Source organism: Paroedura picta, chromosome 5, assembly GCF_049243985.1.
Source record: "Paroedura picta isolate Pp20150507F chromosome 5, Ppicta_v3.0, whole genome shotgun sequence".
Classification (NCBI taxonomy): Eukaryota; Metazoa; Chordata; class Lepidosauria; order Squamata; family Gekkonidae; genus Paroedura; species Paroedura picta.
The window spans coordinates 20,876,863-20,947,951 of record NC_135373.1 but is presented as its reverse complement, the minus strand read 5'-3'; the positions used below and the strand labels follow the sequence as shown (position 1 = coordinate 20,947,951).

General features: G+C 48.1%; 3 protein-coding genes across 4 annotated transcripts; 1 reads left to right on the top strand and 2 right to left on the bottom strand.

The window, feature by feature from the left end:
- The first annotated feature begins 1,056 nt into the window (after positions 1–1,056).
- LOC143838849 (chemerin-like receptor 1) lies at positions 1,057–1,902 on the top strand. Its single transcript, XM_077340759.1, has one exon. The coding sequence runs from the start codon at positions 1,057–1,059 to the stop codon at positions 1,900–1,902; it is 846 nt and encodes a 281-aa protein (XP_077196874.1).
- A 13,389-nt stretch (positions 1,903–15,291) lies between these two features.
- On the bottom strand, positions 15,292–25,539 carry LOC143838980 (chemerin-like receptor 1). Its single transcript, XM_077340867.1, has 2 exons — positions 25,421–25,539; positions 15,292–16,824 (listed from the first exon to the last, which is right to left on the bottom strand). The coding sequence occupies exon 2, from the start codon at positions 16,783–16,785 to the stop codon at positions 15,724–15,726; it is 1,062 nt and encodes a 353-aa protein (XP_077196982.1). The 5' UTR covers positions 16,786–16,824; positions 25,421–25,539; the 3' UTR covers positions 15,292–15,723.
- A 19,177-nt stretch (positions 25,540–44,716) lies between these two features.
- LOC143838979 (chemerin-like receptor 1) lies at positions 44,717–57,557 on the bottom strand. Of its 2 annotated transcripts, none has more exons than XM_077340865.1 (2): positions 57,433–57,557; positions 44,717–46,613 (listed from the first exon to the last, which is right to left on the bottom strand). In XM_077340865.1, exon 2 carries the CDS (start codon positions 46,598–46,600, stop codon positions 45,527–45,529), a length of 1,074 nt encoding a protein of 357 aa, XP_077196980.1. In that variant the 5' UTR covers positions 46,601–46,613; positions 57,433–57,557; the 3' UTR covers positions 44,717–45,526. The 2 variants fall into 2 exon arrangements, with proteins under 2 accessions (XP_077196980.1, XP_077196979.1); XM_077340864.1 differs by having other exon boundaries at positions 57,423–57,507.
- Positions 57,558–71,089: the final 13,532 nt, after the last annotated feature.

The following is a 71,089-nucleotide window of genomic DNA, read 5'->3' as shown; positions in this document are numbered from 1 at the left end:
ATGCAGATCTCTGCCTGTTCCGACCTTGCTGCTGAACAAAGTGGTAAAGAAGCCCTGATTAGACAAGGCTTCAGATCAAAGGCTTCCCAGGCTGCAAGCTTGCCTTAAAGGGGAAGCCCTAACTTCTCTTGGCAGAAGCTCCAAAAACCCTAACTTCTCTTGGTAGAGATATGCCTCTTGTTTTTTTTCTCCCTGCTCTGCTGTCTCCAATCCTCTTCTCTCCCCCTTCAAGAAATGAAAGAAAGAGGCTCCTGCTGTGCTCGGCTCCCCCCCCCCCTTCTGAGCTTTCATAACCACATGCAGAACACTTTTCTGTTTCCAGGGGGGAGGGAGGAAGACCCGAGTTCAAATCGATCTGGATTCAGCAGGATCCACAACGGAATAAACAAATAAGTGCAGATTCAGCCCTTGAGTGGCTTATGAGTGAAAAGGAGCATGGCTTGCTGCTAATGACAGCTTCCCAGCAGTTCCTTCCTTGAGCGGCCCCTAACTCGCATCTCTCAGCAATGCCTGGCAAAGTCCTTCTAAGGGATCCACTTAGACCACCTTTTTTCAACCTTTTGACTGTGGAGGAGTCTCTGAAATAGTTTGTCAGGCTTCAAATAGCCCCGGAAGTGATGTCAGCTGGCCACGCCCCCTGGAACTGCCAGGTCACCAGAAGTGACATCACCGCTCGTGTTAACAGCCAACCTCGAGGCAGACTGTGGGTAGAGACAGGAAGTGGATTAAGCTGGGAGTGGTGTGAAGGTCCCACCCCCTCCTAGGTGCAGAAACCATGAGAGAACTCAGAGGGGGCAGAGGAAACAATATTAAGGCAGGAGAGGAAAGGCCGTGGACCCCATACGGAGCCCCTGTGGACCACTGGGGGTTCATAGACCCTTGGTTGGGAATCTCTGGCTTAGACAGACATCCTCTTAACACAGCTTTTCCAACAACCATGCCCCTCATGGTTCTCTTTATTGTCTCTGCTTTGCTTTCAGAGTTTGTTCAGCATTGTGTGTTGCCTGAAGCCCTCGGAAGAAAAAAGAGGCGTTCTTCACAGGAATCTCACTAACGATGCTGGTGGCAGCATACGGCCTGGTTTTCCTCACTGGGCTGATGCTGAACGGCTCCACCGTCTTCCTCATCTCCTGCGGAAAAGAGAGAGCCATCGACAGGCTGTGGTCCCTCAACCTGGCCATTGTGGATTTCATCTTCGTCGCTCTCCTGCCCTTGCGGGTCTGGGCCATGAACACCAGCTCCGAGATCCTCCTGACCCTTAACAGCAGCCTCACCGCCCTCCACGTGGTCTCCAGGGCTTGGTTCTTGGCTGCCACGGCTGCCTCTTGTGCTGTCTCCGTGGCATCCCCGGTGTGGCTTGAACAATCCCAGGCATCCCCTTGGGCTTTTGCAGCCACCCTGGTCATCTGGGCTTTGTCCTTTGCACTCAGTGTGCGCTACCATGACCTGTGGGAAGCAGTGATGTTGTCCCAAGACCCCAAAATGGACCTGGATGAATGGACAGCCATGAGGTCTCTTTCCACCAGTTTCCTGATCTGGTTCTTGGGTTTGCTCACCTTGATGATAATGGGCTACAGCGTCCGCATGGGCAAGCAAAAGCTATCCTGCCACACGTGGTTTAGGGAGCCCCTCAAACGCCTCTTCGTTTTCCTCCTGACATTTTCCTTATGCTGGCTCCCCTATCACGTGCTCTACTTCCTTCTGGTGTTGTGGCTGGACTCACCTGCCTGGTCTTCCCCAGGTGTCATCTCAGGGTGCCAGGTGGCCTACTTGCTGCCTTATTTCAGCAGTTGCTGGGACGCCATCACATACCTCTCCACGACCCATCTTCAGCAGTCAGGTGGTCGCCTAACTCTCAGGCACCAACGTTCAGAAGTCCAACATGTAGAGATTTTGGCTTAGAGTTGCTAGATATTGGAGGTTTGGAGGGTGGAGCCCAGAGTGGAGGAAAAAGAAGAGTCGGTTTTTATACCCCGCTTTTCACTACCCAAAGGAATCTCAAAGTGGCTTACAATCACCTTGCCTTCCTCTCCCCACAACAGATACCCTGTGAGACTGAGGTGGGGCTGAGAAGGCTCTGACAGAACTGCTCTGTGAAAACAGTTCTAAGAGGACTATGACTGGCCCAAGGCCATCCAGCTGGCTGCATGTGGAGAAGTGGAGAATCAAACCCAACTCTTCACTGCTAAACCAAGCTGGCTCTAGAATGGAGGGTGAGGTTTGAGGAGAGGAGTCTGCAGGAGTTGCCCTCCAAAGCTACCGGTTTCTCCAGGGGAACTGATTGCTACTGTCTGGAGATTGAGTTCTAATAGCTTGAGATCTCCAGGCCTCAGCTAGAGGTAATCAGCCCTACTGTGGCTCAAGGCAGAGATGGCGGGAATGCATTCCAAGCCAGAGAAATCCACTGTGTATGTGAACTTGCCAATGAACAGAGCTTGTGGTTCGAGGCAGGATCGTAATCCGGTGCTGCTGATTGGCTCGTGCTTGGTTGGTCTCCCCACGGGAGCCAGTAGATTCCAGCGCCTCCATGTACCTTGACCCATGGATTTAACAGAGACATCTGGCCAAATTGGTTCTTAGCCTGCAGGCTACCCTCACAATATCTTATGCTTTCCTATCATCTATACCATATAATTTGCCTCCCTCCCGTTCACCCCCCAAAAAGAATGAAGGGGGAAGAAGAAAGATCCACAATCCACTCATGGTTCTTATGTCCCAAATGTGTCGTATGAAAGGAGTTTTTTAGGAGCTGCATTTGTGTGCAGGTACATTTCCTCAGATACCATGAAATGCGAATTACCTGTCCATAAATATGTAGGTAGAGGGTGCATAGTAAATTAGCATACGGCCGAATGAAGCTAACAGATTCAAGGACCAGATGGGAATAACAAGCTTAGTTTATATGGTTACGATTTAGATTCAAGTGGGTAGCCGTGTTGGTCTGAAGCAGCATTTTGAGTCCAGGGGCACCTTTAAGACCAACAAAGTTTTAATCAAGGTGTGAGCTTTCATGTGCAGGCTCCCTTCCTCAAACAATGTAACAAGAAACATCAGAGTACAGACAGAAGGAGAGAGCAAATTAGCAGTAAATTAGTAAACAAAATTATAAAGATATCCAGGAAATAGGCTGCATTATAATGAAGATCAGAAAAACACAGGGGGAATAAAAAGGTTAAGGTTAGTGATTAATGGCAGACGCTTTCCCGGTTATTACCATTCATTTGAGTTTAGTTGGGGGGGGGGCAGGAATAGTGAAGAAAATAAATATGTCAACATTGGAGATTGATGGGCATAATCATAATGTGGGATAAAAATCCAGAAATACATTTAGAAGTAAGACAAGGATAAAAGAAAAATGAAACCACCTGTGCTGCTCCTTTGACAGTGCCTTCTGATAGTGAATCTGGGGTGTATGAATCACATGGAGGGGAAAGGTACCATCTTTGCAAATGTATGGCTTTATCGGAAAAGAGGAAAAGGATTAACATGAATCTGAGCTAGATTCAAGTGGGTAGCCGTGTTGGTCTGAAGCAGCAAAACAAAGGTCTAGGGGCACCTATAAAACCAAGCAAGTTTTATTCAAGGTCTGAACTTTTGTGTGCACACTCACTTCCTCAGAAGCAATTTTGTGCAATGGAAGTAATCATACTTATAGGCAAAGTGTGAATACCCAGGGAATTGTTCATTGCCGCTGTGGGTGGTTGGTGAATTTCCTCTAGGCCAGGCTGGATTCTGGAGATTTTTGGTGGAGGGATCAGTTGGGCACGAAATTGGGGTCCCTGTGGATTGGCAGGTAGTTGTGAGTTCCTGCATTGTGCAGGGGGTTGGACTAGATGACCCTGGGGGTCCCTCCCAACTCTATGATTCTATGAGAGTAAATTAACATGCAACATAATGAAAACGGTTAACAGATTCTAGAGATAAATAGGATCAGATGGCAATTTGAATGTGTTTGCATTCCCTTGAGAATGAATTGCATGGGAAACAATTTGGGTTCAATAAATACGTCCGCGTTAAGAGAATAATGGATGACTAGAGAATCCATGGCTGACAGCAGTTTTGTTCTGCTGCCCCCTGGTGGAGATCTATATCATGAGTTCCATTCCAATTAGAGATAGATTCAAATGGGTAGCCGTGTTGGTCTGAAGTAGCACAATAAAATCAGCCTAGCTCTAACAACAACCTAACTCTCACCCTAAGTTCGGAACTTAAGCAGGAGGCAATCCCTGTTTGTCTACATAATTTTTACCTGTAAAATATTGTGAAATAATATCTGTACATCCCATGGCCTTTTCAAACACAGCACTGCCTCTTCCATAGCCTAGCCCTAACGCTTCTACGAAACCAAAAAGTACCAACATTGATCCATACCAGCCAGTTGAGATTTTAGACCGATTGAAAATCTCTATTTTTTTACAAAACCTAACCCTAACCCTAACCCTAACCCTGGCAAGCTGGGTACTCATTTTACCCTCCGAGGTCGGTCAAATGAGTACCCAGCTTGCTGGGGGGTAAACGGTAATGACTGGGGAAGGCACTGGCAAACCACCCCGTATTGAGTCTGCCATGAAAACGCTGGAGGGCGTCACCCCAAGGGTCAGACATGACTCGGTGCTTGCTTACCTTTACCTTTAACCCTAACCCTAATTTAGGAACACTTCCTCTTACCCTATCCCTAACCTTAACCCTAAACCTAACCCTAATCCTATATTGAGAACTTAACGAACTTAACGAATATAAAATCCCAATTTTTCCATTATTTTCTTATGTAAAATATTGTGAAAAAATATTTATTCATCCCATGGCCTTTCCCAATCATTGCACTGCCTCGTCCCCAGCCTTACTCTTCCTCTAAACCAGTGGTTCTTGACCTTCCGAATGCCATGGCCCTTTAATACAGTTCCTCATCTTGTGGGAACCCCCAGCCATAAAATAATGCAAGGGTTCTTTCATAGAAATTAAACTGAAACTGACCAATGGGTTGAAAATCCATTGTTCATGATTGTAGATAAATTGCTTTCTTCCCCCCTATGGGGGTCGAACAACCCATTCACAGGGATTGCAGCAGGGCGAGCATCTTGGCTGGGGTAGATCAAGATAGAGTGTCTGTCTGGAGCAGTAGAAAAGAGTGAGATCAGCATGGTGGGACAAGAGGCAGAAGTGAACTGAGAAACCCCAGAAAAAAAGCCAATTTAAAAACAATCATGAACAATGGATCTTCACGCCATTGGTCAGTTTTGGTTTAATTTCGGAGAGAGGCAATTGCAAAGTTTGGCACGAGAATTGACAGGACACCATCATCTGCCAGCCAACAACCGGGTAATATTGAGCATCCAGCCTCCTGGGGGGCCGCTCCATGTTACATTAACCTCATAACTAGTTATTCTCTCTCTACTTCCGCAGGAGAAGATAACCCAGGAGAAGGCCCCTCAGGAACAGCTGGACCATCGCATTGATGATGCCAACTGCCTATTTTGAAAATCTAAGACCCTAAAATGCTGTTCTGATGGTCCACCAGCTATTCCTGTTGTTCTTAATTTGTATTTAATTGTTGTTCGAGTTCGCAGCTTTATTGAAATTAATTTTTTTTCTAGTAAACCTGCTCATGTACTTTTACTTGACTCTTTCTGTGGCCTGTAAATTGCCTCCAACTTAACCTCCACCCCCACCTGGTCCTCACGGAAATGAGATGCTGCAACATGCTTTCTAACTGAGGCCCACACACTACTATTGCTCACACAGCAGTCACACTGGATAGTTTCCTCACCAATTTAACATGCTATATGTCTTCAGAATGAGCCTCTTGTGGCGCAGAGTGGTAGGGCAGCAGGCTGAAAGCTCTGCCCATGAGGCTGGGAGTTCGATCCCAGCAGCCGGCTCAAGGTTGACTCAGCCTTCCATCCTTCCGAGGTCGGTAAAATGAGTACCCAGTTTGCTGGGGGGTAAACGGTAATGACTGGGGAAGGCACTGGCAAACCACCCCGTATTGAGTCTGCCATGAAAACGCTAGAGGGCGTCACCCCAAGGGTCAGACATGACCCGGTCCTTGCACAGGGGATACCTTTACCTTTACCTTTTATGTCTACAGACTGCCGTGAGATGTATACTCCCAGGTCTAATTTGCTTTCTGTCCCAATATGATGGTACATGCCATTTTAACAGTCATCAGTGAGAATGTCATTCCATTTGGGGCAGCATAGAATGAAGACCCCCCCATTTTTCTCAATCAATGCCCCTTCCCCGCCCACATCAGCCCTTTTATTTGTCTCATGGCATCAGAAGTCTTCACCCTTTGGTGAGGAGAGAGGTAGGGTCTTGGCACTACGCCTGTAGCTGCTGTCTTTTGGTTAATATTCATGAGTTCTTTCCTCCAAGACCAACGCTATTTCCATTCCATCTTTGGATATGTGGGGGAACTCAACAAACCTTATGATTCCCTCTAGGTCAGGCTGAATTTTGGTGGGGGCATGAAGTGGGGGTCACCGTGGGTGGGCAAGTAGTTGTGAGTTCCTGCATTGTGCAGGGGGTTGGACTTGATGACCCTGGAGGTCCCTTCCAACTGTGTCTTTCTATGATTCTATGAGAGATCTTGAAATCTCCCTCTACCAACATATCAAGATATTAAAGTGGTGGAATTGCCGACCATCTGACCACTTGTTTGCCATACCCACAACTATTAATTCTGAATAGCTCAACTAACAACATATTGAAGACAAAAACAGGAGATTGAGCTCAGATAAGTGCAATGCTACCACTCCAGGCATACAAACTGTTTATTGCAGTATTGGAAAAAAACACTGCACAGCTGTCCTTTAAATGGGTATTCGGTTTTCCTAGCTCGAAAGTTTATTTGACTGTCAAGATATGTTCTCAGTGCAGGGACAGCATCCTGACCATGACCCTTTTTTAATAAAGAAGGACAACCTCAGATGAAATAGTTGCTTGACAACCAAATTTAATTCAAGTCCGCAAAACAAACCCTGTGAATTGGACAAGGAATAGGCAAACATATTCCACCTGAGGACTGGGAAAGCTCACTGTTTGGTGCTGGGGGCATAGCAGAGGATTAGGTTCCACGGATGCCCAAAGGGGGTTGGGAACTTGGGGAGTGGAGTGATCTGAGCCAGATCTGCACTTACTTTGTTTATTCTGTTGTGGATCCTGCTGAATCCAGATTGATTTGAACTCGGGTCTTCCTCTATTCCCCCCCCCCCATTGAAACAGAAAAGTGTTCTGCACATGGTTAGGGAAGCTCAGAAGGGGAGGGGGGAGCCAAGCACAGCAGGAGCCTCTTTCTTTCTTTTCTTGGAGGGGGGGGGAGAGGATTGGAGACAGCAGAGGAAAGGGAATAAATACAAGAGGCAAATCTCTGCCAAGAGATTTAGGGCTTCGACTTTAAGGGAAGACTTGCAATCTGAGAACCAGGAACTGACACCCTGGCTATTCAGGGCTTTTCTACAGCATTGGAGACTTGGCAGCAAGTTATTTCGGGGAAAGCAGACAGCTGCATGCATATTCATGCTGATTTTTCAACTATTGGGGGTTATATCCACTCCAGGATATTGCAGGGGAAAAGTAGGGTCACTCCAGATCAATCATGCAGAGGGAAAATTTAAATCACCCAAAATCAAAATGGAAACCGCATTCAGTGGAGACAGCAGGGTCTGAATTGACCTGGAGCTTGAATAAAAGCTCCATACAGATTCAGCCCTTGTCAACTACCAACTATTATTATTATTATTATTATTATTATTATTATTATTATTATTATTATTATTATTATTATTATTATTATTTCGATTTATTTCCCGCCACTCCCAAATGGCTCGCGGCGGGTTACAATATCTTAAAAAACCCATTAAAACTCCCATTAAAAGACTTTAAAATGTCACAACATGGCAGCACAATAATAAGATCCCCTTCCTACCCCCATTCCTAAAAAAGGGGGGGGGGTGGAGGAGAAGGAGGTCAACGATGTTCAAGAAGCCCGGGGGAGAGCAGTCGATGTACCCCGGCAGCCCCAGCCTCAACCATAGACCTGGCGGAAGAGCTCCGTCTTGCAGGCCCTGCGGAATGTTAAAGGGTCCCGCAGGGCCCGCAGCTCACCCGGGAGCTCATTCCACCAGGTGGGGGCCAGGACCGAAAAGGCCCTGGCCCTGGTCGAGGCTAGGCGTGCTTCCCTAGGGCCAGGAACGACCAGAAGATTCTCACTCGCAGAACGCAGAGCCCTGCGGGGGGCATAGGGCACTAGGCGGTCCCTCAGGTATGTGGGTCCCAGCCCGCGCAAAGCCTTAAAGGTTAGAACCAGAACCTTGAACCGGATCCGGACAGCAATTGGTAACCAGTGCAGCTGCCTCAGCACAGGCTGGATGTGGGCCCTCCAAGGTGTGCCGGTGAGGACCCTAGCGGCTGCATTTTGTACCAGCTGGAGTTTCCGGATCAGAGACAGGGATAGGCCCGCGTAGAGCGAGTTACAGAAATCTAATCTGGAGGTGACCGTTGCATGGATCACAGTGGCCAGGTGTTCGGGGGACAGGTAGGGCGCTAGTAGCCGGGCTTGGCGAAGATGGAAAAATGCCTGGCCGGCTACTTTCCTGACCTGCGCCTCCATAGTCAGGGAGGCATCAATGGTCACACCCAAGTTTCTGGCCTGGGACGCGATGGTAAGATGCGCCCCTGCCAGGGTGGGTAAATGCGCTTCCTGTTCCCGCCCCCTACTTCCCAGCCACAGGACCTCCGTCTTGGAGGGGTTGAGTTTCAGGCGACTCTGCTCAAACCATTCTGTCACTGCTTCCAAACATCTGGCGAATGGTTCCGGGGGGGAGTCTGGGTGGCCGTCCATGAGGAGATAGAGCTGGGTGTCATCAGCGTACTGATGGCAGCCCAACCCAAAACTCCGTACCAGCTGGGCCAGAGGGCGCATGAAGATGTTAAATAGTGTGGGGGAGAGAACCGCGCCCTGTGGGACCCCACAAGGGAGTCCATAAGGGCGCGAGAGCTCATCCCCCACTGCAACCCTCTGGGTCCGGTTCTGGAGGAAGGAGCGTATCCAGTGCAAGGCTGTACCCCGTATCCCCGTACCGGCGAGGCGGTGGCCCAATATCTCATGGTCCACGGTGTCGAAAGCAGCCGACAGATCCAGAAGGACCAGCACGGCTGACCCGCCTCTATCCAGCTGGCGACGGAGATCATCCAGCAAAGCGACCAACACCGTCTCCACCCCGTGGCCAGGGTGGAAGCCAGACTGATATGGATCGAGTGCCGAAGTTTCATCCAAGAAAGCTAGGAGCTGGTCCGCCGCAGCCCTTTCCACCACCTTGCCCAGGAACGCTAGGTGCGACACCGGGCGGTAGTTGGCAGGGTCCTGCGGGTCCAGCGTTGATTTTTTCAGGAGAGGGCGAACCACTGCCTCCTTCAGCCGCTCGGGGAATTCCCCGGAACTCAGGGAAAGGTTGATAATATCCCTGAGTTGGCCTCCTATCCCCTCTCCGCTCCCCTTGAGAAGCCAAGAGGGACAGGGATCAAGGGGGCAGGTGGTCGCCCTGACCGACCCCAGCAACTTGTCCACTTCGGAAGAAGAGAGCCGTCTGAAGCCATCAAACCTCGCTGCCAAAGACGGCCAACAGGTCTCCAGTTCATTTACTGTATTAATTGTGACAGGAAGGTCATGGCGAAGCGACAAGACTTTATCCGCAAAAAAGCTCGCTAATGCCTCGCAGCCAAGTGCCAATTGACTAATATTTTGGCGCCCCTGAAGGGCGGTAAGGGATCTAACTACCCTAAATAATTGGGCCGGGCGAGAGCTTGCGGACGCGATTTCCGTGGCGAAGAACTCTCGCTTCGCCACTTTCACCGCCATCTCATATGCCCTCATAAGCGTGCGATAAGATGTTCTTGCAGCTTCGTCGCGAGTCTTCCGCCACACTCGCTCTAGTCGTCTCACCTCCCTCTTCTTTTCCCGGAGCACCCCCGTGTACCAGGGGGCCCGTTTGAGTCGAGGGCAGAGAGGACGCTTAGGGGCAATCTCATCTATAGCGGCTGTCAGACGGGACTGCCAGTCCTCTACTAACGCCGCCAGTGAGTTGCCAGGAGGCATCGGGCCCCGCAGAGCATTCCGGAAACCAATTGGATCCATGAGTCTCCGCAGGCGGGCAAAAGTGCGCCCGCCGCCCAACTAGGAAACAGAACTTCAAGGGGGAGATGAGGGACCATAGCAACTTTAGAAATCAAGTGCTCTTTGGAAGTGTTCAACGTGGGTCAGCATTAGCCAATGTGCCTCAGAACTTGGGAAACCTTTAACCACATCCCTTTTTCTAGTCTCAACTTTAACCACATGCTCTCATGTTACTACAAATCAACAAGGTGCACCTCCCCCACTCATAATTCCTCAGGTCAGAGATGGCCGTTCTTCCCTCCCACCCAATCCCAGCCAGATTCCCTCCTCCCTCCCACATCCCCCCAACCAGACTCCCTCTTCCGTACCCCCAGACTCCTCCCTCCCAGCTCCTGTACCCAGACTCCCTCCACATCCTGTTATGTGGGCTGCCACCCCTCCATCAAAGGCTGGCACACCCGTGTCAACCCTTCCTGACACTCCTGAGCAGACCCTGGCACCAGAGAGAGAAAAGCCAGGTCAAGCCTTGCAAAGCATAATGGGAAAGCAACTAAAACCCACTTCTTGCTCTGAAGCAGGACTTGGAGTTAGGCTTCCCCCGACCTACTTGCTTGCAACAAAAGAGGAGTTTGTCAGCACACCTGGCAAGTACAGAGAGACAAAGGCACCCCACCCAAGACTCCCCTCCAGCCAGCCAAGCACTTTGTCTTGCAAAGGGAACTGGCCACTCTCTTTCAACACCAAATCTAATCCAAGATTTGGTCTTTGTCTTTTCCCTTACCACTATCCCCAGGCACAAGCAATCATCCAGGATTTGCCAGAAATGGGCCATCAGCCCTACTAGACAGGAAATATTTCTTCATATTCCCAGCAGCTAGTTTCTTTGTCTCAGCAACCCGTTTCTTTGTTGGGACCTGGCTACAGTCGTTACTGGCCATCAAACTCTTTGTCCAAGCCCTGGACAAGGTAGGATCAGCCCCCTGTAGCCTCAGGCCACAGATTTCCTTTAAATATTGGGCTCCCACAGCCACAAAGTGCAGTCAGTTTCCAGGCTACAGAAACTCTGTCCGACGTTCGTCTTGGTCCCTCGTCCGTCGCCCCAAATTGCTTCCCTGGACCTCCGGAACTCTGCTCCACCCAGAAGACAGGTAGATATCACTTCCAATCAACCCTTAGTATAGGTTCCTCCCCTATAAGCCTTTTCCTTGTGTGCTAGTGGCTAGGAATGTACATTTCTTTGCTAGAGTACGCATGTGTTGTCTTTTGTCTAATTAGTGTTTGTTAATAAAGTCCTTCCATGTTTAGATCATTGTCTGCCTTGGTTCTATCTCAGTGACATAATTACCCAGTAAACTGTGCAATACAAGGTCCCACGTTACGCCACGCTGCCTCTTGCTGGCTCTACTAGCTGATTCCCCACAACTAAATTTAGACACGTGTCCTTATAGACACGCATTTGGCGTAACAATCCCACCCAGACTTCCTCCTCCCTCCCACCTTCACCTCCCCTTACCCTTGTGGTGGCACTGGCTGGGCCACCTCCTGCACTCCACGCGCATCCCAAGGCCTCTGGTGGGGCAGCCCTGCGCTGGCTGGGCTGCCTCCCATGCTTCACGCTCATCCCCAGGCCTTGAGCAGGGTGACACTGGTTCAGCTGCCTCCGACACAAGTGTATCCTGAGACCCTGGCCAGTCACAGCACTGACTGACCAACTCCTTTGGTCAGCCTCTTTGGGCTCTTTTTCTGGGGCGGATGTCCCATCTAGTCCTATTTCCATCCCAGGAAGCGAGCCAGAAGATGTGTTCCATCTCAAAAATCAGACAAGAGAAGAATTGATTCATTTGAACTCTGATGCTGGAGAAGGCTTCTGTGAGTTACATGGACAGAAAAAGTCACAAATAAGGAAATAGTATAGCACATAAAGCCCGGGACATCACAGGTAGACAAAATCACAAAACTCCCGCTCACTTACTTTGGCCCTGTCATGCAATCCACCTCACTGGAGATAGCAATTCTGCTAGAATTGGTCAAAGGAAAAAGGAAACCAGGCTGACCAAGAACACAGTGGTTAGATACAATCAAAATGGATGCCGGCCAGTACATTACACAACTAAAAGAAGCGGTGCGAGATAGTAAATCATGGTGGCAGCTGTGCCATAGGATTGCCAAGAGAGCTTTCTACTCTCTGCAGGGCCTGGAAGACTTTCAGCTTTCTGCAGGGCATACAAAACTGAGCTCTTCCACCGGGTCTATGGATAGGGCAGTGCTGGTAGGAAATTGGATGGGGCTCCCCCGCCCCCCCGGAAGATATGCTTCCCGTCGGTCCATCCATTGGTGTGGCTGGGTGTCACACCCCTCCCCTAGCCACCTCGGCTGTTAGTGAGGTTGTTAAGATGGTCTGTTATAATTTCCAACATATGGTTTTGTGTTTTGTGGGGGTTTAATGGGGGGCTTATTGGGAATCGTATTTATTGTGTTGTATTTTGACCCGCCATGAGCTGGCATGCCAAGAGTGGCGGGCAATAAATCGAACAATAATAGGAGTTGGACTCGACTGAATGGCTCATATCATCCTTTTCCGCTAGGTCATTTTCACCCGGTCATCAAAGCCATTCAGAAATCAAAACGGTTATCGAATACTTGCATATGTTTGCACAGTTCATTTCAGGATTTTTAAAGCAAAATCAGAGAAGATTTGAGTGAGCCTGAGCAACAAGGGAAAGCCACCTTGCCAAAGGTCAGCTGCCACAAGGAGACAAAGAGTAAGGAAATGACGGAAGTGCAGCTGGCCCTGATGCTTTGGATGAACCCTTTTCAAGAGACGTGTTTAGGATAAAATCCTTCATTCCTGTCCTGATGGTCTCCAAGCCAATTTAAGGATAAGAGCTACTGCGGACAGTGCTTGTGGCACAAATGTTTTCCTTTCTTGCTAATCTGGCAGCATCTAAGAAAGACATTTGGCAAGGTTTTGAGCTGTTGATGGAAGCATACCCAGAAGATGTTGACCTGAAACTTACTGATCAACTTTTGCACTTTTACTGGTATAAGAGACCAAGCCATAGGCCTACAGATGAGTACCCTCTGTCCCATACAGAGCTTTATCAACTTATATACAAGGGAAGAATTTCAGTCTAATATGAATTGTTCCATGCAGAGAGCATCGCAGCGTAGTTTTTCAACAGACTATATTCAATGCAGAACAACGATTGTAGTATAATAAAGTGGTCTAAACTGGTTGCTTTTTAAACTGTTTTATTTGGTTCCATGCAAAATACCTCCAGGGATTGTGGGGACAGCCATGCCATGTGATCTCCAAGAGCCGGACACAACTGAATGGCTGACAGCCACAACAAACTGAGCAGGCATACAGATGATGGTTGTTTATGAAGGGAGGCCAGTTTATTAGTAATATTTGTAGGCCTCATCCACTGGCCTAGAGGAACAGCCTGGTACAACTGCAAATAAACCAGGCGTGTGCTCATCAGTATCGACTCCTGCTGGTTCCAGTTGTCTTGCACTAGCTACAGGTCAAGGTTTCTTTACCAACAGTTATCAGCCAAAGAACTCAGTCGCAAACAGAAGTACCTAGTTCTTCGCTTAAAGCATGGGCAATGGTAAAGGGAGCAATCTGGAATAAGGTTAAACAATGTATTCATTCCACTAGGAGCTTCGTGCCCATGCTTTGGCCACAGTCTTTAAAACTGTGCAATGTCAGTAGCACTGTGTTCTGCTGGGCAATCGGTACATTGTAACTGGTTGTGCTGGGCTTGCAAAACACACTCACACACACACACCTTGCTTGTATCAGTTCTGTTAAGCGTGCAATGTCACAGTGGCACTGGGTTCTGCTGAGAATTCTATACACTGAGTTGGTTGTGCTGAGCTTGAAAAAATGCCCCACAGTTGCAGCTCACGAACTCAACACCCATGCTGTTGAGGCATGGTGTCAGATCATCATTTCTTATCAGACAGGGGAAGGAAAAGTAAAACACAAAACTCATGGACTTTTTTTTAAATGAATTTTATTTAACTATGTAGGGAAAAGGGAATAATTTAGTTAATGACCTTATTCATAATCCACTTTTATCACTGAGAGTCAAGATATATTGTACACTGCAAGTGCATGCAGCTGACATGATATGATGTCCAACAAGCAATGTAAAAGGACTAGAATTGCCAAAATACGAAACAAAGCAACAGGAAGTACAATGGGAAAAGCATACAAAGTGAAAGCAATTAAGCCAACTTGGCATAGGAAGTATTCTTAACAACCTATGAGGCTTAATAGCTCTAAACAAGCATTATAAACAATTCCTTTTTCTTTTCTTTTCTTTTTGTGCTGCAGGAAAAAAAAAATTGACATTGAACAAAGCCAAAAAGAGTTCCAAGACAAGAAGAAGAAGAAGAGGAAGAAGAAGAAGAAGAAGAAGAAGAAGAAGAGTTGGTTCCTATATGCCACCTTTCTCTATCCAAAGGAGTCTCATAGTGGCTTACAGTCGCCTTCCCTTTCCTCTCCCCACAATAGACACCCTGTGAGGGAGGTGAGGCTGAGAGAGCCCTGATATTACTGAAAAGGAAGAAGAGTTGGTTCTTATCTGCCACTTTTCTCTCCCCAAAGGAGTCTCAAAGTGGCTTACAGTCACCTTCCCTTTCCTCTCCCCACAACAGACACCCTGTGAGGTGAGTGAGGCTGAGAGAGCCCTGATATTACTGTTGGGTCAGAACAGCTTTATCAGTGCTGTGATGGTCACCCAGCTGGTTGCATGTGGGGGAGGAGAGGGGAATCAAACCTGGCTCGCCAGATTAGAAGTCTGCACTCCTCACTAGGGTTGGGCACTTTGGTGTCTGAAGCGGCTGTTCGTGCCTGAAGCAGCCAGTGCTGTGCCACGGGGGGGGGGGGGAGAAGAAACGCATTCACCCACCCACCCCCAAAAGCGACTTTCATACTGTTGTAACTTCTGGAGGGCACAGATATTATCTTCCAATTACTCTTAAGGAGAACTTAAATCTAAACTATTTTGGCTGACAACTTCACAGTGACCATGCACATGCTAACTCCTTGCTTACAAAAGAAAAAAAGGGGGGAATCTTTTGTCAACATGAGTGTATAGCAGGGTTTCTCAGCCAGGGGTTTATGAAACCCTGAGGTTTTTTGTTGTTTTTTTGATGGCCCTGAATCGTTTTCCTGAATGGGTGGGAATCAGTGGGTTCAGGGTGGTTCGCAACAATAAAATAACAATAATAAAAACACAGTTTAAAACACAGATTAAAATTAGTCCCACCTTCCCCCGTTCACCCAGACATCCACCACTAGTTAACCCGGGGAGCATTCTAGAATGCTGCGGGGAGGGGGGGGCACATGGGGAAGGCCCATCTAATTCCAGTCTGCCATGATCTCGGCCCTATGCCTGGAAAAAGAGTACTATTTAGTAGGTCCTGCAGAACTCATTCCACCAAATTGGGGCCAGGGACGAAAAGGCCCTGGCTCTGGTTGAGACCAGGCAATATCTTGGCGTTCTTGCTAACAAACTGGTGTGGGCAGAGCGCAATGCCAGTAATGAAGTCTTTTGGGGAAGGCAGGACATTTCAGAAGCCAAGATCAGCAATGTTTATAAGCCTTGAGAATCCTGGGAGTCTGAGGATTTGGTCTTAGTCTGCGTCGTGGCCTGGCTGTCCTCCGTGAAGGCGCTCTCCAAGACCGCGAGGATGGAGCGTTTCAGCCTTTCCTTGAAATCGTGCCCCATGAAGACATACAGGATGGGGTTCAAGCAGCTGTTGATAAAGGCCAGGCTGGACGTCAGAGGGTGACCGATCATGATCACCAGGTGCAGGTTGGGGTCCTTGTAGGCTCGAATCTCCAAGAAAGAGAAGACATGATAGGGGAACCAGCAGATGAAAAAGGCCACAATCACTGCTGTGATGACTTTGAAGGGCTTACTTGACCGGGCCAAGCGGTCCCTCTTCAGCCTCAGAACTATGGCCCCGTAGCACAGAATGATGACGTAGAAGGGGATCACAAAGGCAAAGATGAAACGGCTGGTAGTCATGGCTTGGTGGATGACTCTCGAATGGTTTCTATCAGAGCTGAAGTGATTGTAGCAGTTGATGACATCCTCTTTCTGCAAGGTCTTCCGGAAATGGATGCTGGGCGCACTCAACACCAGGGCGAGAATCCAAACCCCAAGAGCCACGAAGGAAGCGCAACGGGGGCTCCGGTGATTCTGAGCCCACACCGGGGCTAGCACAGAAATGCAGCGGTCTATGCTGATGACCGTGAGGAGGTAGACACTGGCGTAGAGGTTGATGAAGGCAATGGTGCTGTTCAACTTGCACATGGCCTCCCCAAAGGGCCAGTGGAAGTCCATGGCTAGGTAGGCAATGCTCAGGGGCAGGAAGAAGGTGAAGGTGAAGTCTGCAATGGCCAAGTTGAGGAACCAGATGGTGTTGACCGTCTTCTTCATGCGGAAGCCAGTTATGAAAATGACCAGCCCGTTTCCGAGGACACCCACCACAAAGGCAATGCTGTAGATAACCATAGAGAGGACCTTCAGCCTTTCGTGCAAAGTGAAGATATAATCTTCGTCATACTCATAGTCATAATAGACAGTGCTGTCGTTGCTGGAATTTGAGTGGACAACCTCAAGAGGACTAAGTAGAGTTGTGTTTTCCATGACTTTTGGAGGGAGATGCTCCTTCACTCCTGTCTTCTCCTGGATGGAAAAAGAAGGAGGTTAAGTTCTGCCTTGTGGGATCAGATCATTGTCCGTCTATCTGTGCGATCAGTTCCCAACAGGTACCATCCAACTCCCTGTGGAGCTTCACAAGTAAAGACCTGTAGAGGACAGATATTGCCCGGAAATTTCTGCTCCAGCATCTCGCTGCCAGAAGGTTTAACCACAGAGTATTTGGTGAAACGCTAGAATGTCACTGCCAACCCACTGTTGTTACTTCCGGCCAAGCCAGAATTGCACGTCAGGATCCTGAGGAATGCTCCTCTCACCCCAACCCCTTTGTTTTCCTATTGCCCAGATGACCAGTGGTAGGAATAGCCCACTGAAGGTAGAAGAGTCCCCATCCCAGCAGGAACTTGACAGCCCTTGGGGACAACCAGGTTCTGCCCTGGGTGGCCCAGCTGTGGCTCTCCAGATGTCCATGGACTACAATTCCCATGAGCCCATGCCAGCAAATGCTGGCAGGGGCTCATGGGAATTGTAGTCCATGGACATCTAGAGAGCCACAGTTGGGCCATCCCTGGTTCAAAGGGTACCCCAAAGAGCCCCAGTCACTCAGGAGAAACCATGAAGACGTGCAAAGTCATATGCCAATTGAGACACAACAAACAGCCAGGCTTATCACAGGCTTTCTTGGCCAGGCTTTTATAGAACCCTGGAGTTTCTTGAAGGCCCTGGAAAGCCTTGGGAAGGGTTACCCAAAAGAAGTTAGTTAATTTTGGATATATTTGTTTTAATTTGTTAAACATTTATCAAGTGATATGACCATGTATAGTCATGTCAACGTGCCCCCCCTCCCAAGATGGCCAATGATGGGCCTGGAGGGGGTAGGAGGGGAGGGGCCTCAGGTGGGCCAATGCTAAGCTTCCCAATCATATTCGGCACAATCGTGCCACTTCTGGGGTTTCTCAAAACCTGAAGAATGTTCAAGGGGGTTTTCAGTGGTAAACAAGTTGGGAAAGGTTGGCTTACCAGATCCCATATGCCCACAGGCCCATCTGGGAGATGACCACAATGGCCTTTGTTCTGGGATCTGTCTACTCAGCTCCCCAATTCCAACCAAGAAGTTTCCACCCTCCAGGTGGGGCCTGGAGTTCTCCTGGAACAACCAACAGTGTCCCAACTAATGAGATCAGTCCCCATAAGGCAGATTTCCCAACCTGGGACCCCAAGTGGGTTGCAACACCTCTGACAGAGGAAAGCTATGGCAAATCTAGGCAGCATCCTAAAAAGCAGAGACATCACCGTGCCAACAAAAGTGAGTCTAGTCAAGGCTATAGTCTTCCCAGTTGCAATGTATGGCTGTGAAAGTTGGACCATAAGGAAGGACGAGCGTCAAAGAATTGAGGCTTTTGAACTCTGGTGCTGGAGAAGACTCTTGCGCGTCCCTTGGACTACAAGGCGAACAAACTGGTCAGTCCTAGAGGAGATCAGCCCTGACTGCTCCCTAGAAGGCCAGATCCTGAAGATGAAACTCAAATACTTTGGCCACCTCATGAGAAGGAAGGATTCCCTGGAGAAGAGCCTAATGCTGGGAGCGACTGAGGGCAAAAGAAGAAGAGGACAACAGAGAATGAGGTGGCTGGATGGAGTCATTGAAGCAGTCGGTGCAAACTTAAATGGACTTCAAGGAATGGTAGAGGATGAAGGCCTGGAGGATCATTGTCCATGGGGTCACGATGGTTCGGACACGACTTCACACCTAACAACAACAATTTATTTCTTTCCAGCTTATATATGCTGAGCAAGACAAATGCATCCTGATGAGTACTAGATTGCGTTGCTTATAATTTTAGGGGTGGGGAGAGAATTGGAGTCATGGCGAAGGAGAGGGTAGTCCAAGGCTGATATAAAAGCTCCTCAGGCCAAGGCAGAGGGGGGGATGTTGTAATTCCACTCACTTTGGGCTCCTCATACTGGGGCCAGCTGTGCACTTTGATTATTCAAAAACATATGGTTAGTCATAGAGGATTTGGAATTGGTTCCCCACTTTTCACTACTCGGAGTCTCAAAGTGCCTTACAATCACCTTCCCTTCCTTTCTCCACAACAAACACCATGTGGGCTAGGGAAGAAAGCTCAGAGAGAACTGTTCTGTGAAAACAGCTCTAACACGACTGTGACTAGCCCAAAGTCACCCAGATGGCTGCAGGTGGAGGAGTGGGGATTCAAACCCTAAAGGCTACCTCTCTTAACCACTATATCACGCTGGCTCAGCTAGATGGGAGCTCAGTAGGGTTGCTAGCTCTGGGCTGAGAAATACCTGGAGAATTTGGGGGTGGAGCCAGGAGTGGGTGGGGTTTGGGGGCAGGGAGGGACCTCAGTGGAGTACAATGCTATGGAGTATAATGCCACGGAGTTCCCCCTCTACAGCGGCCATTTTCTCCAGGGGGACTGATCTCTTTAGTCTGGAGATGAGCTGCAAAACTGGGGAATTCGGAATCAGAATGGGCCACCTGGACTTAACCTAAAGCATCCTCTCTTTGCTGGTCCTTAGAATTTTCTCCTGTGCCGAATGAAATAAAAAAGATGCCCTATAAACATCGATGTGTTGCAAAAGGTTGTGGTGAGAAGCCCAAGATCAGGCTAAGATTCACCAGGTCTATTGACAATCAGCTAGGTAGCAATGGTTGTTCAATTATTAGGGGCTTTACGCACCGGGATCTTTGTAGCAAATTGGTCACTGAATGAAAAATCGCCATTCAAAATAGTGGAATTCGTCGTTATGCATACCTGCCTTTGTAGTGGAATCCAGTTGCGTTTTGTAGCGTTTCCCACAGGCTTCCGGTCTCGGCAGAAATCGCTAGAAAGGAAGCGCTATTGCCGAGCTCGTCCCGCCCCTGGCCGTCAAGCAGCCAATGGGCAGCCGTTAGCATGCTCCCAAACAGCCCCTTTCCCTTTAAGAAAGGTTTTTTTTAAAAAAAAAAAACATACCCATTGCAACGAATCTGTGTTAATTCGTTGCAACGGAGAGACCCATCCAGCTGCCTGGTGTGTTTGAGCTGTCGTTTGATCGTTGCCACGCTCCCTCCGAGTGAAAAAAAAAATCCCCCCCCCCCTCTCACGGGCCCAATTTTTGGCTGAATGAATGTGTAAAAAATAAAGTGACTGCTTAGTAGTGTGCTTAGTGACTGAAGTGTGCTTAGTGACTGAAGGGGAGGGACTGAAGCTGGGGAAGCCTCTAAACTGAAAGAGGCTCGCTGGTGCGTTTATCCCCGCTCGCTCGGAGAAAATAAAAATGGCGATCGCTTCGCCGGAAGATCAGAGAAGAGAGCCAGGGGGAGGGACTTTGTAGAAACCGCAACAATGTTAACGCACAGGTCTTTTTCGCTAGTGTTGCAGATTGGTTGCAGGACTGTATCGCTTTCCGGAGGGTGAATCCACTTTTGGGGATTTCCCTGAAAGCGCTACAAGGAAGCGCTTTTTGCAGATTGGTTTCAGGTGTGTGGCAGATTGTCAACGACGTTGTGCAAAACAGCAAATCAGTAGCGTTTTCAATTGGCAACCATTGTGCTATTTTGAAGGCGTGCAAAAAGCCCCTTAGAACTAGCCAGCCTGAGCTCTTTGGGCATTTTAAATGCTCTGGCTGTAACTGTTGTAAAGTTTCTGGGAGACCAGACCTATAGATCTTCTGCGACAGAATTTTCATCTTGATTTACAAAACTTTACTCATTGCAATGCTAAATTTTGTGTAGAATTACAGATTTGTTCACGTCAGAATTTTTGTGTAGGAATATCCATACATCCCATCAAAATCAGGATTGTATCAATGGCAAGATTGACCAACATGGTACGCAAAGCACCTCCAGAAAAATTTCAAAACCATTGGAAATGCTTTCTGGATTATCAAGAGACATCATTATCCATAAAAACACAGGATCATTGTAATTCGCCAACTAGTAGATAATGTTAAGAGGAGACTGTTTGAAAATGAAAATGAAAAGCATGCCTACTGGATGGGGGATACGCTTCTAGGTAGCACTGTGTGTGAACGAGACCTTGGGGTACTTGTGGATTGTAAACAGGCAGTGTGATGCAGCGGTAAAAAAGGCAAATGCCATTTTGGGCTGTATCAACAGGGGCATCACATCAAAATCACAAGATGTCATAGTCCCATTGTATACAGCACTGGTCAGACCACACCTGGAGTACTGTGTGCAGTTCTGGAGGCCTCACCTCAAGAAGGACGTAGATAAAATTGAAAGGGTACAGAGGAGAGCGACGAAGATGATCTGGGGCCAAGGGACCAAGCCCTATGAAGATAGGTTGAGGGACTTGGGAATGTTCAGCCTGGAGAAAAGGAGGTTGAGAGGGGACATGATAGCCCTTTTTAAGTATTTGAAAGGTTGTCACTTGGAGGAGGGCAGGATGCTGTTTCTGCTGGCTGCAGAGGAGAGGACACGCAGTAATGGGTTTAAACTTCAAGTACAATGATATAGGCTAGATATCAGGAAAAAGTTTTTCACAGTCAGAGTAGTTCAGCAGTGGAATAGGCTGCCTAAGGAGGTGGTGAGCTCCCCCTCACTGGAAGTCTTCAAGCAAAGGTTGGATACACACTTTTCTTGGATGCTTTAGGATGCTTAGGGCTAATCCTGCGTTGAGCAGGGGGTTGGACTAGATGGCCTGTATGGCCCCTTCCAACTCTATGATTCTATGATTCTATGATTCTATGATTCTATGAAAACTGACCTATTTCCCTCTCCCTCTTTTCCTGCACTGTACACTGTACATCAGGGGTAGTCAAACGGCGGCCCTCCAGATGTCCGTGGACTCCAATTCCCAAGAGCCCCTGCCAGCATTTGCTGGCAGGGGCTCATGGGAATTGTAGTCCACAGACATCTGGAGGGCCACAGTTTGACTACCCCTGCTGTACATCAAACCCTTCACCCCCATCCTTTCCATGAAATAAATACAATTATATTTAAAAAACAAAACAAAAATCAGGATTGGGGATCACGGGTCCCATATAAGGAATCTTGTGAGAGAAGCTCCCCTTGTAGAACATTTATTATGGAATAACCATTCTCAAGATGACTTTAAATTCATGGTTCTTGAAACCCTTGCCACTAAGAAGTATGAGAGGACTCATTTAAAGAAGATTCTTTTTCAGAAATAAATTTCTTTCCTCTTCAGACATAATACCTTAAGTCCACACGGACTTAACAATGGATTGCCCTATATACTCACGTATAAGCCTAGTTTTTCAGCACCTTTTCCCACGCTGAAAAAGCCCTCCTCGGCTTATACGCAGGTATTTACGGTAAGCCTGCTCCAGCCAGCCAATCATTGCTCTGACAGCTTGTAGGACATCAACAGTTTGACTGAGGGACTCTGATCTTTTGTGGTCTAATTGGATCCCTCAGCTTATGTGCGGGTGGGCTTATATGTAAGTACATACGGTATTCTTGCTGTTTGTTACCTTTAATGACTCTTTCTTTTAAAAAGTATCCACCAAGCACCAGGTATGTTTTTCATTCTTTTTCTTTAACAGTACAAAAAGTAGCAGAGCTGTTTCTATGTCGGTGCACCCGTTTGAGGGACAATTTCAGAGAGTTCTTCCCTACTTGTCAGTAAGATCCGAGCACAAGAAGTTTGATTCTCGTTACACTGATAAATATCCATTGGCATGCTTGACGATTCTGTAGACTATAATTAAGCCGACATTTCATTATTTGTAACTTGTTTGCTTTGTCGATACGCCATTGGGTTCTGAGGAGGAATCTTTTTTTGAAAACAGCTGGTACCCGGTGCTGTTCGAGATTTCATGATAATATACTTTTTTGAACTGTGAGAATGTTTGCTCAATCTCTGAACATTGTGTCGTTCTGTCATTCTTTTTGGGAACAGATAAGATACTCCTATGTGAGTCACTACTACGTAGTTCCCTTCTGCAACAGACTTTGACTCTGCTGTCTCCCATTTTGAAAGCTGAGTATTAAACGTTTGAATTTTTCTATTGCCTCTTACAGTTCTGTCATAATTTTTACCTACCTTGGGGCAAGCGTCCCCTAAACTTATTGTACGGAGGAAATTTGGGCTCTCTGTCCCCTGGAGATCCATTGTAATCCCAGGAGAACTCCAGACACCCCCTGCAAGTCAGAAACCCTGATGGGTGCCACTCTAGGGACCTCTGCCTGATCTAGGTGGGGGCTGGAGTTCTCACAGAATTATTACTGTTTCCCAGATTGTAGACAAAAGAGGAGGAGGCGTTGGCTTTTATACCCCACTTTTCCCTACCAGGAGTCTCAAAGCAGCTTACAATTAAACCTTTCCTTTCCTCTCTTGGCAAGAGACACACTGTGAGGTAGATGGGACTGAGAGACCTTCTGACAGGACTGCTCAGTCAGAGCAGCTCTAACAGGACTGCGACTGGCCCAAGGTCATCCAGCGGGCTGCATGTGGAGGAACGGGGAATCTCTAGATCAAAGGCCGTCACTCTTAACCACTAAACCAAGCTGGAGGAACAGCTATTTGTTCGTTTGATTGATTGGTTTTTATACCCCCCTCTCCACCAGCAGGCTCAGAATATTTCACAACAATATGGTATCTATGCTACCTAGGTTTGCCAGGCCCTTTGACGCTCCCAGCGGTGGGATGGGGGAGTGGGGAGGAGCCCTGAGATATACGGATGTCACCTGGAAGTAACATTGGCACATCCTGCAATGTTTTTCCAGGTTTGAGGGAGTTGGGGAGGGTTACAGTGCATCTGTAAAACAGGGGACTCCTGCCCAGGCCAGGAAATCCTAGTGACACCATGTCCCTGTTGGGTTTCCTCGTCTCCTCCACCTCTCCTCCAAATCCCCAGAAATTTCAGGACCTGGAGTTAGGAACCCTACTTAACCATGCCAGCGGCCCCCACACCAAGAACAAGGAAGGTTCAGCCTGTCACAATTGCAGTTTCCTCTTTCGTCAGCCAAAACGCAGATCCTATTTCACATCTTGTGCATTTGGCTGCTAAGCCATCCCCACCATTCTCCTCTCGGGCACCCCACTAGCCTAAGGTGACCAGATTGTCCCACTTTCGGAGGGACATCTGGGGGTACCTGGCAAATTGTACTTATGTATATTACAATACTATTTTTGCGTTCTATGTGTTCTATGAAACTTTTTGTTGCTCCATATAGACCAAATTTTTAATCCAGACCCCCCCCCCTGGTCAATGGTGTCCCGCTTTACCAATGTTGAAATCTGGTCACCTTACACTAGCCTAAGACCGTTCCTTTGCCAAGGAAAGAAGCAGGATTCCCTTATGCAGCAACAGCCATTTGGGGGGGGTGCCACTTTGGAGGGTGGCCTTGTACCCCACTGAGCTCCCTGCTCTCCTCAGGCCATCCCCAAATCTCCAGGGTTTTCCCCAGCCTGGATCTGGCAACCCCACCCACATCGCTCACGGTAGTCATAGGGGCTCCGGTAACCCTTCCAACAGGGTGTGTGTGACTGGGAACAGAGTTGCTAGGGGGTGGGGCCTGAGGAGGACAGGGACCCAGTGGGGTACAGGGCCACACGGCCACAGAATCTAACCTCCAAAGCAGCCATGCACTCCCGGGACACTGACGTCTGTGACAGGAGTGGAGCTGTAATTCCAGGGGATCCCCTGGTCCCACCTGGAGGCTGGCATCCCTATCTGGAGGCAGATTACGCTGCCATCCAAACCGGCCTCTGTTTTGTAATGCTTCCCCATTCCCAACTTCCTGTTGCTTGCAACTCAACACGCAAATCCATGTCGACTTTGGTGTAGTGTTTAGGAGTGCTGGTGAGCCAGGTTTATTCCAAGCTCCCCCACATAGAACCAGCTGGGTGACCTTGGGCTCACCACAGCACTAATAAAGCTGTTCTGACCGAGCAGGAATCTCAGGGCTGTCTCAGCCTCACCTCCCTCACAGGGTGTCTGTTGTGGGGAGAGGAAAGGGAAGGCGAACGTAAGCCGTTTTGAGCTTCCTTCGGGTAGAGAAAAGTGGCATATAAGAACCAATTCTCTTCTTCAGGAATATCAGGGGTCTCTCAGGCTCACCCACCTCACAAGGTGTCTGTTGTGGGGAAAGGGAAGGGAAGGCAAATGTAAGATGCTTTGAGACTCCTTCGGGTAGAGAAAAGCAGTACATAAGAACCAACTCTTATTATTATTATGGGCTAACACTCTGGATATGGTGAGGAGAGTTCCCATCCCAAAACCTCACCCAGGGTGAATGCTGTTAACGTGGTGTTAAGAGGGTTGGATTGGCATCTGAGAGACCCAGGTTCAAATCCCCACTTGTGCCATGGAAGCTCCCTAAGGCTAGGCACACGCCTTCTACCTAACCTACTTCGTAGAGTTGTTGGGAAGACACGTCAGAGGAGAGAAGAATGATATAAACCACTTTGAGGTCCCTATTGAGGAGAAAGTCAGGGTATAACAAAAAAATTTAAATTACAATAAATAGTCTTCAAGGGGCTACCAGATTCCAACTGGATCCTACTGCTACAAACTCACAGATTCCTCGGGAACTCCTGCATTCATAAGCAGAGCTACACACCTAAACACATGGACTTCCATGAACTTGGAAGAGTCTCTGCAGGGTTCATTGGCTTGCACTAACCTGGACAGGTGCCGAGCAGCGCTGAAGACGGGAGATCACTGACTCCTGTGAAGGAGTTCCCTTCAGAAGAGCAAGTTGAAGACTCCAGGTGAATGAGAAGAGAAGTCCTTTTGTCCCCCTTAAAGCTGTTCAGTGATGAAGCGGACCATCTGCCAGTCCTCTTGCAGCTTCGCTGTCCTTCCTCTTATAGCTGAGTTCTCAAGGGGGTGTGGACAGCACCGGCTTTGTGGGTAGATGGGGAAACTGGATTCTGTCCTTAGACCAAGGGTAGTCAAACTGCGGCCCTCCAGATGTCCATGGACTACAATTCCCAGGAGCCCCTGCCAGCCTTAGACACTCTGAGACGCCTGTTGCTAATGCAGTGCATTTCTTAAAGAACGTTAAGGATTCTTACATAAGGTAGAAGAGGACCTCCTCACATGAACATTGTGGTTGGCCCTACTCCTAAGACAAGAAGGAGGAGGAGGAGGAGGAGGAGGAGTTGGGTTTTATACCCCACTTTTCTCTACCCGAAGGAGTCTCAAAGAGGCTTACAAATCGCCTTCCCTTCCTCTTCCCACAACAGACACCCTGTTGAAGCTGAGAGAGCTCTGAGAGAACTGGGACTGGCCCAAGGTCACCCAGTTGGCTGCATGTGTAAGAGAAGTGCGGGATCTGACCCAGTTCTCCAGATTAGAGGCCGCCGCTCTTCACCACTACAACCTAAGCCAAGTTTATGTTTAACAAACTTGAAGTGAAGTTATTGGCATAATCTGCGAGAGAACAGGAATGGCTTCAACTGCTCCATCTTGTAGCCTCTGATGCCTGTCACTGGCCAGAAAGAAGGGCACAGTGCCTCTGACCAAGATGCAAAAGGAAAGTGGGGGGGGGGGAGAGAGCATGTTTAAGTCATGCATGGAAAAGGTCTCATCTGAAAGTTAACAGAGGCCATCTGCTGGGGCTCCCACACAGGGCTGCCAGTTCCAGAATGGCAATTCTTGGAGAAAGGGAGGTGAAGCCTGGGGAGAACAGGGTTGGGAGAAGGGAGGGCCCTCCAAGGGATGTGATGTCACAGATTCCAAAACTGCCATTTTCTTTAAGGGAACTGATCTCCGTCATCTCGGCAGGTGCGATTCTGGAAGAATGCCAGCACCCACTTGGAGACTGGGGACTCCAGCTCCTGGATCTAGCACACTAACGACTACCCCATGCAGGTTCTCAAGCCTCTTCATCCACTTTCTGGGATGCCTCCTTGGCAGTTCAGCATGCCACCTTTGGCCTTGTGGAAAGTGGTTATGTTACAGCCTGAAGGGCCTGTCCTAGGGTTGTGCCCCATTCTCTTCCCCTTTCCCAATCAGGAAGGAGGCAAGGTCTCAGAAATACAGCATTGTTTATTTGGCCAAGAAGCTCTACTGGACGGTTCTTCTCCCCACCAAGAGCAGAGAGAAAATGCCATACAGGCCACTGCTAGTTGGCTGTATTAATACAGAATGCTTATCCTGAGTTGAACCTAGACCACAACGTACATCAGACATCAGCCATGACATCAACCAGACTTCTGAGAGAGAGCCAGCTTGGTGTAGTGGTTACGAGTGTGGATTTCTAATCTGGCGAGCGAGGTTCGATTCCCTTCTTTTCCTCCACATGCAGCCAGCTGGATGACCATGGCCTCACCACAGCATTGAGAAAGCTGTTCTGACCGAGCAGGAATATCAGGGCTGTCTCAGCCTCACCTCCCTCACAGGGGGTCTGTTGTGGGGAGAGGAAAGGGAAGGCGATCGGAAGCCGCTTTGAGACTCCTTTTGGTAGAGAAAAGCAGTATACAGGAACCAACTCTTATTCTTCTTCAGTAATATCAGGGCATTCTCAGCCTCAACCACTTCACAGGGTGTCTGTTGTGGGGAGAGGAAAGGGAAGGGGATTGTAAGCCACTTTGACACTCCTTCAGGTAGAGAAAAGTGGCATATAAGAACCAATTCTCTTCTTCATTAATATCAGGGCTCTCTCAGCCTCACCTACCCAACAGGGTGACTGTTGTGGGGAGAGGAAAGGGAAGGTGAATATAAGCCGCTTTGAGACTCCTTTGAGAAAAAAAAGCGGCATATAAGAACCAACTCTTTTTCTTCTTCAGTAATATCAGGGGTCTCTCAGCTTCGCCTACCTCACAGGATGTCTGTTGTAATCATTTGGCTGAGATCATTTCTCTTCTGCTGACAAGGCATGGAATCCCTTGCTGCATTCAGCTGCATCAGCTAAAGGGCTTTCAATGCAGACAGAGAGATTCAGGTGGATCGCCCAGTTGGTCTGAAGCAGCAGGACAAATGTGGACTAACAACATTTTTTATTCTAGATATACATGTTTTCACGGGCAAACACACTTCTTCACGTATTCCTCTGTATATCTGAAGTTATACCTTGCATAACACAATGTTCATCTTAAAGGGGCCTCTGGACTCAAACTAGATCCAGCTGCGGACTCCGCTTCTGGTGGGTGTTGAGATGTCCATGGCAGAGGTGGCATTTGAAGGGATTTTAGACAGATGCACGGAGGAATGGTCCATCGATGTTTACCAGTCATGGTAGTGAAAAGGTATCTCCATATATGTAAGTAGACTGAATGCCTGAGCTGGGACGCAGAGTCTGGGGAAGTCTCAGGTTCTGTGCCCTGTTTGCTTGGCCCTCCAGGGCAACTGGTTGGCTGCTGCGTGAAATAGAAGAAGGAGAAGGAGAAGGAGAAGGAGAAGGAGAAGGAGAAGGAGAAGGAGAAGGAGAAGGAGAAGGAGAAGGAGAAGGAGAAGGAGAAGGAGAAGAGTTGGTTCTTATATGCCACTTTTCTCTACCCAAGGGAGTCTCCAAGCGGTTTACATTCACCTTCCCTTTCCTCTCCCCACAACAGACACCCTGTGAGGGAGGTGAGGCTGAGAGAGTCCTGATATTACTGCTTTCAGAACAGCTTTATCAGTGCTGTGTCTAGCCCAAGGTCACCCAGCTGGCTGCATGTGGAGGAGTGAAGAATTGAACCCGGCTCGCCAGAATAGAAGTCTGCATTCCTAACCACTACACCAAACTGGCTGGATGTTGGAGAGGCGGCACAATTGACCTCTGGACAACCGAGATCAGCAGTTTCCCTGGAGGAAATAGCTGCTTTGGAGGGTGGCCTCTCTGGCACTAGCCCCTCCCCTCCCCAGGCTCTACCCCATAAACCCTCCAGGTATTTCCCCACTCAGAGCTGGCAAACCTGATATTGGACTAGATGGACTGTGTGTCTGATCTGAGTGACCTGCTCTGGGGTTCTTTTGAGACGGTGGCTACTGTAGGGTTCAGAACTTCCAGGTGGACCAGAATGATAACTGATCTCCAGATATCAGTTCCCTTTTGAGGATGGAGTGTTTGGCATCACATTCTTGCTGATCTTCTTCTGTTGCGCAATTTTCACCCTCCCTAATTCTCCAGAAACTGAGCAGACTGAAGCTGGCAATCCTTGGCCAGCTCTGTAACCAGAGTTAATTCGTTTGTCCATTCGTTCGTTTGTCCGTTTGTCTGTCCGTCCGTCCGTCCGTCAGTCCATCCTTCCTTCCTTCCTTCCTTCCTTCCTTCCTTCCTTCCTTCCTTCCTTCCTTCCTTCCTTCCTTCCTTCCACTGTTCTCTTCCATTTTCATCAATTTCCCCCTTCCTTCCTTCCTTCCTTCCTTCCTTCCTTCCTTCCTTCCTTCCTTCCTTCCTTCCACTGTTCTCTTCCATTTTCATCAATTATCTCCTTCCTTCCTTCCTTCCTTCCTTCCTTCCTTCCTTCCTTCCTTCCTTCCTTCCTTCCTTCCTTCCTTCCTTCCTTCCTTCCTTCCTTCCTTCCTTCCTCATCTTTCTTTTGTTTTCTTCCTTTCTTTTTTCTCCCTCCCTCTCTTTGCCTCTCCCCCTCTCTTCCTGCCTGCCTACATGGTAAGTCACTCAGAGTCCCCATTCAGGAGAAGAAGCATGGTAGTAATAACGAAATCAAGAAATGGGTGCACCGAACTGAAGATGGCGCCATAAAGAAAAGCTGGACTTCTGTTCAGCTCTTAAGCCATGCCGAGGGTCAGGAGCTTCTGCACCTGGCTGACCTGAGCAGATACGCAAATCTGCTCACCGGTCGCCCCAGGAACCGGGAACGGCATCCTGAGGGTCCTACAGATCCGTGGGGAGATAGGAAGACCGACCTCCCTGGATTAATAGCGGCTTGTGCTCAAGGTCACGATGGCGTCTTTGTCGCAAACAACTTTACAAGCTTGAAACGACCAGCTGACCTTACATTCTTCCCAGACCATCATTTACCAGATCGACAGAAGCTGACAGAAGCTGGAATCTGCAACATTGAAAGCTTTCTGGCTTTTCTCTCTCTTCTCCCACAAGCTCTTCCCTCCCCCCCCCCTCAACCAATTCACAAGCGAATTCCTTCTTTCGCTGAGTGAGAGACTCCCAGCTAATTATACCCATTAACCAAACAAAGAGAGTGCTTTGAAGATTTGTGGGTGAAAGTTCAGTGGGGGAATTTGACTTGATACGGAGATCGACAAACTGATAATTTGGGATCGCTCGTGCTCCCGCAAGACCTCACGAGACTTTCTGTTTATAGTTTGTGACTGCCTAGAACTATGGAAGAATTAACTAAGGCACAGCTTTTTCATTTGTTATGCAAAGGAAACTCAGAGATACTGAAAGCAGTCAACAAGCTGGAAAAGGAAATTCGTGGGACTAAGGGGGAGCTTTTGGATGGAGCCCAAGGTCCGGAGAGACCAGCTGATGACGTAGCTCAGCTAACAGTAAATCAAGTGAAACTTCAATGTCTGGAAGTTAATCAACTGGAGGGAAAGAGTGCCAGAGATGTAAAAACTCAAAGTACCTTTAAAGAACCTGGGAAAACAGATTCAAGGAAGGAAAGTACCGAAAACCTGGAAGTCTACTCAGAGCAGGAAATGACTTGGATCAGCAAAATAAAAAGAGTCTATTCAAAAGCGACCGCAACTAGGAAGCTATCAGGAGATATTTCTGTGCGACCAGGGGAAGAGATCCAGATTGACAAAGGATTCAGAGCCCCCTCAAAGGCGATTACAAGCAAGAATCAAGTAAGAGATTTCTTTGGCCCTGACAGAAGGACAATCAGAAATACTCTACTATGGAAAAAAACACAATTTCATTTTCTGCGACCACCTGAAAGATGAGCTGAACAATGGAGTACTCTCCTGGCTTCCTGTGGAAAAATAGTAGCAGTAACCTTTAGGACAGGTCCAATATATGAAGGGAACTGACTTTATATCATTTAAGACAATAATAGAATATATCCTTATAATAGATTATACCCTCCTATGTATCAACAACTACTTTGTTAAGAAAGATGGTAATAACCCCTAGATCAGGATTAATATGCGATGGGAATTGAATATGTATGTTAATATGTATGCTAAAAGGGGATGACAAACCATATTTTATAGGCATTAACAAGACGACAGTAGTAATTCTTGGGTCAGGGCCAATTTATGAAGGAGACTGACCTAATATCATTTAAGATAATAACAGAATGTATTCCTATAACAGATCATACTCTCATATGTATTAACAATCACTTGGCTAAGAAAAATGGTAAAAACTTCTAGATTAGGAATAATATGTGATGGGAACTAAATATCTATGTTAAAAGAGATGGCAAACCATATCAACTGGTCGCTTTTTCTTTACAACTTCTCTGTAAATGCTTTACATAATAATAAACAATAAAATTATTATTAAAAAAAAGAAAGAAATGGGTGCACCTTCCAATTTAAAAAAAAACATTGCTGGATGGAACAAAATCTTGTGCAGAGACGTAATAAACACTTATCCCAGTACATAGATTATTCTGTTGCATTGCTGCCTGAAGAGTTGTTTCTTATATACCGCTTTACTCTGCCAGAAGAAGCCTCAAGGCAGCTTCCATTTGCCTTCCCTTTCCTCTCCCCACAACAGACACCCTGTGAGGGAGATCAGGCTGAGAGAGCCCTGATATTACTGAAGAAGAAGAAGGGCCATTCCGCACCAGGATCTATGTGGCAAATTGGTTGCGGGACGAAAAAACGCCATTTTAAATAGTGGAATTCGTTGTTATGCATACCTGCCTTTGTAGTGGAATCCAGTTGCGTTTCTATCATTTCCCACAGGTTTCCGCTCTCAGCAAAAATCACTAGCCAGGAAGCAATAGTGCCAAGCTCGTCCCGCCCCTGCCCATCAATGGGCGGCCGTTATCATGATCCCAAAAAGCCCCTTTCCCTTTAAGGAAGATTAAAAAACAAACACGTTGCAATGAATCTGTGTTGATTCATTGCAACTGAGAGACCCATCTAGGTAGCAGGTGGTGTTTGAGCTGCCATTTCATCGTTGCCACGCTCCCCCCGAGTGGAAAAAAAAATTAACACCCCCCCCTGGCACGGGCACAATTTTCGGACAAAAATACAGTGAAAAATAAAGGGAAAATAACCCAGCAAACAGGGCTGTGTGTTGTTTCGTGCTTGGTGACTTAAAACAGCTCTGCAGCCAGGGAAGCCTTGCTGGGTAAACGAAGGCTCGCCGGTGCGCTGATCTCCGCTCGCTCGGAGAAAAAAAAATGGCGATCACTTCGCCAGAAGATCAGAGGAGAGAGCCAGGGGGAGGGACTTTGCAGAAACCGCAACAATGGTAACGCACATAACTTTCCCGCTAGTGTTGCTGATTGGTTGCAGGAGTGTAGCACTTTCCGGAGGGTGAATCCACTTTTTGGGATTTCCCTGAAAGCACTACAACGAAGCGCTTTTTGCGGATCGGTTTCAGGAGTGTTGTAGGTTGTCGACGACATGCACAACAGCAAAACAGTAGTGATTTCAATTTGTAACCATTGTGCTATTTTAGACGAGTGCGGAATGGCCCGAAGAGTTGGTACTTATATGCCACTTTTCTCTATCTGAAGGAGTCTCAAAGCGGCTTACAGTCAACTTCCCTTTCCTCTCCCCACAACAGACCCCCTGTGAGGTGGGTGAGGCTGAGAGAGCCCTGATATTCCTTCTCGGTCAGAACAGCTCTATTAGTGCCGTGGTGAGCCCAAGGTCACCCAGCTGGCTGCATGTGGAAGAGGAGCGGTGAATCAACCCCAGCTCTCCAGATTTTAAGTCCGCGCTCCTAACCATTACACCTCTACACCAAGGAATGATTGGATGTCCCTGCGACACCTGATCCAGAAGCACAACAGAATTACACTCCCAGCAAGAACAGTAAGTCTATCAGAGATGCAACAGGCAGCCTCCCCTGTGGGTGGGAACTTTGGATTCACAAACAATTGTAACTCATTAAGTTAGCCTTTGCATGGAGCATGCTTGGAGGACTTCTTTCCCAGCACAGGCTGAGGCTGTCAGTATTTGTCAAGGACGAAGGCCAGTGGTCTGATGCCCATCATTGTTAATATGCACCTTTCATGAAGTCAGTTCAGTGGACTTGCTTTAGGGCAGTGGTCCCCAACATGCGGTCTGCGGCCCGGTGCCGGGCTGCGAAGGCCAGGGCACCGGGCCGCGGTTCCCTCTCCCCGCCCCCCCCCGCAGTAAAAAACTTCCCAGGCAGCAAGCTTGCGGCCCGGGAAGCTTCTTACTGTGGGAGGGGGGGAGAGGGAATTAGGGCCGTGGGCGCGCATTGCGCATGCGCGGCCAGTGCACACATGCGCAAATGTGCGCTGCGCAGCCGAAATCACGCATGCACGGCACTTTCGCGCGTGCACGCATGCGCGAAAGTGCCACGCATGTGCGATTTCGGCCGTGCAGCGTGCATGTGCACATGCACGGCCAGGCCATGCATGCGCGATGCGCGGGCGAGGCAGTTGCCCTGCCTGTCCCCAGCCGAAAAAAGGTTGGGGACCACTGCTTTAGAGTAAATGTGCCAACGTGTGCATCGACAATAAGTGAACTTGAGGTTGAAAGTACAGGAAGACCCACTTCTTGTTTTAACAACTGTTGCAATAAGATTCACTCTTCCTCTTGAGTCACCATGCATAGAGTCACAGCTGGGAGATTTCCCCTCTTATCCCCCTTTCTTCAACTTTATCTGAAAACTGCCAGCTGATTCTCTCTTCCTTCCAAAAGTGGTGCAGGAAAGGCTGATTTGGGAGGCAGGAAGCTGAGAAGGGGGGAGGGGACTCAAAAGGAGGCCAGTGGCTTCACGTGCAGAAGTTCAGTCCCTGGCATCTCCGGTTTGGAAGACCTCAGTGAGTGGCTGATATTCAGAATAGACAAAACTGAATTTGATCAACACAGTAGAAGGTAGATTCATACATGTTCATGGAAGAACAGCCTTCTGTTGGGGGAGAACTGGAAGAGGGAGAATAGGCCCCAGGCAGCAGGACCGGCCCTCCACCCAGGTGGCCACGTGGGGTCCTATGACATCGAGAGGGTGCCGACATACGAGTTTGGACAGGGAGAGTCTGCAAGGCTGAATTCTCCCACCTCGCTCTGAATTGTCCAACCTTAAATCTCCGGGTTTCACAGAACCCAAAGCTGGAACAATAACAGAGGATGAACTAATGGGAGAAAGCAGGTGAGAATCCAAGCTACCATCAGGGTTGCCAACTTCAAGGCAGGGCCCAGAGTACTCCAGAAGAAGAAGAAGAAAAGTTGGTTCTTATATGCTGCTTTTCCCTACCCGAAGGAGGCTCAAAGTGGCTTACAGTCGCCTTCCCATCCCTCTCCCCACAACAGACACCCTGTGGGGTGGGTGAGGCTGAGAGAGCCCTGATATCACTGCACGGAGAGCAGTTTTATCAGTGCCATGGCGAGCCCAAGGTCACCCAGCTGGTTGCATGTGGGGGAGCGCAGAATCGAACCTGGCATGCCAGATTAGAAGTCAGCACTCCTAACCACTACACCAAACTGGCTCTCAGGAATTGCAGCTGATCCGAGATCAGTTTTCCAGAGAGAAATGGCAGTTTTAGAGGGTATAGTATACCATAATACAGCCCTTTGGTTTTATTTATTTATTTATATTTGTATACTGATTCCACTTGCGGGTCAGGGCGGTTTACAAAGAACATAAATTGCGTGATACAATACAACATAGGACAATAGCAATGTCATTAATGCGGTATCATCAACAGTCATACAGTAACATGGGCAATGATTATTCACAGAACATTTAATCACAGTAACATTGTGTTCACTCCCCTGTAACGTGAGTATATCTGGAAAGGAGAGAGTTTTGGGAGCTCCATAGGTGTTGCTATTGGCCTCAACCAAATGCCTGACATAGGACCTCCATTTTGCAGGGCCCTGTGGAACTGTGATAGCTCCAACAGGGCCCAGGACTCTTCTGGGGTTTCATTCCCTCTGTGGGGGCCAGGACAGACAACGACCTGGTCCTGGTTGAGCCCAAGCATGCTTCTTTGGGGCCAGGGATCATTAGCCAGTTGGTGATAGCTGAGTGTCGTGCTCTTTGGGGGGAACGCTGGACCCAAAAAACATATGGCCTTAAATGTGATTATCAGGATTTTAAGCTTGATCTGGTTAACAATGGCGTTAACTAGTCTTTTCCAACCTTTTAACCGTGAAGTTCTGACTGAAATATTTTTCAATCTTGAAGGTACCAGGAAGTGATGTCATCAGGCCAAACCTCCTTGCCACGCCCCCTGGAAGTAAGAGGAGCCTCAGCCCTCTAGGCCCGTCTTTGGCCGCTCTGGAAGGGAGTGGGTCAACCTGCTCAAATTAAAATATTCTTCTTTCCTCTTTGCTCAGAGCTGGAAACAGCAAGCACAGGGTGGAAGAGTTCTCCCCAGGCACCATTTTGAATAACCCCACACCCTGGTTCTGTAGAGGGACCTTCACAGTACCACACAATACTGTGGAACCATAGTTGGGAAACCCGGTCATAGTCCTACAATCCAAAGCATCGAGGATAACCGAAGTCCTAGAGTGGTACTGCATCCCAGATGAGCTTCTCTCCTCTCAAAACTCCTCCCTCCTCAGGCACCCCCCCTAATCTCCAGGGATTTCCCTGTGAGATACATTCATCAGAGTACAATCAGAGTACAGAGTAATTAATAAGGTCTGCAGACAATGGTATATAAGATGCCAGAAGTCTACAGCAGGCTTTCTCAACCAGGGTTCCATGAAACCATGGTTTCTTGACTGTCAATGATGATGATGATGATGATGATGATGTTATCTGTTCAGTTGTGTCCGACCCTCTATAGGAAAGTTTTCACCATATGTTTATGTCAATGACTGCCTCCTTCAATTGGTTCATGGTCATCCCTGTGTCGGCTTTGATCGTGTCGAGCCAGCGGATCCTTTGGCGACCGCGTTTCCTTTTGCCACTGACCATGCCGAGCATTAATGATTTCTCCAACGAGTTTGATCGCATGATGTGTCCAAAGTAAGTGAGCTTTAGCCGTAATATCTTCCCTTCTAATGACATGGTTGGTTTGCTCCTCTCTAAAACTATCTTGTCGGTCACTTTGGCTGTCCATGGGATTCGCAGCATTCGTCTCCAACACCATAATTTGAAAGCATCTATTCTCCTCCTCCTTCTTCAGGGTCTAGCTTTCGCATCCATAGTTTGTTATGGGGAAGACAATGGCGTTGACTAGCCAGCACTTTGTATTAAGGCTGATATCTTTGCTTTTCCATATTCGGTTTATGTCTAACATTGCGTTCCGGCCCAGAGTTATTCGCCGTTTGATTTCATGGCTGCATCTACCACTTTGAGTGATCATAGAAGGGTTTCCTAAATGGGTATGAGTTAGTTAATTCTTTATATATTTTTCAAATTTGTTAAGCATTTATCAGGTGATATGACCACATATGGTCATGCCTGTCCCCCTCCCCAAATGGCCAAGGATGGGACTGGAGAGGGTGGGAAAGGGAGGGGCCCTGGGTGGGCGTGTCCACAGCTCTGCTTCCCAACCCTATTCTGCACAATTGCGCCACTTCTGGGGTTTCTTGAAGCCTGAAGAACGTTTCAGGGGGTTCTCCATGGTAAAAGAAAGTTGAGAAAGGCTGGGCTACAGGTGGTGAAAAATATGAAAAAAAGTGGAGGCAGTATAGTGTAGAAAATGTAATGCTCTACTTCCCAGAAGAATGAACAGCAGAGTCAAAAATAATGTTCAAACATAGATCCAGCACTGGGTCAATCAGAGTGTCATCCAGAATGTAAGTTAGACAACTGAAGCATTCCTTCTCAAAAGTAAGAACTTTTCCACACAGAGGGCCAAATCTCGTGACGTCTCTACCCGCAATTGTGGGATATTCATTTGCGCTATTTCTCTCCTCCACATTCTGCCACCGCATCTCGCCTTTTCCCGTCCTCACTAGTGGCAGAAAAAGCACAAGAGAGACCAATGCATTCGTTCACTCACTGTTCCTCAGCCTGGGAATCAATGGAGGCAAAATAGTGAGAAAAAGAGCGTTCCAAAGGCAATAAAACAAATTTTCAAAAAAGGAAGAACAGTGTTGTTTTTCTAGTTTTCCTTGTCTTTTTATTCTATGGGACTTCTGTCAAAATGGCATCGGGGTGTTTGTTTGCTTGTTTGTTTATTCTTTGATTTATATACCGCCGCTCTCCAAGACTCACAGCGGCTTACAATAAAACGGTAAAAACACGGTCCGTTTTCAATCAGTGGAGGCAACCAATCAGAGGTTTGTGGGTCTAGCAGTTTTTTAAAAAAATTTAAACCGACGTGTGGCAATACATAATCGTTGGTATGCGTACGCATTGCCACAGAAGATAAAGGAAAGAAAGAAAATCCAAACACAGCCGGCCAGCGGAGGGCAAGGCAAGAGAGGCAGATACCCACCCCCTGCAGTAGTTCAACCAACATTAAATTTCTCTCTAGTGGTCACTAAGTAACCTCCAAGCCACCACAGGCTCACTGCCCAAAGGCCTCCTTCCCTTCCTCCTCTCATGTGTCACATCCCCACCCCTTCTGCTCCTCTTCTCTCCCCCCACTAGCCTGATCCACCCACCTGCTGCTCAGCCATTTCCTTCCACACTCACCTTGGACTCCTGCCCTCCCTCTCCCTCTGCGAGCACTTCTTAAGCAGGCGCACAGCCGTTGCACTGTCCCGAGTCACCCCAGTGCTCAAGCCAGCACTGCCCCACTGCCCAAGCTGCCACCTTGGGTTGCACCAGTGGCATGGAGGTGGCTCAGGTGGTGCAATGGCAGGTCAGCCCCGCTTAAGAAGTGCTCAGGGAGGTAGAGGGATGGTGGTAGTCCAAGGCGAGTGGGGTAGGAAATAGCTGAGTGGCAGGTGGGCAGACCAGGGGGGTGGGCGGGGAGAAGAGAAGCAGAAGGGCCGGAATGTGACACATGAGAGGAGGGTGGGAAGGAGGCACTTGGGCAACAAGATGACGGCATGGGAGAATCTTAATGGAGGTTGAATTAATGCAGAGGTGGGAATCTTTTCCCTGGTTGATCACTGGTTGCTCACTGGTGGCTCATGCATTTTAGGGTAGTAAATCCACTTTCCTCGATTTACCGCATCACAATTTAAAAATAGTGAAATCGCAAGCCGCCTACTGGACTGCCTTGGGATGTTGGCGACGCCGTTTGGAAGGGGGCTGAATATGCCACAAACATGCAGACGCTGTCCAGCTATATTTTGCACATGCGGAAAAGGGTCATATTTTCACAACCAAACAGCATCCCGTATAAACTGTATTCAAAATGATTCTTCATCCGAATCAATTGCAATATCAGTGTCCAAGAGCTTATTGAGAACTCCGGGCCCTGCCTTGAATTTGGCAACTCGAATGGCTGCTAGGAATTTGCTCCAAAGAGACAATTTCCTCTGTTTCTTGGCCGGAACATAAAGCATAATGTTACAACGATGTTAAAAAGCTCCGGGGATCCTCTTATCCGATGGCAACGAAACTACGAATTGTTGTCCCTGAAACTTGGTGTTGCTGGGGAAACTGGGCATTGTGTAAGGACAGGTTCCAGTCTGGCCACATGCGGGAATCATGAATGATCTTTTGAATGAGCAGTCAGCAGTTTTGCACTGGATGGAGTAATCATGCCTCACACCAGCAACAAAAGAAGCAGAAAGAGGGAAGAAAAAAGGGAAGGGGGGGATGTAAGTCTGTTTCAATAAGTCCAGTTTGGAACGATGACGTAACTGCACACTCTACAGGTCTTTCCCCTTTTCACATGTCGCAACGAAAGCACACACATCCCCACTGGGTGTGGAGTACATAGGGTTGCCAACTTCCAGGTACCACCTGGAGTACTCCCACCATTAATGACTGATCTGCAGATTACGGAGATCAGTGACCCTGCAGCAAGTGGAGGATGGATGTGGTGGCATTGTACTCTGCTGCGGTACCTCCCTACGTGAAACCCTGCCTTTCCCATGCTCTACCCACCCACCCAAAATCTCTAGATTTTTCCCAGTCCAGAGATGGCCACCCTAGGAGTACAGCACTTTGTACGATACAATATGATAACATTTATCACCTATAGCCAAAGGCCATCACAAAGCACAATTAAAACAATGTGGTACAAATACGAATAAAACAATATTTCTCCATTATTGCGTACATAATATTGTAAACATGGGCTAAGGTAAAGGTAAAGGTATCCCCTGTGCAAGCACCGAGTCATGTCTGACCCTTGGGGTGATGCCCTCCAGCGTTTTCATGGCAGACTCAATACGGGGTGGTTTGCCAGTGCCTTCCCCAGTCATTACCGTTTACCCCCAGCAGCAAGCTGGGTACTCATTTTACTGACCTCGGAAGGATGGAAGGCTGAGTCAACCTTAAGCCGGCTGCTGGGATTGAACTCCCAGCCTCATGGGCAAAGTTTTCAGACGGCTGCCTTATCACTCTGCACCACAAGAGGCTCATAAACATGGGCTACTGAGTTACAATAAGAGGAGGGGGGGAATGATGTATCAAGGTGGATGCTCCTGTAAAAATGCTTTGGCTCAGATCTTCCTGGCAGCCAGAGCGAAAAGTGCCACCCTATATACAGTAATCCCCAACCTTTTTATCACCCGGGACCGGTCAACGCTTGACAATTTTACTGAGTCTACTAATAATCTATTAGAGGACCCATCATTATGGCACTGGAGGGGCGGGCTTAACTGGCAGCCGCTACTGCTCCTCTGATTGGGCAAACGGATGAGAAGGACGGGGGAGCAAGCTGGCCTCTGTTTCTTTTCGCTGTGGTCGCTGAAGGCAGGGGGCAGGAACCTCGTTGCCGCGGAGTTGTGTGGGCTGCCCTGGGAATAAGGCACTCCTGGATGTGAGATGAGGGAGTCCTAGTCAGAGGAGGAATGCAGAAGGGGAGCTTTGTGACCTGGACTTCTGCAAAGTTGGGTCGACATTAGTGGGCTGAAGCACCTAACTTCTTAGACAGAGCCGCGGCCCGGTAGCGACTGATCTACGGACCGATACCGGTCTCTGGACCAGGGGTTGGGGATCACTGAGTAGGGGTCGACATCTGATAACAGATAGGTGACTTTGTCAAAATCAGAAATACAGTATGAGTTTGGTAATAACTTGGCAAGGGATTTGTCGGAGTACAGAGGACAAGCCGAAACATAGTGGGGCAGGTACACTGCTTTGTAAGAAAGAGCCAACACATGTTCACTTCGGATCATAGTTAAGAGCAGCAGCCTCTAATCTGGAGAAAGGGGTTCAGATCCCCACTCTTCCTCCACGTGCAGCCAGCTGGGTGACCTTGGGCCAGTCTCAGTTCTCTCAGAGCTCTCACAGCCCCACCTACCTCACAGGTAGTCTTTTGTGGGGAGAGGAAGGGTAGGCAATTATGGGCTTTTTTGAGACTCCTTCGGATAGTAAAAACTGGGGTACAAAATAAAAAACCCAGCCCTAAATGAAATCAGGGGCCCATCCCTGGAGGAATGTCAATTTGTATCACACCATGAGCTGTAGGTGTAATGTGAAAATGACTGAGTGGGCCTACAAAGAACAATCAAGGGCACACTGTGAATCATTTAATATAGTTTGTTGCCCTCAGCCAGCCTAGGGGACGTTGTCCTCTTGGAAGGGGGATTTTCTGCTATTCTCTTTTCGCACTGAAATTCCCCTTTCTGACCCTCCAGCAAGTGGTTCAGAGGATGTCGAAAGGAGAGCAGCCGGACGCAAGGCACAGGCAAATCACCTCGAACTTGGGAAGATTTTAACCGGGCTAAGCATGAAGGATTTCCTTTACTCTCCCCCTTCACTGAAATGTCTACAGTTAAAATTGCCAAACTCTTGGAGCTCCCCAGGTGATAGAGATCAGCTCCCCCAGGCAAAACGGCTGCTTCGGAAGCTTGACACTAGGGCAGCTTACCCCACTGGAGTCCCTCCCCTCCCCAAAGCCTGCCCTCCTCAGGCTCCGCCCCCCAAATATCCAGCTATTCCCCAACCTAGTTTTTTGTGGAACTAAAGACTTCTTGCTGAGACCTAGGCCCATTCCGCACACATAGGATAATGCACTTTCAATGTGCTTTTGCAGCTGGATTTTCCTGTACAGAATAGGAAAATCTACTTCTAAAGTACATTGAAAGTGCATTATATATTGTGTGCAGAATAAACCCTAGGCTCATTCCACACAGGTTGGATAACACACTTCAAATGTGCTTTTGCAGCTGGATTTTCCTATGCAAAACAGCAGGATAATCTACTTCTAAAGGGCATGATCCAATGTGTGCAGGAAGTCTCCAAGGCGGCCCAGGCTAATCCAGTTTTGTCAGATCTCAAAAGCTAAGCTGGGTCTACTCTGTTTAGTATTTGGATGGCAGACCACCAAGGAAGTCCAGGGTGGCTACATAAAGCCAGAGGTGGCAAACCACCTCCGAACTAGAAAAGCCCATGATGGGTTACCACAGATTGACTGTGACTTTCTACCAACCAAGGGCTTCTTGGGATGCTTTTCAGAACAGGACACGGTAAGAGATGAACCAATGCTTGAAATCCGTGTGTGAACCATGCGCTGATCTATGCCAGCGCACTAGAACGCTTATAGATGACGTAGTTATGCATGATGTATGTATTTACTATTTATTGTGAGGCCTTGAGTGTGTTACCTCCTTTAAAGGACTTAAGAACTACCAGTGTTTGGGCGGCAGGTTTTATGGATTATTAATCCACATATCAGTTATCAATTCTATTAAATTGTATTGTTTCAGGTATGCTGGCTCCCAGATGATCTCCGAACTTTGACGGTGGTTTGGCTCTTCAGTGATAAAAGTTGGCTGACCCCTAAGTTAACCCATAAGTTAACTGACCCTCCCACCCCCGCCAGGTGTGAATAGTATACTAAATCATCCTTACCTCCTTCCTGGGGGGGGGGGTCCACCATGTTCTGTGTTTTTATGTCTTTTATTGGAGGTCATTGTTTTACCAGACATTGTAACCCACCACGAGCCGGCTTCAGAATTGTCAGGAAATAAATTAAATAATAATCATGATAAATGTTACATATTATTGATTAAAGGCATTTCTCTGCCATCTATCCACAGAATGATTGGCTGAGCAAGATCATAAAACTGTGAAAATCCAGTTAGACACTAACAGCATCAAAGCAAAGCAAATCAACAACAGAAATTTTAAAATCATAAACAGCATTAAAAAAAACAACAGTGTTACTCTACATAAAGCCCACAGAATGGAACAGAGTTTTACTCAGCATCTAAAGGACAAGAGATGCAGTCATGATGATGATGATGATGATGATGATGATGATGATGATGATGATGATGATGATGTCATCCGTTCAATCGTGTCCAACCCTCGACGATTCTATCGGAAAGTCTTTGCCATGTGCCCCTGTCTCTGACTCCTTCTTTTAGTTGGTTGATGGTCATCCCTGCATTGGCTTTGATTGTGTCAAGGCAGTACATCCTCTGGCGACCACGTTTCCTTTTGCCGCTGGCCATGCCGAGCATTAGCGATTTTTCTAGCGACTTTGATCACATGATGTGTCCAAAGGAAGTGAGCTTTAGCCGTAATATCTTGCCTTCTGATGACATGGTTGGTTTGCTCCTCTCTAAAACTATCTAAATAACTGTGGCCGTCCATGGTATTCGCAGCATTCGTCTCCAACACCATAATTCGTAAGCCTCTATTCTTCTCCTGTCTTCCTTCTTCAAGGTCCAGTTTTCATATCCATAGGTTGTTATGGGGAAGACAGTCATAGAGTGACACAAACAGCCATTTCTTACAGGCAAAGAAGGAGGAATTATAGAACTGTCATTTATGGCAAACAACACATATCTAGCAAGATGTCATCCTGAGGGCCTCGTTATACATTATGCAAGTCCAGGTGGTTTTTTGCCAACTCATTTATCTTTCTTGCCCTGGAAGATGGTGGAGAGAAGTAAGCAGTCCCATTAACCCTGCGTAAAGAGGCAGACGAGAACGGGGAAGCTATACTCCCCATTGTTTCCTCCCATTGATAAGGCAATTGCTCGCTAAGATGGAGCCAAAAGAGTGATACAGCCAAAAAGTAAAATATCAAGCGAGTCAGGTTTTTAACAGCAAATATAGAGAGATGATGATATATAGAGATTACATACAGATATATTTTTAAATTCCTTGGGGGAGGGGGTTGGTGGAAGGCGTTAAAACAGAAATACTGACAGACAAAGCAGGGTTAGGTTGATTAATCCATACAGCAATAAGTCACTCATGGCCTCCAATTGCCACATTAAACATAAGTAATTAGAGGTAGGGTGGCCATCAATGATGTTGTCCCCCATTCTCTTTCCTGGTCCCAATCAGGAAGGAGGCAAGGTCTCAGAAAAACAGCATAGTTTATTTGGTCAAGAAGCTCTACTGGACAGCTCTCCACCAAGAGCAGAGAGAAAACTATGCTGTTAGTTGGCTATATTTATAGAATCATAGAATCATAGAGTTGGAAAGGCCATAGAGGCCATCTATTCCAACCCCCTGCTCAACGCAGGATCAGCCCAAAGCATCCTAAAGCAGGGGTAGTCAACCTGTGGTCCTCCAGATGTCCATGGACTACAATTCCCAGGAGCCCCTGCCAGCGTTTGCTGGCAAGGGCTCATGAGAATTGCAGTCCTTGGACATCTGGAGGACCACAGGTTGACTACCCCTGTCCTAAAGCATCCAAGAGAAATGTGTATCCAACCTTTGCTTGAAGACTGCCAGTGAGGGGGAGCTCACCACCTCCTTAGGCAGCCTATTCCACTGCTGAACTACTCTGACTGTGAAGAATTTTTTTCCTGATATCTAGCCTAAATCGTTGTGCTTGTAGTTTAAACCCCTTACTGCGCGTCTTTTCCTCTCCTCTCCTTTCCTTTCCATTTATACAGAAAGTTTATCTATCTTGAGTTAAACATAGGCCACGACGTACATCAGACATCAGCTATGACATCAGCCAGCCTTCTTACTATTTCTCTACTGATCAATTTTCTGCCAACGAAGGTATTTCTGCTATCTTTCTTTTTCCCATAACATGTAGCACTGTTAATATTCTCCTGACAATACCTTCCACCATATCACCCATCTAATTGCCTTTCATTCTGACACTGGGGCCTTCTGCTTTCTGTGGCAGACTGCTTATCTGTAACAGGCCACTGGGCTATCTGAGAAAGTTTTCCGGCCAGAGGGTTGGATTTATACATATCCTCTGCCTAGAGGGACCCCAAATACCGAATATTAGTATTAACACAGCATCTATAAGTCCCCTACTTTCAGGGGCTGATTTCTAACAAACACAAGAGCACAAATGTCTCCTATTAGTATTACAAATATCTATTATTTAACCAGCATTTGTTTGATTCGATTCCTTCATTTTCAAATCCTTCAACATGCCCAGGGGGAGGGTAAGCTACTGGGCCCCGGAGTTTCTGAATGGGCCCAGTGCTGCCAGGACCTTTGGCCCGTTCACTTTCTAGTGCTCCACTAATCATGCTTTCTGCTGTATGTTCAGTAGGCCACTGCGGATAGGTCTGCAGGCAACAGTGAGCATGGCAGTGGAAGTGCTTCTAAAACCAGGACACACAAGCAGGTGGGAGGGATGGAGGGGGTGAGAGGGATGGAAGACATGCAGGACTGGTGGTTGGGAAAGGAGGGGAATAGGTTTCCCGGGGTCCAGGTGGGGGCCTAGTGATCTCCTAGAATGACAACTGGCCTGCAGACTATAAACCTCAGTTTCCCTGGAGAAAATGGCTGAACTGAAGAAGAAGAAGAAGAAGAAGAAGAAGAGTTGATTCCTATATGCTCCTTTTCTCTACCCACAGGAGTCTCAAAGCGAATAACATTTGCCTTCCCTTTCCTCTTCCCCCAACAGACACCTTGTGAGGGAGGGGAGGCTGAGAGAGCCCTGATATTACTGAAGAAGAAAAGAATTGGTTCTTATATGACGCTTTTCTCTACCCGGAGGAGTCTCAAAGTGGCTTACAGTCACCTTCCGTTTCCTCTCCCCACAACAGACACCCTGTGAGGTGGGTGAGGGAGGTGAGGCTGAGAGAGCCCGGATATTCCTGCTCACTCAGAACAGCTTTATCAGTAATGTGGAGAGCCCAAGGTCACCCAGCTGGCTGCATGTGATGGAGGAGTGGAGAATCAAACCCACCTTGCCAGATTAGAAGTCCGTGGTCCTAACCACTATACCAATCTGGCTGGGTAGCCCATACCACATTCTACCCTACTGAGGTCCTGCCCCTCCTGTAACACCTCCTTCCTCAGGCTCAACCCCCAAATACCCAGGAATTTCCTGGAAGGGGGTTCTGGGAACTTTCTGCCTGCGCTCTCCTAAAACCTCATTAGAGGGCTGTTAAAAGAATGGCAACACCCACTGTATAATAGACAAAACGCAAGCTGGTTATGCTTGATCACTCCTACTCCCATTCGTATAAACATGGGGCCAGAGGCAGTGCTCGGAGTAGACCCATAGTTACACAGGAAAAGGCAAACACAACAGTTTCATAATGCGTAATGAGGGCCTGAACCTATCAAAGAACTTAACTCACAAGATCACTTCATACCCCTTCTTGCACCTATGAAAAGAGGGATGATGAGGTGCAGGCTCTTCAGAAGGTTCTAGAACCCATTCTCCACATTTGAGAGAATTAAAAAAAAATAAACCTCTGTCCCATTGACTTCTGCCCGAGGGTCCTAGCCCGGAACTTGGGCCTTCTAGACCAAGTGATGGTCGAAACCTGAGCTAGATTTGCTCTTCGTGAAAGGCAGGGAAACCTGAGCTGAGGGCTCGCTGAAGGCACTCTCGAAAGCCGCGAGGACGGACATCCGTAACTTCTCTCTGAAATCCTGCCCCACGAAGACGTACAAGAAAGGGTTCAGGCAGCTGTTGAGATAGGCCAAGCCTGAGGCCAAGGGCGCTCCCACCACCAGAAGAGTCTGTTGCCAAGGTGTGACCGTGGCCAACGACATCTCCAGGAAGGAGAAGACATGGTAAGGGAACCAGCAAAGAAAGAAGGCCAAGACCACAGCCACCATGATCTTGAAGGGCCTCCCAGAGTGGGCGAGCCGGTTTCCTTTCAGCTTGGCCGCAATGATGCCGTAACAGACCAAAATAATGGTGAACGGCACCAGGAAGCCAGCCACAAAACGGGTCAACACCATGGCTCGGTGTCGATATTGTTCCAGGTTGACAACTTCCTCTGACTGAAAATCGGTGGACAAGGCAAAATTGTTGTAGCAGTGGGTGATGTTCTCATCGGTGGGCGACTTCCTGGTGTCACGGAAGGCGAGATGCGGGATGCTGAGCATGAGGGCTGCTACCCAGGCGCCCACGGCCACCAGAGACGCCAACCGGGCAGTACGGCGGTTCTGGGCCCAGACTGGACATGCCACTGAGATACAGCGGTCCATGCTGATGACCGTCAAGAGGAAGACGCTGGCAAACATGTTGAAGAAGGCCACTGTACTGTTCAGCTTGCAGAGAGCCTTTCCAAAAGGCCAGTGGAAGCCCAAGGCTATGTGGGCCACACTCAGTGGCAGGAAAAAAGTGAAGACAAAGTCAGCAATGGCCAAGTTGAGGAACCAGATGGTATTGATGGTCCTCTTCATGCGGAAGCCGGTGACAAAGATGACCAGGCCATTTCCCACCACCCCTAGGACAAAGGCGATGCTGTAGACCACCATGGAGAGAGTGTGCATGGAGTTACGGAGAGCAAGGTCATCTTCAGAGTCACCATAGTCCTCGTATTCTCCATAAATGTCTTCTTCCCAAGTGGTGTTGGTGGCCATTTTGGATGCAGACCTGTTGGGAAGACATGCAGGTACGTGAAGTGGGTGCTGGCAGAGTTTGCAAGAAGGGCGGAGCACCAGTCTGCTTAAAAGGATGAAACTGCTTTATTATGATACAACTCTGGGAAGGAAGGAAGGAAGGAAGGAAGGAAGGAAGGAAGGAAGGAAGGAAGGAAGGAAGGAAGGAAGGAAGGAAGGAAGGAAGGAAGGAAGGAAGGAAGGAAGGAAGGAAGGAAGGAAGGAAGGAAGAGAATCAGATCCAGTTCTCCAGATTAGAGGCCGATACTCTTAACCATGACACTACATTGGACCCTTTTTATTTTAAATGGCCTTTGATGTTCTTTGAGGAGAAAAGCGGGGTGCAAGTTGCCTCATTTCATGATGATAACTACTCCAAACCAGGCTGTCATCACCCACTGCCTTGTTGTCCAACTTGGCCACCCCCCCCCTTGCCCATATATCTAATTCTTGTTATTTTTCTGTAGTTCCGCAACATCCTTTGCTCTTTTCCTCGAATGGAATCAAACCCTGTTCTCCAGACTAGCGCATGCTGCTCGTAACCAATATACCAAGCTGGCTCTCAAAGAGAGAGACAGACAGACCAAGTAATCCTGACCATCTGTCCTTCATTCATTCTGTCTGCTCTGGAGGCAAGCGGAGAGGAAGTGTGCCCAAAGGAGCAGGCAGCCTACAAGTGAGCCCATCAGTACATGGAAGAGAACATTTGAAAAATACCAATAAGTTCCTATTCTAACTATGCTAAACACATGTCTCTGGTGCCCCCTATAGGATGCTTTGGAATTGTGCACACTACTAGATCCTGCGTAGTTCAGCAGTGGGAGAAGACAAACCATTGCCTGGAAAAGTCTACGTGCTCCAGTGTTTGGCAGGGGTAGTCAAACTGCAGCCCTCCAGATGTCCATGGACTACAATTCCCAGGAGCCCCTGCCAGCGAATGCTGGCAGGGGCTTCTGGGAATTGTAGTCCATGGACATCTGGAGGGCCGCAGTTTGACTACCCCTGGAGTAGAGAGACGGCCGGGTGTAGCAGTCAGAGTGTCGGACCAAGTTCAAATCCCCACTCTGCCAGGAAAGGTCAGTGGGTGACCTTGGGCCATTCCCACAATCTCAGCCTCACCCACCTCACAGGTAGGATCACCAACTCAGGTAGAATCACCAGATTCGGGGGGTGGAGCCTGCGGAGGGTGGGGTTTCAGAAGGGGAGGGACTTCAAGGGGTAGAATGCCCCAGAGTCCCCCTTCCAAAGGGGCCATTTCCCCCAGGACTGTTTCCGCACTAAGGATATCGTTCTGATTTGCATTTTTAAAGGATCACGTTTTTTGTCCATTTCAACACTGAAATTTGCCTCTTTGGGCAGAGACCTGAATTGCCCCCTCACTTGTCCCATACCAAAGAATCCTGCTGGTTTTAATTTTACAGTTTTAAAGTTTTATCTGCTTTCTGGTCTGTGCACGTATGAATAAACTTGACTTAACTGTTTGTTTGTTTGTTTGTTTTAAGCAGGGTCTAAGGGGGCAGCCAAATGCGGAAATGCGCAGAATTGGGTTTTTCCACACACCCACCATTTTGAACAGTTTGGAAATGCCCCTTTTCCTCCTTGCTATCTTCCCCCCTCCCTCCCTCCATTCTGAAAAATCTGTTGGAATAGGCAATGTCTGGTGCAGCAAGCAGATCATTATATCTCAGTGAGCTCACGACCTTTCTCTCCTGTTAAGTGTCTTTCTTGTCTGTCTCCAGATTGCTACTCTTAGGGGCAATTTCCTGCTTCTTCTCAGAAGCATCTCCCTCATTCTCCCTCTGTCAGCCAGCTATGTAGACAGCCTATCTCTATCTCTCCTCTGCACTATCCAGTATGGTTGTTCCTTAAATAAATACAGCATGTGCATATCAATGATTTATTTACTCTGTTAACAAAATCTACCTTTTTTTAAATAAAAAGGAGGTGATCGTGTTACAACGTTGTTTCTAAGTTAGAATCATAGAATCATAGAGTTGGAAGGGGCCATACAGGTCACCTAGTCCAACCCCCTGCTCAACGCAGGATCAGCCCAAAGCATCCTAAAGCATCCAAGAAATGTGTGTATCCAACCTTTGCTTGAAGACTGTCAGTGAGGGGGAGCTCACCACCTCCTTAGGCAGCCTATTCCACTGCTGAACTACTCTGACTGTGAAATTTTTTTTCCTGATATCTAGCCTATATCGTTGTATTTGTAGTTTAAACCCATTACTGCATGTCCTCTCCTCTGCAGTCAACGGAAAAAGCATCCTGCCCTCCTCCAAATGACAACCTTTCAAATACTTAAAGAGGGCTATCATGTCCCCTCTCAACCTCCTTTTCTCCAGGCTGAACATTCCCAAGTCCCTCAACCTATCTTCATAGGGCTTGGTCCCTTGGCCCCAGATCATCCTCATCGCTCTCCTCTGTAACAAAGCAGTCTTGCCTTCTAACACAGCAGTATTATAATGTTATAACTTTTTAAAATGTTAGAATGTTTTTCAAAAAAATTACATTCAGGACCCCTTTGGAGGAAGGGGGAGATGACTGAGAGTGCAGAACGGTGGGATTAAGGGGCACAAGACATTTTTAAACAGAGGCTGGATAGCCATCTGACGGAGAGGCTGATTCTGTGAAGGCTCAAGGGGGTGGCAGGTGACAGTAGATGAGCGATTGGGATGTGAGTGTCCTGCATAGTGCAGGGGGTTGGACTAGATGACCCATAGGGTCCCTTCCAACTCTACGATTCTATGATTCTATGATTCTAAGAAAAACAAAGGCGCAAGCAGGCACCATTTTGCAAAAAATGCATCTTCTGAAAAGGAGAAGGGAGCAAAGCATGATGGGAGGCTGCCACTGTTGGACTCCATGTGGAAAGCATGTCACGAATTTCTGCCTGGGAACAAAGGGGAGGGAAGCTTAGATGCGGAAGGGCTAGAGTCGACTTGCAGCCATCCAAATGAAGTCCAAAGTGAGGCCGAAACAAGGTCTGTCTCTTAGTGCAGAAACGGTCCACGTGAACTGATCTCTGTCACCTGGAAATCAGTTGTGATTTCTGGAGAAGATCACTTGTGAGGATAAAATGGAGGAGAGAAAAATGAATTACACGGTGTTGGATCCCCGTAAGGGTAGAAGGCAGGGTCTAAATGAAGTAGATAAATAAATGCAAAACACTATACAAATGACAATGGCATGACAATGGACAGGACCAGTCAAAGCAGCAACTCTTAGGGAGGCGACCTGTTGGTGGAAGAAGATACAAAATTATTTGGGGGTTATTTTTCCAGTTGCAAATTCCCCCTTACCCTTTGCCCTGCAAGCAATAACGCATAGTTGCAGAGGCCCTCAGGTTTTCTAGATCTCAAAAGGGTCATTGTTGTGCCCCCAGATTGCATAATAAATCATCAAATTACTCCCAAGGTTTCAAAAGCAGTTTGTCCTCTTCACAGCCCCCTGACATTCGGAAGAGCTTTCCCTCCCTGAAGCTAAAAGGGAAGCACCAGAAGGAGCTACACACTATCTGGCCTCTAGATGGGAGTAGAGCAACACTCTAGAGTTAATAAAATAAGGTTTGGGCCTCTCGACATCTTTAAGACCAAGGAAAGTTCACGCCTTGAATCAATCTTTGTTGGTCTTAAAGGTGCTACTTCAGACCAATACGGTTTTCCCTATTATTATTATTATTATTATTATTATTATTATTATTATTATTATTATTATTATTATTATTATTATTATTATTATTATTATTACTACTACTACTACTACTACTACTACTACTACTACTACTACTACTACATTTCTTACCCGCCACTCCCAAAAAGACTCGTGGTGGGTTACAAAATGTGCATAAAAACCCCAGTACACCTTCCCCTTAAAAACACAGACGAAAATTACCATAAAAAAACAAATGCATACGTTACGGCGGAATCTCAGTACAACTCAACTCAACCCATTCCCCCTAACATAATCTTCTAAATCAGGGGTAGTCAACCTGTGGTCCGCCAGATGTCCATGGACTACAATTCCCATGAACCCCTGCCAGCATTTGCTGGCAGGGGCTCATGGGAATTGTCGTCCATGGACATCTGGCGGACCACAGGTTGACTACCCTTGTTCTAAATGAGGAAAGGAGGGGGGACGATAATACCCAAGCCGTCATCTGAATATCCTAAGGGGGGGTGGGGTCCTGGAGCTCTTCCTTAGCGCACGGGCCTCAACCATAGACCTGGGTATAAGCCTCCATGCACATGCATACTTCTTCATGTAAGCTGATGCCCAGAATTCAATTTCATTGGTCTTCAAGGTGCCACCGGACTCATACTATGTTCTACTGCTTCAGACCATCAATGCCATTAATCTAAGCCAGGGATTCCCAACCAGGGGTCCGTGGGCCCCTGGGGGGGTCTGCGGGAAATTCAGAGGGGGCCCACGGCCTTTCCCCTCTGCCTAAATGGATTTGGCCACAGGCTGGGTAACTTGCTGCTCCCGTTGAAGGGCTTGGTGGGTAGGCCGTGGTTGTAAAAATCAAAGGGGTCAGGAGTCGGTAGTGGCATGGTATGGGGGGGGGGGATCCATGCTGGCTTCTCAGCTCCTGCCCTTCTTTCCGGCCTACATGAGTCAAAGCCACCGTAGTAGTAGGTGGAGGGAGAAAGTGAAAGAAGGGCAAAGAGTGTGGATGGTTATGCCACTTCTGGGGTGTGTGGCAGGGAAGTGTGGCCAGCTGATATCACTTCCAGGGGACCTCAAAGCCTGAAAATTTATTTCAGGAGCTCCTGCATAGTCAAAAGTTTGAAAAAGGCTGATCTAAGCGATACAGGGGAAAAGAAAGTCCAGTAGTATCTTTAAGACCAACAAAGATTTATTCAAGGCGTGAGCTTTCGAGTGCAAGCACTCTTCGTTAGACTAAGAACTGACCATCGTAACAGTAGGAATACATAAGCAAAAGTTAATCCTGTTACATTAGTAAACTGTGTCACAGTTTACTAATGAAACAGGATTGACCTTTTGATTTTATTGTGCTACTTCAGACCAACACAGCTACTCATTTGAATCTAAGCTATATAGAGTTGATGTAGCCCAGGCAGTTTCTCTTCTGTCCACCAGCAGCACATCTGACATGGGATTTGCACAGCATCATTTGCTCAACATCTCTCCAAGTAGCACACCAAGATGGGACAAGATGGGCTTCTGTGACGTCCCTCAAAGGCCCTTGGGAATCACCCAGGGATACAATGGGTGCTAGCATCTACACCAGCACAGTGACCTTCCTGGGTTCTGCCACACACACACACACTCCCTGCCCAATCAGACGGCTAATATTCAGGTGTAGCTGGTTCTTACAAAGTGTTTCAGCTGGCTGGGGAAAAGACATTCTGCTTATGCTCAACAGCACCCTTGTGAGGGCCAGCATGGTGTGGTGATTAAGAGCAGCAGACTCTCATCTGGAGGGCCAGGTTTGATGCCCCAGTCCTCTACATGCAGGCAGTAGGGTGACCTTGAGCCAGGCACACTTTTCATTGGGCTGTTCTCACAGAGCAGCTCTATTAGAGCTCTCTCAGCCCCACCTGGAGGTTGGCAACTGTTATCTGGCTTCAGTGGGTTTAGAACAGAGCAACTATCCATGGAGTGGCACTGCCAACCTCTTTAAAAGATGGGCAGAGTCTGGTGTAGGGGTCAAGAGCAGCAGACTCTAATGTGGCGATTGTGTCCCCACTCCTCCACATGCAGCCAGCTGCGAGACTTTGGGCTAGTCACAGTCCTCTCAGAGCTGTTATTGAAAAGCAGTTCTCTTGGGGCTCGCTCGGTCCAGCTGGTGAAAAACGGGTATAAAAATCCCAGCTCTTCATGTCTTTCTAAGGGTGTTGCATTATTTCAGGGCTGAGGGCTGATATTCAGGGCTGCCTTTAAGAAACATATTTCTAAAATCAAGGAACCCCTCTTGCACCACCTGACCTGGGCCTGTTCCATACACGTTCGATAATGCACTTTCAGCGTGTTTTTGTGACTGGATTTTCTTGTGCTGAACAGGGCCCAGTCTGCACACATAGGATAATGCACTTTCAATGTGCTTTGGCAGCTGGATTTTCCTGTGCGGAACAGGAAATTCTACTTCTAAAGTGCATTGAAAGTGCATTATCTGTTGTGTGCAGAATAGGCCCAGGAAAACCTAAAGGGTATTGAAACTGCATTATCTAATACTAGTAATCAAGCCCGCTGTATCTAAATACAGCGGGCGCTAGACCAGGGAGCCCCCGGCAGCCGCGCAGAGCGCAGAGCGCAGAGCGCAGAGCGCAGAGCGCAGAGCGAGGCTGCCGGGGGTTCCCTTTGTGGGCGGCCTGAAGCGGCGAGAGGTGCTTTGCGCCTCTTGCCGCATCAGTCTGCCGGGGGCTCCCTTGCTGGCGGCCTAATGCGTCGGAGGCGCTTTGCGCCTCCTGACGCATCAGGCCGCCCTCAAGGAAGCAACTGCGAGCCGCGCTCCAGCTCGCAGTTGCTTCCTTCAGCAGGCTGGGAATTGGCCGGGCCAATAGTCTGTCCAGAGGAAGGGGCCAATCAGGCCCCTTCCTCATCACGGACAAAGGCCTCCCCCCAAGGGCTTAACAAATTATTTAGTCCGCGGCGCCCACAGCGCCGCGGGCGTGTTAAGGATGTGCGGAATGGACCCTGGTATGCTCCAAAGACATTCCGTCTTTCCCTTTACTACTGGACCACTCTTCTTTGCTACCAAGAGAAGCCTTGAGCCCATCCCCTGCATGTGGCAGGATAAACAATGCTGCTTTTAGAAATGCTCCTGGGCCGAGTTTTGCTTGCCCCGACAATGGACCTGCCCCTGGCCTCTCGCTACGGACTTCCATTGTGGGGGTGAATTCCTGCCAGATTTTCCTGTGGCAACTCCAAACTGCTGACATGTAGACACCCAAGGAGTACAGGATAGTGATGGGCACCTTGTCGCGTGTCAGGCTGAGATCCAGGAGACCCAGGTTCAAATCCCAATCCTGCCAGGGATGCTAACTGGGTGGACAGTCCACACCTTCAGCTCCAAATGGAGGAGACGAAATCAATGCAAAGGGATCTGAGTTGGGGGGGGAGCGAGGCAGGGTAGAAATGAAGCCAACCCTGAAATCCGGCAATGAAGTGATTGCCTCTTTCCTTGGTTCGTCTTGCTCAGTTTGCGAAATTTCCACTGGCTCTGAGCAAGGCGGCAACGCTGTTGTGCGAGACGCTGGTGTCGGCTGAGCATTTGGGCGTCACGCAGGCCCGATGGGGGAAGCCATCTGTTCGGAGAAACAGCTCACAGCCAGTGAGACATCACCAAATCTGCACCGGCTTAGGAGGAAACCTTGAGAAAGCAGCTTGCCGCCAAAGGCCAAAATAGAAATCTACAATCCAAAATTGCCCAGAGCCTTCTTTTTAAGGCTAAATGAGTTGGCAGTGGGATAAAATCAGACCGGGTCCCCCCCCCCCCAAGCAAATCTCTCTACTCTACCAGTTGCTCTCTATATGATGAACCATAAGTCAACTTCTGGTGACCTCCCAGGGGGGTTTCCTAGGCAAGAGGCATTCAGAGTTGACTGGCTGCTACAGGCTCTGTAGAGCAACCCTTGTTGGTGTATGCCAGATCTGCAGTGTGCGTGATTGAGCAGAATATAAAGAGTGACCTGTAGGGGGCATCAGAGGAGATGTATTTTTAGCATGGTTGGACTAGGAACCTTTAAAATCATCTCCTCCTGTGACTTCCTGCTTGTTTGAGCCCACTTCCTCCCTGCTTGCCTCCAGAACAGCAGTTGAACAATTGAAGAATGACTGCAGACAACAGCAAGTTAGGTCTCTCTCTCTTTCTTTCTGTACAGAGTTGTTTCTCTTCATCAATAACATGATTTTATTCTTTCAACAGCCTGGTACTTCACCCTTTCCACTTATTCAAACGCTGTCTACAGCCCTTCCTTGGTGGTCTCCCAGCCAAATAAAACCCAAGCTGACCCTGCTTAGTTTCTGAGACCAGTCAAGATTAGGCTAGCCTCAACCACCCAAGTTAGGTCTGTCTTCTGTGTACCAATAAGTTACCAACAGGTTTCCTTTGAAAAGGCAAACATTCACTCTAGAGAGTTACTGTGGTTGTGGAAACAGCATGGGGGAGAAGAAGGGGTTAACACACAGGGGCTTTCCGCACCGGGATCTTTGTAGCAAATTGGTTGCTGAATGAAAAATCGCCATTTAAAATAGTGGAATTCGTCGTTATGCATACCTGCCTTTGTAGTGGAATCCAGTTGCGTTTTGTAGCGTTTCCCACAGGCTTCCGGTCTCGGCAAAAATCGCTAGAAAGGAAGCGCTCTTGCCAAGCTCGTCCCGCCCCTGGCCGTCAAGCAGCCAATGGGCAGCTGTTAGCATGCTCCCAAACAGCCCCTTTCCCTTTAAGAAAGTTTAAAAAAAAAAAAAAACACCCATTGCAACGAATCTGTGTTGATTCGTTGCAACGGAGAGACCCATCCAGCTGCCCGGTGTGTTTGAGCTGTCGTTTGATCGTTGCCACACTCCCTCCGAGTGAAAAAAAAAAATCCCCCCCCCTCACGGGCCCGATTTTCGTGTAAAAAATAAAGGGAAAATACATCAGCAAACGGGCTTCTCTGTTTTTTGTGTCCAAAGTGTTGTTTGTGCTTAGTGACTCTGGGGAGGGACTGAAGCCGGGGAAGCCTCTAAACAGAAAGAGGCTCGCTGGTGCGTTTATCCCCGCTCGCTCGGAGAAAATAAAAATGGCGATCGCTTCGCCGGAAGATCAGAGGAGAGAGCCAGGGGGAGGGACTTTGTAGAAACCGCAACAATGTTAACGCACAGGTCTTTTTCACTACTGTTGCAGATTGGTTGCAGGAGTGTATCGCTTTCCGGAGGGTGAATCCACTTTTGGGGATTTCCCTGAAAGCGCTACAAGGAAGCGCTTTTTGCGGATAGGTTTCAGGTGTGTGGCAGATTGTCAACGACGTTGTGCATAACGGCAAATCAATAGCGTTTTCAATTGGCAACCATTGTGCGATTTTGAAGGCGTGCAAAAAGCCCCCCAATGTGGAAGTCCCTAATCGCAGATATCCAGGTTCACTGGAATGCTATCCCTTGCAATAACCACGGGCAAGCAAATTCTCTTCTAAAGGATTTATTTCCATCTCAATATTGCTTTGATTTCAGCCTGATGCGATAGGAACAATTACAGCTTATAGATCTTCTTAAGCTATGGCTAAAGGAGTAAAGGGAAGGTTGCCAATCTCCAGGGGGAGCCTGAAGACCTCCCAAAATTGCAGCTTATCTCCAGACTGCAGAGATCAGTTCCCTGAGAGGAAAGAGCTGCTTGGAGGCTCGTCCCCCCCCCCCCGTCCCACAACCTCACCCTCCCCAGGCTGTGCCCCCAAACCTCCAGGAATTTTCCACCCCAAAGTTAGCAATCCTAGATTCAACATGCATTCCTTGCAAGACTTTTGCAGGCTTAGAACAACAGACCATGGCGTGGAATGAACCTCTCCTTAAGCTTCCAAAAATGAGTATCCACACTGTGAGTGGAACACTCTTCAAGAGAAGTCGTATTCCAGACTGCTTTGGGTACTCCTAACCACACCGTGGGGTTCTACTGGCTGCGATTCTGGATTCTAATCCAAGTTCTGAGGGGAGGGATCTAGTAGAGGGGAGCTGAGAGGCTGGGATCTAAGTTCTTCCCTGGCAGGTCCCCCAAGAAAACATGGAAAGCAGGTACAACATTATGACAGGCATGCAGGCAGGCGGGCAGGCAGGGGAGGGAGGGAGGGAGGGAGGGAGGGGAAGGAAGGAAGGAGGGAGGGAGGGAGGGAGGGAGGAAGAGAAAGAGAGAAAGAGAGAGGAAGGGAGGGAGGGAGGGAGGAAGGAAGGAAGGAAGAGAAAGAGAGAAAGAAGGGGGAGGGAGGGAGGGAGGGAGGGAGGGAGGGAGGGAAGGAAGGAAGGAAGGAAGAAAGAAAGAAAGAAAGAAAGAAAGAAAGAAAGAAAGAAAGAAAGAAAGAAAGAAAGAAAGAAAGAAAGAAAGAAAGAAAGAAAGAAAGAAAGAAAGATCCAGCCAATAGGAACACGAGAAAGAAAGAAATCACAAAGAAGTAGACAAAATCATCTTGTACTTCAATGCTTCTCTCTCTCTCTTGACTGTCTACAAGGGGTTTGTATGAAATCCCTCTGTTATTCCTCTGTTATTCATAATGAATGAAGACAAGAACGAGAAAACCATTCAATGCTGCCTGAGAATGGAGTTTAGTCCCTTATTTTCCTTGCCCAACAACCAACATTTTCAGAGTGGGTCTCTTTTTCAAGCATCTTCTTATGGACTTCATTTATACCACCTTTCCCACCCTCACAAGGACTTCCCTCTTGTATCCTCTGCTCTGCTTTATTCTCACAACAACCCTGTGAGGTTGTGAAGAGGATACCATGCAACTGTCCCGAGGTCATCCGCAGCACAGAAAGGAATTCGGACCTGGACTTCCTTGGCTTCGAACTTCCCCGCTCTAACCATTAACCTACACCTCTGCAGCGCTACAAAACATCTGCCTTTCCCAGCCGTGCAGACTGGCCCCATCCCGAAACATTGAGCGGTTTGCTTATTTTGACCTAGATTTGCTACAGTTTTGTGTTTCTGCCATGTGTGTAATTTGTCTGCCGGGGAGAAAAAGAAACATTTTTTAAAGTAAAACCTTTAAAAAAATTGTTATGGATGGAGACCACAATAGATCAGCCCAGCTTGAACACATCACAGGCTCCGCTCCCCCCACCCCACCCCAGAGATGCCACCCATGAGCCTCACCTTTTCCCACCTTTCGCTCAACCACTGTCCTGCCCGCCTAGGGTCTGAGGGTCTCCTCTCGTCCTGCGGAGTCTGCCCCGGCTGGAAGCTCTTTGAAAACGGGATGGGCTCCTGCAGGACACGGGGGCCGCCGGCTGGGTGTGTGCATTCTTGGGGAAATGGACGGATGTGCGGCCAGTGGGAACACTCCCATGCCCACAGCCGGTTGTGCAATTTCTCTTTTCTCTTTTTTGGGCTGCCCAAGGAAAACTGGCACAGAGGCCAGGTCAGTTAACTCTTCCAGCCCTGCCTCTGGCTCCTTCCAAAGGAGACGGCTGCCTTGCTGTTTTCTTCATGCCTCTCCACTCTGCAAATCTCCTACTCCAGAAGATCGGCTCACCGCAAGCTCCATCTCCTGATCCACTTAAAGGAGTCCAGAGGGAGAAGGGAGTGGGAAGTCGAGGAAGGTCCCTGGCCTGGCCCAGAGGTTGCATTTCTGTTGAACAACCACCACCCCCCACCGGAGATCCAGGAGTGAAGCGACACGAAAGCCAGTGTTTAAAATATTGATTTCAACACCTTAAAGTTCCTGTGATGTCAGACTTTTAAATCTTTTATATTGTTATTGTTGTTTTCTCTCTTTTTGAACTGCTTCAGTTTTTAATTTACAAGTGTATTTGAATTTTGGTCTGAACGACGATAGATAGATAGATAGATAGATAGATAGATAGATAGATAGATAGATAGATAGATAGATAGATAGATAGATAGATAGATAGATAGATAGATAGATAGATAGATAGACAGACAGACAGACAGACAGACAGACAGACAGACAGACAGACAGACAGACAGACAGACAGAGACAGAGACAGAGAGACAGAGACAGAGACAGAGAGAGATCCAAGCTCTGAGGGGAGGAATCTAGAAGAGGGGAGCTGAGAGGCTGGAATTCCCTGGCAGATCCTCCAAGGAAACACGGAAAGCACGTACAACATTATGGCAGGCATGCAAACTGACTGATTGATTGATTGATTGATTGACTGACTGACTGACTGACTGACTGATTGATTGATTGATTGATTGATTGATTGATTGATTGAAAGAGAGTGTTGTTCAAAGAACTCTATTTCTGACTTGAGCAATCCTACGCAATGTCTGGGACCTGTAGAATCGTCTTCTTTGGGGGGGGGGCTCCGTGGTAAGAATTCCAGGTCCCCTCTGGCCACCATTAGGGAATGGGGAGGTGCAGGTTGGAAAACTCTTGGAGATTGGGGATTGCAACCCAGGGAGGACAGAGGCCTCAGCGGGGTGCAATGCCACAAAGCCCACCTCCCAAAGAGTCCATTTTCCCCAAGAGAACGGATCTTGGTTGTCTGGAGATCCATTGTAATACCGGGAGATCTCCAGGTGCCACCTGGAGGCTGGCAACCTAACCACCTCCCCAAGACTGGGAGACAATTCTGACCTCTGTTGTCTGGAGATGAACTGTGATTCCAGGGGGATCCCCAGGTCCCACCTGGAGGCTGGCATCCCTATGGCCTTATACCCCGATGGGGTCTCTCTCCTCCTCAAACCCCACCCTCCTCACCCTCCACTTCCTGAAGCTCCACGTATTTCCCAACCCAGAACTGCACCCATCCCTCTGATGGGAAAGATGCCGCAGCGTGTGAGAGTGGGGAAATGGAGTGAAGGAGGAGGGAGTGGGGTCAATGGGGAGGACACCGAAGGACTATGTTGGGATTTGAAAGATCTGCAGGGTGTGTCATTCAGCATATATTGTCCTGTGGGGGCATCAGAGGATATTTATATTCAGCCTAGGTAGGATAACAACTTTCTGGGGATTTTCATATTATGTCCTCCCATGTTCTGATTAGCTCGATAGGAGATGTCCTGCTTTTTGAGCACGCTTCCTGCTTGCCTCCAGGACAGCACTTGAACAACAGGAGAATGACTGCAGACAACAGTTAGACTGGAGATCTCTCTCTAGTTGTTTCCCTTCTGAATCAAAACTGTTTTATTATTGACGCAGCCTGGCGCTTAACACTCTCTGCATATTCATACTCTCTCAAAGCTAGTAGCAGCCCCAATCTTCGGGGAAAGAGGGATGAGGAATGGGGGCAGGTTTCATTATCACAAGCGAAAACTCTCTGAGCAGCCCTAAGGGTGATCGTCAGCCTGCTACAAGGGTGGCCAAACTGTATCTTGCCAGAGGTCCGTGGACTACAATTCCCATGAGCCCCCGCCAGCAGGGGCTCATGGGAATTGTAGTCCATGGACCTCTGGAAAGCCACAGTTTGGCCACCCCTGGACAGAGATCATTTCCTCTCAGGGAAAACAGGCTGTTTTGCAGGCTGGGAAGTGTGCACAGACACACACACACACACAGCTGAGGGCCACCGTCTCCCACCTCCCCCTTCAGCTCTACAGCCCGAAGGTCCATGGTGTGTCCTCAGCACAAGGCACAGGAGCAAGCCTTGAACACCCACCGTTGGCTTGACTGCTGCAATGCATGGTTCCACACCTGGGAGCACTGCGTCCACGCCATGCGTCCAGCTCAAAGAAGAGGTGGGTGGGTGGCATGGGCACGGGGGACCCATGCAGTAATTTTGGTTGCCATTTGTTCCCGTCAAATGTCCCATGCCTGAGGAGGAAGGGAGGGTCAGGGCAAGTTTCCACAGTGTGCCCGGTTGCCAACCTACAGGTGAGTCCTGGATATCTCCCATGCTCACTTTCCCTGGAGAAAATGACATCTCCAGAAGGCAGGTGCTTTGGCAAACCTCAGATACGAGGAGAAGCCCTCCCGAAAATTCTCCCCTCTGCCTTCCAAATAGGCTGTGTCTGCCTTCCAAACAGCCATTTTCTCCAGGGGAACTGATCTCTGTGGCCTAGAGATGAGCTGTAATTCCAGGACCCCCAGGCCCTACCTGGAGATTATGGATGAGAGGAAAGCTGACGAAATGGCTATATGGAAACAAAGAATCTCTAACAGTGGAATAAGCTGCCTAAAGAGGTGGTGAGCTCCCCCTCACTGGCAGTCTTCAAGCAAAGGTTGGATACGCACTTTTCTTGGACGCTTTAGGATGCTTGAGGCTGATCCTGCGTTGAGCAGGGGGTTGGACTAGATGGCCTGTGTGGCCCCTTCCAACTCTATGATTCTATGATTCTATAATCTTCTTTATTCTCAAACAGAAATGCCAACACCAAAACAAGGCCCGGTATTTAACTCATTCTCAAGGAGAAGGGTCTTCCTCAGTTACGTTCTTATGGCCCTGCTAGTGGGCCTCTTCATGAGCCTCTTGTGGTGCAGAGTGGTAAGGCAGCAGAAATGCTGTCTGAAGCTGTCTGCCCATGAGGCTGGGAGTTCCATCCCAGCAGCCGGCTCAAGGTTGACTCAGCCTTCCATCCTTCCGAGGTCGGTAAAATGAGTACCCAGCTTGCTGGGGGGTAAACGGTAATGACTGGGGAAGGCACTGGCAAACCACCCCATATTGAGTCTGCCATGAAAACACTAGAGGGTGTCACCCCAAGGGTCAGACATGACTTGGTGCTTGCACAGGGGATACCTTTACCTTTACTTTTAGTGGGCCTCTTGATGGCACCTGGGTTTTGGTCACTCTGCGGCACAATTGGACTGGATAGGCCATTGGCCTGACCCAACATGGCTTCTCATGTGTTCTTATGGCCCTGCTGGTGGACCTCTTGGTGGCACCTGAGTTTTGACCACTGTGTGACAGAGTGTTACTCCTGATCCAACCTGACTTCTGTTATATTCTTATGTTCTAGATCTGGCAGCCCTACCTCCATCCCCTACCAGTGGCCAAGGGAGATGTGGCAACTCTGAATACATATGACAATTGCAGTCCCACCATGCCCATCCTTATTCAACTTGAAGCTCACTTACTGGACCGCCTCAGCAGAAAACTCCATTCAAGTTGCTATTGTTTCATGAGCAAAAAAAAATCAATTGCAGTTTTGGTATCCCTTCCATCTGCCAGGGTGGATCGGGCTTACAGGGAGAAGGCAAATGAAGGGCTAGGAGAGAGGGTAACCGGCACACCCTGGACTTCTTGTCCAAAGTCATCCCCCTTCCCCCCCCCAACACACAAAAAATCATGGAGTCAGCTCTGCTAGTGGTTAGAGATGCAACTGGTTGCCAAGGTTTTTGGGTTCTCTGCCCAGCCTCAAGACACAAACAGGGCCACCGGGGAGACCACAAACTTGGAAGTGGCACTTAGTCACGAAACCCGTTTCTTTTCAGTAGGATGGGGCAGCTGGGCGCCCATCAAGGCTTTGTTATTTGGACAGCTTAAACTTTTACAAAAATGATTCAAGTGGGAGGGGGGATTTATCATTAAGAAAACAAAGCTAGATAAACCAAAACCTCCAACAACTGGCTCAACCCAGGAAGTTCCCGGATGTTCAGCATCAGCCCCAGACCTGAGGATAAACACTTCAACCGCTGGCTGCTGAGCCAGCGTTCCCAGGCTCAGGCTGGGTGGACCTTCTCTAAGGCATCGAGGGGCCGTCCACAAAGGGGTCAAGGGGTTCCATCCCAGACCAATATTGTTCTAACCCAGCCTCGTACCAGGAAGGTCAGAGGGCAGAGGGAGAATGGAAAAGAAGAATTGGTTTGTGCACCCCACTTTTCTAGGGATGCCAGACTCCAGGTGGGCCCTTATTTGATTGATTGATTGATTGATTGATTGATTGATTGATTGATTGATTGATTGATTGATTGATTGATTGATTGATTGATTTTTATACTGCCCTCCCATATGGCCCAGGGCGGTTTACAAGGAACTTCATGGGATGCATAGAACATCGTACATTACTAACAGTCTTAATATATCAATAAGAATTTTAACAATAAGTATAGGTTTAACAGATTACCATAATTAATTCACTGGACAGTTTTAATAGAAGAACAACTTTAACAGAACTAAAAAGGTAAATGGGATTTTGGGCTGTATTAAAAGATGTATAGTGTCCAGATCACACGAGGTGATGTTACCACTCTACTCCGCTCTGGTTAGAACTCACTTAGAGTACTGTGTTCAGTTTGAGGCACCACAACTGAAGAAAGATTTAGAGAAGCTGGATTATGTCCAGAGGAGGGCTACAAAGATGGTGAGAGGTTTGGAGACCAAGTCGTACGAGGAAAGGTTGAGGGAGTTTGGTCCGTTTAGCTTGGAGAGAAGGAGACTGAGAAGTGATGTGATAACCATCTTCAAATACTTGAGGGGGTGTCGTATAGAAGATGGAACAGAATTGTTTTCTGTTGCCCCAGAGAGTTAGACCAGAACCAATGGGTTTAAATTAATTCTAAAGAATTTTTGGCTAAACATTCAGAAGAAGTTCCTGACAGAGTGGTTCCTCAGTGGAACAGGCTTCCTTGGGAGGTGGTGGGTTCTCCTTCTTTGGAAGTTTTAAGCAGAGGCTAGAGAGTCATCTGACAGACATGCTGATTTTATGAATTTAGGCAGATTGTGGGCGGGTGGGCAGGAAGGGATGTGCCAGTGTTTGTCTCTTGTGGCCCTTCCTTGCATACCCAGGGAATTGCTAATTGCCGCTGTGGGAAGGTAGATGAATTTTATCCAGGCCAGGCTGGATTCTGGAGATTTTTGGTAGTGGTGGGGATCATTTGGGAATGAAATTGGGATCACTGTAGGCAGGTCGTTGTGAATTCCTGCATTGTGCAGAGGGTTGAACTAGATGACCCTGAAAGTTCCTTCCGACTCTATGAGGTCACCCAGCTGGCTGCATGTGGGGGAGCGCGAAATCAAACTCTCTGTGAGCCAGCAGGGGCTCATGGGAACTGTAGTCCATGGACATCTGGAGAGCTGCAATTTGACCATGTCGGCCTATGGCATTCTAACCTGCTGAGTTCACTCCCCACCCCAAACCCTGCCCTCCCTTGGCTCCAGCCCCTAATTTCCAGGAATTTCCCAACCTGAAGCTGACAACCCCAGGGAATTAAGTCTGAAGAATCCTCTAGAATTCCAGACCCAGAGATCCCCCTGTGCCTCTGGTTTCACCCCTGGAACAGCCCATCCCCCTGACGACCTGGCTGGCCCCTGGAATCACTTACAGACATGTGGGTCCCATCTTTTCCCAGCAGGACTGCTGACTTGCAAAAATTAGATCTATCAAATGCAAGCTGGCGTAAAACTGTCTCCATCCACCTCAGGGAGCCAGCCAGCCTGTGTGGGGACCAAGAGCTGGCCTGCCCTGGTTGGCAAGAGAGAGGAAAGGGCTGGGGAAGCCAAGTCCCTGTGGGGGAAGGTGGGTCTTGAGTCCCGGCTCACAGCCACTAACTCGGCCTTCTCCCCTCCCTGGTACCTGTCTGCTCTGAGTTGCTGGCTCCACAAAGTTGTTTTCACAGTGTGGTCAAAGACAGACCTCTGGACCGGTTATTATGGGCACACACCATAATTACAAGCCGGGGCCAAGCAAGCAGCAGAGACAAAAGGAAAGCCTGCCTCCTCCCACCCCACCCCCCTTGGATGCACATTGGTTTCAATGTGCTTTTACAGCTGGATTCTCCTGGGCAAATTAGGAAAATCTAAATGGCATTGGAAATGCATTATCCCACAAGTGCAGAATGGGACTGGAATCCAACCCACGTGCATCTGCCACACCCTGGCCTGCTCTGATTCCATTGCTGGGCAGAAATCTGAGGGCATGTGTGGCCCCAAATGAGGATTTCCCCCCCCCCCACCTCCGGTGTCAAGAGGGCTTACAATCATAGAATCATCGAATGGGAGCTTCTCCAAGTGTCCCGTCAGACTATTTGGGATCTAAAACCCATTCTGGATGGAAACAGCATGAGATTGGCCATCCATCTTTGGTGTGGCCATTGAGGCTTAGCTGTCATCGCAGGCCAGGAGGCATTAGGGGTACTAACCTCCAGGTGGCAGCTAGAGATCACTGGGAATTGCAATGGATCTCCAAGCTACAGAGACTTGTTCCCCTGGAGGAAATAGATTCCATGGAAGGTGGACCCCATGGTATTAGACCAGCTTTTTTCAACCTTTGGACCATGGAGGAGCCCCCTAAAATAATTTCTCAGGCTTCGAGGAGCCTCAGAATTGGTCAGATGGCCACGCCTCCCTGCATGACACCCTGTGAGGTGGGTGAGGCTGAGAGAGCCCTAATATTCCTGCTGGGTCAGAACAGCTGTATCAGTGCTGGGGCAAGCCCAAGGTCACCCATCTGGCTGCACCTGGGGGAGTGCAGAATCGAACCCAGCATGCCAGATTAGAAGTCCGCACTCCTAACCACTACACCAAGCTGGCTCTGGACACGGGTTGTTCCCTAGTTTGTGGCCAAGTCCATTAAGGCAGGAGGGGAAAGGCCAAGGAACCCCTTAGTGCCTCCATGGACCCTTAGGGGTATCCCAATCCCTGGATGGGAATCCCTGCAATACTCTGCAAGGTGCCTCCCTCTCCCCAACCTAGGGATGTGCCCCTTGGTTCAGACGCCTCAGTGAGCACCAAAGCCCAAGGCCTTCTACGTGCCGACTCTGGCGAGGGGCCAAGCCGAGGTGCACATCCCTATCCCTACCCCACCCTCCTCAGGCTCCACCCCCAAATCTCCATGTATTTGCCAACCTGCAGCAGATGCTTTTTGAAGGGAATAGAGGAAGTAATAAAGAATTTACAGCTTTGTCATCTAAGTGACACGACATCAGTGTGTAAGGTTGCTCAGGCTGGGTTGGGAAATACATGGAGATGTCGGGGGTGGAGCCTGTGGGGGCAGATTTTGGGAAAGGGAGGGACCTCATCCGGGTTCAAGGCCATAGACTGAAAGCAGACATTTTCTCCAGGGGAATTGATCTCAGGCCTCATTGAGGACTGGCAGCTTTGGGAGACCATTGGTTTTAATGATGAGAAAAAATGCAGGAGAGCTATAGGTCATTCTGAGGGCCATTCAGCACAACCACCAATGTAGCTAAATTTGAGCGCTATTGAAAAGCACTGCAATTAATAGCAGCAGGTCTCGGTAATGCACACAGCCGTTTTTCTCAGAAAAAAGGCTCTTCCACTAGCGCTGTTCTCATAGTTTACAGTCTCGCTGGAATCGCAACAAAGGAGGCAATATTTTTCCACGCTTACTCCCGCCCCTCGCCGTCAATCAAAAAAAAAAAACAGCCAATGAACTGTTGTATTCGTGCTTCCCTTTAAAAACTGTTTTTTTAAAAACCTGTAGCAACGCATATTTGTTCATTCAATGTATTAGAAAGACCTTTTTCACTGGTGTGGGAGCTGGCGCTTAATCGTTTACACACTCTTACAGTTAAAAAAATCCGCCCGGGTGCAATTTCTGGCCGAAATTACGGGCAGTGTCAAACAGGGGACTGTATTGTGCTCGGAAACTTTACAGACAAATGCTTGTGGAAGGATTTCAGCCGAAGAAGCATTGCTTATTCGTTGCTTTTGCCGGTTTATGGGGAAAGAAATGGCTATCACGACGCCGGAAGCTCGGGTGCAAGACATTCTTGCTAGGAGTTTTTTGGGGGGGGAAATCCACTTTTGCGGATTCCCCAAAAAGTGCTACAAAGAAACAATTTTTGCGGGAGTGTTGCAGGAGTGTTGCAGATTGTGTACGACGTCATGCGTAATGTTAAAAAATAGCGTTACACAATGGTAAGACTTCAGCAACATTAACGCTGTGCGGAATGGCTCTGACAATGATATGGCTTCCTTATCTTACTGTGCAGCAGATTTTTTTTTTCAACAACATTTGTTCTTGCCCTCTCTGTCCTGGGCAATAAGGTTTCCAGCTCCTGGTTGAGAAACAGCTTGAGATTCTGGGGGTGGAGACTGTGAGGGGTGGGTTTGGGGAGGGGAGGGGTTTGGAGAGGGGAGGGACTACACCAGGGTGCAATACCGCAGACTCCACCCTTCAAGTAGCCATTTTCTCCAGGGAAGCTTATCACTGTCATCTGGAGATTGGTTGGAATATTGGGAGATATCTGGGGCCACCTAGGGTTGCCGGTCCCCAGGTGGGACATAGGGATCCCCTGATTTTCCAGCTCATCGCCATGTGGCAGAGAACAGTGACTCTGGAGAAAATGGCTGCTTTAGAGGGAGGACTCCATAGCATTTTACTCTGCTGAGGGCCTTCCCTGCCCCAAATCCTGCCCGTTCCCAGTTCCACCCCCAACCTCTTCAGGTATTTCCCAGCCCAGAGCTGGCAACCCTGGAGTTTGGCAATTCTAACAGTAGACATCTCTATGAAGAGGGGGAGGATAAAGGGATACCTGAAAGGAAATCCGTCATGCCCAGCCTGGTTAAAATCTTCCCAAATTCGAGGTGATTTGATGGTGTCTTGCGTCCAGCTGTCCTCCTTTCGACATCTGTTGAACCCTTTTCCAAGGAGTCAGTAAGGGGAATTTCAGTGCGGAAAGAGAAGAGCAGAAACCCCCCCTTCCAAGAGGACGACTTCCCCTAGGCCGGCTGAGTTTATCCCAACCTCTGAGAGTCACTGCACAACTCTTTTCTTCCCAGCATTAGAACCGAAAACTCTTCTGCATGAATCACCGCACAGGGTGTGCCTCTGTCGAGCTTTTAACTACAGGTTATGCGGACTTCTGGAATTCTGTGATTCCCACCGCCCTCTACATTTTTTAAAACTAAAACTGGGGCTGCAACCTGACTTCATGGGAGGCTGAGGGTGCCGGTGCGTAAACCCTCATCCACATTCCTTTTTCAGCTCAAAATAATCCTCACTGAACAGATTTTTCCCCCACGGGTGGTGGAAATGGGGAGAAGAAAAGACAGCCATTTTCTCCCTGGAAAAGGTAGCTGGGAGCAGAAGTATTTGACTGGATGAGAAAAAGGACCAGAAAGCATGGGGTTATGTCAGCCTTTCTTAACTTCTTTTGCCATTGAGAAACCCATGAAACATTCTTCAGGCTTCAAGAAACCCCAGAAGTGGCATGCAGGAAATGGTGGGGAAGCAGAGCTGTGGACACGCCCACCCAGGGCCCCTCCCCTTCCCACCCCCTCCAAGCCAATCATTGGCCATTGGGGGGAGGCGCAGGTCAATGTGACTATATATGGTCATATCACCTGATAAATGTTTCACAAATTTAAATATCTGTCCCACATCATATATTTCTAGTAAGGACTTGGGAGGAGGAGTGTGCCTTCTCCTTCAACTGGCTTGCCTGTCTGTCCACTGGCCAGCCAATCACCTTCCGTCCCCCACCCCTGCCCACCCCCTCCTCCTTCCACTTCCCTCCGAGGCTCAGAGGCTGCAAATCCCTGTTGTGTGACAGCTGCCCCTGCTGGTGAGTTCCCTGCCCAAGGACTCAAGCCTGCAGCCTTTCCAGGTCCTGGGTGAAGGGAGAGGCCATCCACAGAGTTCTTCCACCCCCACACCCAATCTAGCACCCATTGTTTTCCTGGATACAACAGGCTTGGCCCCTTGGTATATATATATAAATTAACTACCACCCATTCAGTAAACCCTTCCAGGGCTGACAAGAAACCCCAGGGCTTCCTGAAAGCCTGGCTGAGAAAGCCAGGTTTAAGCAGCCCTGACTTGAATGGTCCAGACTAACCTGATCTTTCCAGATCTAGGAAGCTAAGCAGGGTCAGCCCTGATTAGTACTTGGATGGGGGGAAATGCAGGAAGTCGAGGGTTCTGTTCAGAGGCAAACCACTTCTGAACATCTCTTGCTGTGAAAATCCTCTGGGGTAGCCATAAATTGACTGGAGCTTGATGGCACTGCAACCTCTCCTTCCTGCAACATCCCAAGCATGTTTTCTGTACATGTTGACACTAGAAGCAGGAGTCAAGACAGGGAGTCACTTGGGCCACTATTTCTGCATTTGGAGTTCCTGAAGGAGCCAATCATACTCAAAAGCAGAAAGGGACAGGGATCACCTACCTCCTCCTTGGGGGGGCAGCAATGCCAGAGCAGGGATACACAGAGACACACCAGGCAGTTCCGTCTGTGGGGTGGAACCCACAGGTCCCTTTGTTGATTCACTCCATTCCTTATTCCTGCAGTTCTTTCACACCATACCCTTTGGTTTAGGTAACAGCTGGATGTCTCTGGTGTTGTTCTTCAGCCATTATGGCCCAACGAGAGCCTTCCATCCTCTGCCTGATAATCAGAGCCATGGCATGATATCATATAAGCCTCGCACCCTGCTCCTGACACTGTCAGAACACATGCTTGGGATGGTGCTAAAATGAACTCTGACACTTCACTCCTGTTCTGTAGCCAACCTTTTCTGAGTATATATCCACCTGAGCATTGGAAGCAATTTTATGCAGCACCAGAGCTCTTGTCTGTCAAGGCCAGTGTTGTCTGCTCAGACTGGCAGCTGCTCTCCATCTTTACCAACCTGATCCTTTACTCTGGAAATGGGAAGGATTGAACCCAGGACCTTCTGCATGCCTAGCAGGGACTCTACCACTCAGCCACAGCCCCTCTCTAACAAATGAACACGTGAAGCTGCCTTATAACTGGATCAGACCACTCATGTGTCATAGTCAGTATTGTCTACTTTGACTGGCAGCTGCTCTCCAGCGTCTCAGGAAGAGGTCTTGCATATCACTTGCCCTCTCATCTTTTTAACTGGAGGTGCTTGAGATAAGACCTGGGACCTTCTGCATGTAAACCAGATGTTCTACCACCAAACTACGGCCCATTTCCAGTATCCTGAACCTGTCCACATTCTGGCCCTCTGGAAGATGCCTGGTTCAATGCTTGTTAGAGTGAATGTGGCTCCCTCTTCAGGGCCTCCAGAACAGTGGGCATTTCCACACATCAGTAAAAAGAGCATCACACCAGCTAAATGGCAAAGCGCTAAATTTTTTTCACGCTTCCCAGCCCTTCTTCACCTATTTGCTATCTCACCTTTGTCTGCTGCCTTTTTGCACATCTCACCCTCCACATCTACTGCTGGAAATGGCAGAAGAGAGCAACACACCTTATATGCCACTTGCTTCCACCTGTCAATCAATTCAGGCAACCAATCCCCTTTCTCCGACCCCAAAGTGAGCCATGGACCAGTCCTCCCTAATGGCTGCCTCTGCCAAGTCGATTGGTTTGTTCTGTATTTTGGAATCCAAGATCCAACTCTGGAAATAGTATCTTCCATATTGTTCATTAGTTATCTGTTTCTTCACTGAGTAAAATGCATCCTATGAAGATAGATTCAAGTGGGTCGCCATGTTGTTCAGAAGCAGCAGAACAAAATTTGACAGCTTTGAGACCAACAAAGTTTTATTCAAGGTATAGGCTTCCATGTTCATTGGATTCAAACTTCGTTAAAATGTGCCCTGGTGGTTACTAGGGTGAGCATCTTTGAATTTTAGGTGGAGTCAGAGGGAGAGAAGGAGAAGATGGTCAGAGGCTGAAATCTAACCTCCTTATGCAGGTCCCCTGGACACTGTTGGGGGATGGAGCTTGACAGATCCAGGTTGGGAAACTCCTGAAGATTTGGGAATGATGCCTGTGGAGAACATGAAACTCAGGGGGGTACAAGGCTACAGTGTCCACCCTTTAAAGCATCCACTTTCTCCAGGGGAACTGATCTCTGTAGAATGGAGATGGCATGTAATTCCAAGGCCCACCTGGACACTGCATCCCTACATCTAAAGGCCACTTGCTTGTGGTTTGTAGTTTTGCAGCTGTGCCCTTTGTTTTTTTTTAATTGCTGAAATTTCCAGTATTTATTGATTTTATGAAATGTGATAGGAAAGAAAAAAGTTAAAGTGCTAAATACAAAAATACAAAAAGATATTGAACCCCCGTACGGTTGCTGTTGGTTCTTATTTGACAAATGCTGTCTTAGTCTTTATAGTAATGCCATTGTTCTTTGAATTCTTCTGATGATCTACTGATGATCAGGCCGGTCAGCCTGGCCATCTTAGATCATTCTCCAAGTTTGTCCAACCAGTCTGTTCTCTTTGGTAACTCCTGTTGTTTCCAGTTTTTGACTGTAAGTATTCTTGCCACTGCAATTGCATGAAAGCAAAAAAATCTCGAGCATTTTGAGAAATATTATCTGGCATCACACTTAATAGCATATAATTGGGGTATATAGGGAATTTAATACTCAACATTGTTTCTAAAATACTATGAATTTTTATCCAAAATTTCATAGCTTTTTTACGCCACATATGATAAAAGGATCTAGCCTGTATCTCCAGCACTTACCATATTTTTTTAGATATTTTACTGATTAGTTTAGGTGTTATATAGCAGGGGTAGTCAACCTGTGGTCCTCCAGATGTCCATGGACATGAGCCCCTGCCAGCGTTTGCTGGCAGGGGCTCATGGGAATTGTAGTCCATGGACATCTGGAGGACCACAGGTTGACTACCCCTGATATATAGCATCTATAAAACATTTTATATGCCCCCCCCCCACAGGCACCCTCTCCATGACCTGAACCAGCCTGACCTCCTTGGGGGTTTGTCTAAGTTGTGGTTGTTGCTATCGCTGACCAAAGCCATTGGTGTTCTGTTGATTTAGACCCACTGTTGGATTGTTGCTGATGCGTTATTTTGTGACTGTGTTATACGATCAGACTGTTCCATGTATTACCCCTGCAATGTTGCATGTGAACTGCCCTGAGCCGAATGGGAGGGAAGAATAGAAATCTAATAATAAATAAATAAATAAACTGACATTTAAGTGTGTTTTACAATTTTGCCCCACA

Coding starts and splice junctions, on each gene's coding strand:
- LOC143838849 (XM_077340759.1), top strand. CDS start 1,057: ATGCTGGTGGCAGCATACGGCCTGGTTTTCCTCACTGGGCTGATGCTG.
- LOC143838980 (XM_077340867.1), bottom strand. CDS start 16,785: ATGGAAAACACAACTCTACTTAGTCCTCTTGAGGTTGTCCACTCAAAT.
- LOC143838979 (XM_077340865.1), bottom strand. CDS start 46,600: ATGGCCACCAACACCACTTGGGAAGAAGACATTTATGGAGAATACGAG.